This window comes from Palaemon carinicauda, unplaced genomic scaffold (assembly GCF_036898095.1).
Source record: "Palaemon carinicauda isolate YSFRI2023 unplaced genomic scaffold, ASM3689809v2 scaffold93, whole genome shotgun sequence".
Classification (NCBI taxonomy): domain Eukaryota; kingdom Metazoa; phylum Arthropoda; class Malacostraca; order Decapoda; family Palaemonidae; genus Palaemon; species Palaemon carinicauda.
The window spans coordinates 32,652-93,599 of NW_027172237.1; the positions used below are offsets into that span (position 1 = coordinate 32,652).

At 44.1% G+C, this 60,948-nt stretch overlaps 3 protein-coding genes across 3 annotated transcripts; all 3 read left to right on the plus strand.

Moving 5' to 3' along the window:
* The first annotated feature begins 37,832 nt into the window (after positions 1–37,832).
* LOC137637687 (putative leucine-rich repeat-containing protein DDB_G0290503) lies at positions 37,833–39,090 on the plus strand. Its single transcript, XM_068369838.1, has 2 exons — positions 37,833–37,874; positions 38,308–39,090. Exons 1-2 carry the CDS (start codon positions 37,833–37,835, stop codon positions 39,088–39,090), a joined length of 825 nt encoding a protein of 274 aa, XP_068225939.1.
* A 418-nt stretch (positions 39,091–39,508) lies between these two features.
* LOC137637689 (interaptin-like) lies at positions 39,509–42,924 on the plus strand. The gene is made up of 4 exons (XM_068369839.1): positions 39,509–39,515; positions 39,685–40,417; positions 41,140–42,032; positions 42,161–42,924. Exons 1-4 carry the CDS (start codon positions 39,509–39,511, stop codon positions 42,922–42,924), a joined length of 2,397 nt encoding a protein of 798 aa, XP_068225940.1.
* A 174-nt stretch (positions 42,925–43,098) lies between these two features.
* Positions 43,099–59,819, plus strand: LOC137637690 (uncharacterized). Its single transcript, XM_068369840.1, has 6 exons — positions 43,099–43,153; positions 43,945–43,970; positions 44,943–44,991; positions 47,870–47,937; positions 51,378–52,219; positions 59,234–59,819. Exons 1-6 carry the CDS (start codon positions 43,099–43,101, stop codon positions 59,817–59,819), a joined length of 1,626 nt encoding a protein of 541 aa, XP_068225941.1.
* Positions 59,820–60,948: the final 1,129 nt, after the last annotated feature.

The window sequence follows — 60,948 nt, forward strand, 5'->3', positions numbered from 1 at the left end:
TAAAGGGATGGCTTTTGTGAAACGTACCAGTACGTCCTTTGGGGGTAAAAGGGTTAAATTCTTAAATAGTAAATAGTATTTCTATACAAAAATATACATTTTTTTGATTGACTTACAGTATTGTATTTATTTATGCTTTGTGATTACTATAAATGTTACATAAGTATCTGTAGCCTATGTGTGTCGTGAGTTGTCAATTGTACAGGTGTGTACATGTACTATACACTGTACATATGATTACAAACTGTGGTAGAAAACAAACAAATACAATATTAGACAGTATTTACCGTCTTAATCATCAGCTCGGGCACCTGGTTGTGGAAAGGGGCAGTGACTTTTTAGGTTAGGAGTTAGCCCACACTTGTGCAGCATTTATTCGAAAAATTCCCTATTGGTGCCTGTGTCTGTAACCTAATTATCGAAAAAAAAAAAAAAGGGGGGCTGACTGTACTTCCCAGATGGTCCACTCCATGCCCTTTCTGAAGGATACCACCAAAACAGATACAGAGGCACAGGTGTAAACTGAACCCGCCTGTTATTACTGCGACCAAGAAACTATGGAATCATCCTCCCCATATCTGTAATGATGGGTTTCCGGCCAGAAGCTGAGAGTCCTATCCCAAGCACTGGATCCCCCTGGATTCCAAAGACCCAACACTTGAGAACAGATCTGGCAAAAAGGTCCAAACTATCTTTGGGATGGCTGAGATCATCCAATATTCTCACATATAGCTTTGAATGAAAATATCTCTTAACAGTGATACCTTTTTCCATTCATCAAAACAGGCAGCAATAATGGATGTAGAAGCATCCACACCATTAAGAAAGAAATAATGAAAAAAAATATAGATACATACTGTATATATATGTATGTATGTATGTATGTATGTATGTCTGTTTGTATGTATGTATGTATGTATAAGGGAAATTTTACTAATAAAGTTGGGACAGCAACACAAAAGTTTACAAAATTAAGAGAAGATCAAAGTAATATTCAAAGGAAGAAAAAGATTATTGAGGGAAATTTAGATTCGAACAGGGGAGCAATTTCCTCACATTCGAGAGCCCTCTCGCCTGTCACAATGCTTCAACACGAAAACAATATTTTCTGTTGAAGCACGATGACTTCGAAAAGGCATTCTTTCATTAAGAGGGTAATGATATCTTGGCAAAGGCGAGGGCTGAGGAGTGGGCGAACGGCGAGGTCCTTGACAATCCTCCGAAGGGGATCATTCGACAGACCAAAGGACGGAGCTTGGAAAACATAAGAAAAAGATAAGGACTCCACTTGGAGGGGGGAGGGGCAGTGCCATTTTGCTAAGGGAAGCAATACCGTATCTAGAGAACCGGAGTTGTCCTGGTGTTAATTGGCCTTTGATACCATTCGACGGTTCCCGAGGTAACCAGCCGAACAAGAGCTTCAGAGGAAGTTCGGGGGCGGAAGCAGCAGCCTTGGATTTCTTCGACTTTAAGAAAGACCCCCCCAGAGAGGACAATCCCTTTTAGACTTCTTTCGTTGGTGCCCAAACATTTCCCACTGGGAGGCAGACCACTCCCGGCATTCAGGGCAGGCATCATCCTTGTCGCATCGTTGCCTTCTACAAGCGGGACATAACAGGTGAGGATCGGTTTCCACAGAGGACATAAAAGTCCCGCAGGAGCAGCCCTTAATTCCAGGGCAGGTCTGCATAACGATGGCCAAGAAGGGAGCACACACAAAATGAAAAAAAAAAAAAAAAAAAAGAAAAGGGATTTTGACGAAGGAAAAATCTATTTCTGGGGAGAGACCTGTGGTGGCCGGTGAAAAGGGGTCCTTCTAATATACCTTTTCTGATAAAACCTTCCAATTATACCAGAGAAAGATAAAAGCATGGAATGCAGAGGTTACTACCCTCGCGCGAGCACCTTGTGGGTGTCGTGTATAAAGCAAAGGCGCGTGAAAACCACTATTCACAGGCTGTCTTCTATTTAGCTAATTCCTTCATCAAAGGGATGGGCCGATACAGAGGCACCAGCTATGCTACCAGAGCCGCGCCACCCACGCCCCGACGCGAGCGCCATCTGAACAACATCCTTCTATTTTGGACTTGCTAGCGTGTGTGTATAATTTTGCAAGTCAATGATTAGTGAGGTTAGTTAAACCTTGCTAAAAATTTAATGGCTCGTCTTTCAGCTTCGCCGAAAGTAGTACCCCTATGAATGGCGTTGGTTTGTATTTAGTGATGGAACAATAAATTTTTAAGTAATAGATCGTAAAGTTGTTGTTGATTGGCATCATAGAGAGTACAGTATAGGAATGCGAAATCTGCTGTTCCTCAGGGTAGTGTTCTTGGCCCACTACTTATCATACTACATAAACATGACATGTGGTTTGGCTTTGAAAACAAGCTTATTGCATATGCAGATGATGCTACTTTCTTTACATCAATTCCATTTCATGAAAGTGGATCTGGGAATGCTGAATCCCTTAACAGAGATCTAGCAAAAACTAGCGCATAGTGAAAATTATGAGGCAAGAAGTTGAATCCTAACAAAACTCTTAGGTCAAGGACAGTGACTCCTCAACATTTGGATCTTAGCATTGACAATGTTTCTTTAACTGTAGGATTTTCAAAATTTCAATTGTGTTTCTTGATAGCAAATTTACTTTTGAGAAACACATTCGGCCTGTCTCTTTTTCAATAGCACAAAGGATTAAATGATTGAGAAAGTCTTAAAGTTTATGGTGATCAATCTATTCTGAAGAAGTGCTTTAATTCTTTCATTCAGTCTTTGTTTTGAATATTGTTTTCCTGGCTGAATATCATCTCAACAGGTTGGACAGAAATTTACGGTTTATTAAATTTCTTATTTGCTCAGTTCATTATGCATGTTGCATAAAATTTTAAATAACTGACCATCTTTGCATTCAGATCTTCCTCGACAGTACCATCCTGTCCATAATACAAGGTATGCAACTAATTATAATATTCATACTTTCTTGATAATAAGGCTTAATACTATACAGTATTTTAAAGGCTTTGTTGTGGAATGATCTTCCTAATCAGGTAGATGAATCGGTGGATCTTCAAAAGTTCAAACTTGCAAAGAATATTTTAAAGTTGAACAGACTGAAATGTCTTTTTATTGTTTATATCTCCATGATCTAGTCTAATGTTGTTACTGTTCTTAAAATATTTTATTTTGACTATTCATTACTACTTTTGTAGTTTATTTCCTTATTTTCTCTCTCCACTGGACTATTTTTCCCTGTTGGAGCCCATTGGAATTCTGGTATTCCAACTACGGTTGTAGCTCAGCTAATAATAATAATAATAATAACAATAGTAATCCTACAGAAAAAATAATACAGTAGCTATAACAAAACTACCCATGTCATGGGCCTACCGTAAAGACTAATTAACAGGCCACACTGAAATTCTTGTAATCTGAAAAAGAAATAATTTTGATCTGCCAAAAATTTCATACACACCCCTAAAATAAGAATACTGTTTAGTACAACTATGTGAAGGGAATATTTTACATTTTGTCCAAGTAGTACCAGCTGAACTCGGTTGAGTCCCTTGTTAGGCTGGGAGGAACGTAGAGAGTAGAGGTCCCCTTTTTTGTTTTGTTTCATTTGTTGATGTCAGCTACCCCCCAAAATTGGGGGAAGTGCCTTGGTATATGTATGTATGTATGTATAAACTTTATCTACACATATATACTGTAATAACTATCGTTTAGAAGAATACTTACGTATATGGAATATTTCCGACCCATACAGCAAACTTTGGTCCTGACCCTTTCTTCTTTGCTTTCTTTACAGTTGGTTTAACTGCGTCTACTTTCTCCTCTTTAACTTCGACATCTTCCATTTCCATAACCTCTTCTCCATTGTCGTCTAATTCTACAACTTCTTTGATGTCTTCCTCAACGGGTTCTTTAACATCCTCGCTAATGGGTTCCATTCTAAAGAGTACCGTAACTGAAAATTACCAAATTATGATTTAACTTCTCTGAAAAGATGTTTTATGCATTAGAATTTTTTTTTAATCTAAAAATATATTACAAACAATCCTTACTTATTGAAAAATCAACATGAAAAAATAAAAATGTTATGTAATTACAGATTACCAAACACATTTTCTCAAAATATTTTTCCTTTTTAATGGCTAGCACAAAATATGACAAATTTGGAAATAATTTGTATTTTCCCTAACCATAAAAACCTGAAGTTCTTAACTATGGAAATAAATTTCGGCGACGGATGAAAAGAGCCAAAAGTCTTTTAGCTAGGTGTAACTACCACCGCTAGTTAGAAAGGTGTAGGGCCAACTCCCGCGCTCACACAAGCACTAGCGACAACAAGCCACTTTGCAATTCCAGGCAGGACTTCAGGGGGTAGATGATGGCAAGCCACTATATGTAAAGAGCTTCAGGGTTATATACTTAGGAAAAATACAAATTATTTCCAAATTTGTCATTTGTTCCGGCATCAAATACAAACTGACCGGTAACTAAACCGAGGCAAGACTCTATACTTCGCAAGAGGCGCTGTGGAAAGCGCACCCTGTCATCTCACTAGCTTTCAAAATTGTGAGAGCCAATGGCATAAGCAATTTATGTGAAGGTGAGAGAACTAAGGTTTCATGACCTGACCAGTTAAGTATTACCTTGGAGCTAAGCTCCACACTTACACTAGACATTGCCTGACTCCTACCTCGCCAGGAGGTTCGGAACATGACAAACAAATATTACAAGTATCAGGTTATGCAAAGGATAATGGTTACTCCCTGCAGTCAGAGGTCAGTTTGCAGAGTTCTTCAGATGCTAAAACCCCAGGAGAGGGGAGAATGAAAGGCAGAGGCCAGTCATTCACACATTCATCCTAGCCTCACAACTGGGTAACATCTGCCCTCAACTGAGTGCTACTTGTCCTACAAGGGAGCTGAAGTGTTCATGACCATGGTTTGTGCAGCCACTACAGGACTTATTGAGAAGGTATCTAGGTTACTGTAGGTTATGTCTTGCAAGTAGTGGGCTGTGAACGTTGTTTCACGGTTCCATATGCCCACTTGTAAAACCTTTGTCACAGAGAAGTTCTCCATAACACCAGGGGTGAGCTAACACCCCTGACGTCATGAGCTCTAGGTCTATGGTCGAGAGGAGTAAAGTCTGTATGTAGGGTTCGTTCTATTACCTGCCTGATTCAGGAAGAGATTGAGTTTATTCTCCTCTTGACTCACTCTATGTTGACAAAGTCTATTGACCGGTAGACAAGCTTAACGGTCCATTTGAGAAATTTCCTCTATGCCCATAAAGGGCAAAGTAACAATTGATCTTGGTCATCAGTTACAGAATGGAATGTGCCTAAGCTCCTGTGGGTTATGTCTTGCAAGTAGTGAGCGGTGAACGTTGTTTGGCGTTTCCATACGACCGCCTGTAACACCTGTGTAACAGAGATATTATTACGAAATATCAGGGATGTACTTATACCCGACATCGTGTGCACAGGGACTTCGATCAGAAGATAAGAGGTCAAATGGAATGGCTCTCTAGATCACTTGGCTGATCCAGGAAGAAATAGAGTTTTTTATGATCCTCCTATTGGTGTTTCCCATGCTTACAAAGAGCCTGCTCATCTGAGGACGGGCTCTTGCTCTTCTATTCAAGTATATCATCAGTCCCCTTACAAGACAAAGTAACAGTTGATCAGGATCACTTGTTACAGACCGGAGACACTCAATCCGGAAAGCCCTGAATCTAGGATCCACTACAGCCATATTTTGAGTCTTAGCTACAAACTCAGGGACGAAACCGAGTGTCTCTTGTCCCCATCCACTTGAATGGGCGACATCGTAGGAGAGACCGTGTAGTTCGCTGACTATCTTGCCAGAGACCAGAGCTAATAAGAAGGCCGTCTTCAGAATCAAGTGTCGATACAAGGCTCGACGAAGAGGCTCGTTAGGGGCTCCTTTCAGAGAACGTAAGACCAGAATAGCCAGACCTGAAGGTAGTGGATAAGGATCATCATCCACTTTCTCTCTCATAATACTTCCTCTGTCGTAAGCATGGCCGAGGAAGTAAATGAGACGAGTTCACAGACCTCTTCTATGCCACCTTGACCACCCTTGACCAGAAAAAGGTACTCTAGTCTTGGTGGGCCTAGGAGTATCATAGAAGATGTCTAGGGCAGTGTTCCTGCCCTCCACTGGAACTCGATCTGGTTCCACCAAGGAATATATCTTTCTGATGCCAGAAAGGATTTCCAGAAAGACATGGTTTGCAGCTTCTTTCTGTTCAAGGCGGACGCAGACAGCATCGCATCACAATGTTCTGATCGATCGTCAGAAGTTTTTTCCTCCTCCGAGCTTGCACCCATAGCAGCCAAGGGAGGGTCTTGGCCATCAACTGAAGTCTTTTTAGCAGAGGAATAAGCCCTAATTGGGAGGCCGCTGTGCTCCGGTCTTACAGAGACAGACGCAGACGCCAATTGACTTTTCCCTTGAACTGGTCGCTCAGACCTTGAGTGCCAATTCTTGGGAATGGTCTTCTTGTCTTTCCTTTCATGCAAGTGGATGTTGAAGTCAGGAAGGGAGGAACTCTCCTTCTTCTCTACCTCCTTAACCCCTGCACCTTCGGAGGAGGTGAAAGAGACTCTGCTACTGCAGCAGAAGGTTCTGGTTGGTATATCACTATAGGCGATACCCTACAGTTGTCCGTGAAAGACTTCTCAGGGAGATTTTTATCCTCTGCTGATTCATAAATGCACCGAATCCCAGATAGGATCCTGACTGATAGTCGAGGCCTTGCTAGTCAGATACTTCAGATAACTGGTGGATTTCTGAGGGGAAGGAATTCTGGGTACTGCAAGAGGAGGAACCTGCCTAGCAGAACTGCTACACACTGAGTCAGTAAGGCCTCAACTTCCCTTGGAGGAACTTAAAACCTCCAGTGGAATGACAGGACTGTCCGGAGGTGTAATAAGCGGAGGAACGTTGGTCGGTCCTAAGCTGCCTGCTTCACTCCCTCCACCAGGTCCAGGAGCCACAGTATGTCCTTTGAGAATGGCAGTGTTCCCAAATGGGCAACATGAGTATGTTTTCTATTCTTTGCTGGAGTGCCAAGGAACAGTAGAGCACGAGATGACGACGCCTCATGCTCTCCCCTAAGTTCTGCTTCCCCAGGGAAGTGAGCGACATCTGTGTGACTACCTGGTCAAAGACAGAAAAGCAGGTTCTACCTCATCAGGTAGAAACCTTGGGCGCAAGCTCGTGAGAGCTTGGCCTCGCAATGACGAGTGCTATGCTGTGTCCTTTGGACACAACGGCGAGGTGCGAGCAGTCGCCTAACTCCATCTTCGTCAAGCTAAGAAAAGCTACACAAAGAGCTAGAGAGGGGCATGAACGAATCCAATATCCTTCAGTGGAATCCTTAGAAGAGAGACCACTCAGGTGAAAATCGCCTTTCCTGCGAGCAGGAAGGATGATCAACACCTGTGAACACTGTCAGTAGCTCTTACCACGAGCAGGATGACTGCTGAACAGTGGTCGGTGGAAGGTAACTCTCTCTCGGAAGGGGAAGCTGTCCAACACCTTGGAAGCGGACCTCCGGACAGAACACTCTATTTACCCTTTGGCTGAGCAAACCCAAACAAAAGATCCACATCGTGAACTGTCCTTGGAACGTAGCCAAATAACTCCGAAGAGTACTTCACAGCATTTGCTCACATTCGCCCGCCAAGCACAACGAACGTTGGGATGAGCAGGTACTAAGATTAAGACAGTCGGATACGCAAGAGACCTTTGCAAGACCTACAGACTCTCGAAGGGGAAGATGGGAATCAACCATTGGGGAGGTTATACACTCCTGCTGTATACCCAACCGCAAGACCTCAAGTAGCCTTTCCTTGCATGGAGAACCTGTAAGCCCCAAGGAAGGCCACTGCACAGCGTCAGCCGAGAGACTTTCCTACGACAGCAGCCGGCGCTGCTTCGCTAGGGGAAGCAATGGAGGCCCCTCGGAGTGCCGGGTTGTCCAGGACTCAAATGAGCGCCACTTGTACTTGACCACCTCTCTGGGGAAACTGACCGAGCAGTCAGTGTGGAGAGGTCGAGCCGATAGAATCTGATGGTGAGGTTTCTACCCATCACTCTTTGCCTTCTCTTTCTGCCGCCTTCCAAACATCAGCCACTGAAAGAGCGACCACTCCCTACATTCACTACAAGGAAACGCCTGTGTGCAAAAGTGACCTCTACATGCAGGACATAAGACTGTGAGGATGGGTCTCCAAAGGCGACATAGTGCCACAACGGCTCCCTTCGATGCCGGGATAAACCTGCATGGATTTCGGGTCTCCCCACAAAGGAATGGTTCGGCGAGAGACTACAGACATCAGGATCTCCTTTGTTCCTTCTAATGCTGGAGTACGAGGGTGACCCAGAAAATGCTTGAATGAAAGAAGTTCCAAGAGTCTACAGTGAAAGATTAACCTCAGTTACCCTTTCCGAGAATTTGGAGGTAATGCACCTATAGTTTCTCATGCCCTTAGCGGCAGCCCTCATTTGGGTTTCCCTCATTCCTTTTAATGCTGGAGTAGGAAAGCGACCCAGCAACTGCTTGAACAAAAGCAGTTTCAACGTTGAAGTCAGCTCTCAATACCTACCTTCAACTTGAGCTCAGCTTGTTGACGGGAAGCAGGGAGCACTGCCCTGAGGTCCGCCCCTAGGTGCTGGACTACTCATTCTTCTTCCCGCTTGTGGGGAGAATCGCCAACAGTGTCAATAAGGGTTGGACACCTTTCCAGCCTACGGGAGAGACCGCCTTCCCTCCGTACCCAGAGAGTACAAAACGAGTCTCGTTAGCTGCTGTAGGACCGCTTGCGGTTGCTGTCGTCCATCAACGAGTCTCTTAGGGCTTAACTTTTAAGGGTTATTGGCAACATTGTGCCTTTAGATACAAAGAACTCTTGGAGCTTCAGGAGGTTAGATCCTTTGGAATCTGTACCTTATGGGTGGTAACCTTTTTGAAGCGCCTGGTGACCAATGAACGACCAGGCATACGGTCTCTCCAGTGGCAACTGAAGTCCTGTTAGGCCCAGCAAAAACCCACGGACCTTCAGGGCCCAAGCAAAAGAGAGACCAGAAGTGGTGGCCATAAGATATCAACCTTTTAAGAGGGTAGATCTTCTCTCTTCCCTCCCGGAATTGATTCTCTTCATAGATCCATCAATTCAGCGTAAATGAGTGTAGATGTCAGGATGCCAGAAAACTTTTTATCAATAAATCACTCAATTAAAGTACATTAAAAGGGTGGGAGCTTCCCTGTTGCATCACACGGCCTCTGGACTCTGGCCCGAGTCCGAGCTACATCGCCACACAAAAATCTCACTGAATGAGGTCAACCTTTCTGGCCCAAAAACAGTTCCAGAAGCTCCTTTCAGCACACTCTGCAATGTTGATGAGTGACAGCACCCTGGTAGTGGCATATATAAACAAACAAGAAGGTACCTCTTCACAGCACCTATGCCAACTAGCTGGGGAAATAACGGAAGACAACTCGGTTCCCTATCAGCCTGATTCATCCTGGGCATTAGAAATGTTCTCGCTGACAATCTAAGATGGACGGAAGACAACTTGATTCCCAATCAGCTTGTTTCATCCTGGGCAAGAGAAATGGTCTCGCCGACAATCTGAGCAGAGCAACTCAGATAGTGGGCTCCGCGTGGTCTTTGGATCATCAGGCACCTAACAGAATTCGCTGACAGTAGACCTGTCTGCGATTCCTCTGAACAACAAGCTTCCAATGTACTGCTAGCCAGTACCAGTTCCCCAAGTACTTTGGCAAGAGGTTTTCCATCAACAGGGGAACAACTTTGATGTCGATGACCCACAAAGCCCTGATACGGCACCAGGCAAAATGGTTTCCAGACCTTCTACCTCTGCTCACACATGCGCCGAGGGAGCTCCCTCCACATCACGATCTTCTCTGACAACCACAAGTGAAGATCTACCACAACCCGTAGAATCCATTCGACTTCATGCCAGGAGGTTATCCAGCATCATCTCTCAAAGAGAGGCTTTTCCCAACTTGTTCCAAACTAGACTGTTCTCTCTTGTTTCTCCTCTTGTTTTGTTAATGTTTTTACAGTTTATATAAGAAATATTTATTTTAATATTGTTGCTGTTCTTAAAACAATTCTTTCCTTGTTTCCTTTACTAACTGGGCTGTTTTCCCTTTTGGAGCCCCTGGGCTTATAGCATCTCGCTTTCCCAACTAGGGTTGTAGTCTAGCAAATAATAATAATAATAATAATAATAGACAGGCCTGGGATGATAGGTGACCTGTGAGATTCAATTAACTCTGGGCTGGGAGTTCTTCTCACCAGAGGAAGGACCCTGCCACCTTCCTCAGCCTCTATTCTTTTGTCTGATGGGATGACTTGTGCTAAACAGTGTCTATGATCATGCCTAGGTACAGTATACCAGTCTTTGACACCTTTTGCTTTGTGGCCGTAAACCTACTTGTCGGCGGTTTGGGTGGAGGTTGTCATTTTGTGGCGGAGCTTGGTAGGGCCTTGATATAAGGGCCCTCTGCAGGAGGGAGTCTTGATTAGACTTCCTCCACCTATCCGCACCCACTCAACATCATCCGGCTCAGGTTTCGGTCCATTGGAGCACCGAATAGTTGTTTTCTTACTGCAAGGGAGGGGGGGGGAATCACCAGGGTAACAAGGAATTACAAACTCCTCCACCCAACAAACCCCAAGGGGAATATCTGCGCGGTTCCTCCGGGGAGGGAGCCTGTTCTGACTGAGTCAGAGAAGAAAATCATTGGTCTCTAGAAGATCTCTGGATCTGAGAGCCTGTCACGGGGCAGGTACAGCAGATTCCACAGGAACATACGATTCTGCTCTTCTACGTCGGCTGAACTAGCCGAACAAAGAAGTACAGCATAGCTAGCTGATTCAATACAAAAATAATAAAAAAAAAACTCCCTTGGAAGGATCACCTAATCCCCGGATGTGAAAGGTGTTCCCGGAGAAAAAAAAATATATATATATATATACAGTATATACAATTGATTAATCTGCTGATGAAACAACTTCTCGGGAGCACCACTCAACCATTCCGGCGGGAAAGGGGTTCCACGAGATAGAGCGGACAAGCTAAAGACTACAGTATAATCTCCCTCCGTCGGCTAAGTAGGGCCGTTGGCTCATCACCACATGAAGGAGTGCAGAGTCGAAAGCTGAAAAATGACAAATTTGGAAGTAGAGTACTGTAATTTGTATTTTTCCTAACTAATACAAACCTGTAGCTATTTATGGGGATTATCTTTTCGGCAAAGTTGAAACTAGCCATAAGACTTTTTGGCGAGGTGGAACTAATTAGCAGTAGGGGGTAGGAGGAGGAAACGGGGGTACCAGGCCACCCCTCTCACACACCTGTGTATTCTGATCACTTTTTGGTTGCCGGCAGGAGTTATGGGGGAATGGTGATGGCAGGACATTTGTATAAATAGCTACAGCTTTATATTAGTTATGTTAGATACAAATTACTTCCAAATTTGTCATTTGTTCCAGCAGTAACAAACCTTACGCTATTTATAGGGATGACGCACCCCTTAGGAGGGTGGAAGTCCTGACCAACTGGGTGGTCTTTGACCCAGGGTTTTCCCATACATGCTCTGCACGTAACAGAGAGAAACGCGGACACCTCGCTAAACTAGGAATGCAAAGCATGGTTACCAGCCAGAGCAATTCTGGTGAATGGGTGAAGCTAGCAGTGTGACATATTCTCCAAAATGTAAGAATCTATGAAGTAACCCAAGACGTTGCCCAATCCTACCTTACCAGGGGGTATGGGGATGCAACAAGTATATTGATTTATGCTAGGTTACACATGGGAAACGGTTTTACCTGCAGACAGTCGAGGTCAACTATGCAGAGTACAGTAGGAGCTGTTGCCCCATAGAGGAGGGGGGCGGGGGGGGGGGGGGGAAAGATGAAAGAAAGAAAGAGCCAGTCATCCTTTGTCAATCATCCCAAGCTTATCCTCGGTTAACTCTGCCCTTACCATCTGCTATTTGTCCATCAAGGAGCTCGAGGTATTATAACACATTTATTATGTAGCCACTACAGGGGTAATGGAAAACGTCTGCAGGCACCTGTGGGTCACGTCTTGTAGAAGGGGGGAGGTGAACATCAGAAACGCTTTCCCCTTACCGCTGGCATGGCCTGCGTCATAAAGTAGCTGATTGTAAACGTTATGGGAGGATTCCACCCTAAAACGTTATGAGCTCTGGGTCACCTCTATGAGGAGAGAGATTCAAGGACTGGTATATGACCCCGTGTGTCCCAGTCAAGAACGAGATCTTGATAAGCCTCCTTAGACCCTCCTAGAGTTGGTGAAGCCTGCTGAACCTTTGGGGTGAACTCTGTATCTTCCTCGAGGTATGCCCTCATTTCAATCACTGGCGTAATAGCCATCGATCACAATACAGAGGATTTCCTCTCTGAAGGGCTTGAACCTGAGGTTCAAGCTGTCTGGAAAAAAGTTGGATGTTACTCGGTTCCTTGCCATTTTTGAGAGACATTAAGGAGGACCCTGTACCAACCGTGTGTCACACAATTGTACATAATTCCTTTTGTATATATTATGCTTGTATCTTCGCTCTTCCCTCGCACTAAAACGAACATGAAAATTCATGTCTGCTTTTCTCCTCCGTAACATTGTCACTTTATCGAACATGTATTTTCCTGTTGCCTTGAGGTTTTGTATATAAAGGAGAGTGTTCCTTAATAACGTACTCAGTTGATTGCATCCTGCCTTTGAGTTCACAACCCTCTCTCGGCCCGGCACAACCCATAGGGTACTATTACCCTCTTGGTTGATAGACACACTGGGAGAGAGAGATCTGTCCTCGGGATCAGGAGAAGCTCTGCTGTCTGAAGGGGGCCACCCTAGGACAGAAGGAAGCAACCCATGTCCTGCAGAGGGGCTTTATTAACCGACTACGGGTAGGTACGCTCAAACTCTGTGAAGAGCGATGAATGGAGCCGAGGGAGAAGGTAAATCCTTCTGGTCTGGAGGGGATGCTCGAGGGACGAGCAAAGGTCTCCTGTCGTCCAAGTCTAGGAGCGGGATTCCTCTCGATGGTGATCTTGCGGGTCTATTACTGGACTAGCGCCCTCGACATGAGACAAATTTTACACAATACAGAGCACTTAGTTGTATAGGAAGTCCTTAATGGGTTCTTCAATGATGGGACGTATCTATTATGGGCTAGCCGAGTCTCTTAATCAGACAAGACTGCAGAGGGACCTGCTTGGTGGTGGGGAGAAGCAATCTTTATTCTCCGAGGAAATGCTCAAAGAAGGGAGCTTAACAGGTGAAAGCAGTATTTCTCACGTAGGAAAAAGACAAATGCCTGTTTTTGTTATTCACTCTGCTTCCCAAAGGAAGGCCTCTGAACAGAGGTTGTTAGAAGAAGTCTCCCGCAGGAGTGGATTGGATAAAATCCAAAACCCGTGAATGTGAATGGGAAAAACAGGCGAATCACTTCCGTACCCAAGGGCAAATCTACCCGAGGGAAGAAGATGCCTTTCCTGGAGATTTAGAGACGGTACCATTCATGCTCTGACCATACTGTAGTCCTGGGAACGTGTGGTACCATATATGGCCTTCCCCCTTTTCTTTGATGCTTCCTTGGGATGCGTCAAATCCAGGAAAACCGTGATCGCCTCCCTGGATGAGATTCTCGTCTAGTAACCTTATCAAGACAGACTTTTGCTCAGCTCTCATGAAAAAACCAAGGAAAAGAAGATCCCTGGTACCGAAGGACCTGGGATCTGGCTGTTCCTGAAGAGATTGAAATCGAAGGGGACTCATGCGGTCTTGTCAAACATGCAAAAGTTTCTGCAAATTGAGGACCATGTTTAGAGATACTCATATTGTATATGACAGTTTGGTCTTTCATTTGATTACGGCAATTCTTAGATCATGGTAACTCAACGTGTCCCGGAAGACCTCGAGACTATTAGGATCAGCCAGACGTCCGAAGTCTTCGGAGATCGGGCCGATCATGGAGGGGAAGGTTGACCTTACGGTAAAAACCCTTGTGACAACCTTCGGTGCCTAGCTAAACTGAAGCAACTTTCCCCGACATGACGGGCTGTAGACGGATGACCCGAAAAGGGGCTAGGAGTATTAGTCCTAGTGGTACTGTATACATAAACATTAAGAATGTTTTCATATGTATATAAGAAAAAAGTAAGTTAAAAGACAAAAAATAATGGCAGTCCAAAATAGGCGAGGAGGAAGAGCGGTAACAACCAGTCTCCATCCGAGCCAAAAGTAAAGTGAGCTAAATCACCGGTGCAGGAGCGGTAGCAGCTAACCGCCCTACCCCCGCTAACTAGCAGTATGGGTAGTTAACCCACGCTAAATTTTAATGGCTAGTCATTTCAGCTTCGTCGAAATTAATACCCCCTAAATAAATAGCGTAGGTTTGTATTCCAGTTACGGAACAAAATGAAAACAATTAAGCTCACAGTTATATGTCTAACTGAAACCCATTTAGGGAAAGAAGAAAAAATAGAAATTGAAGGATATAAAATTTATGAGAATAACAAATACTGTACAGAAGGAGGATTGGTAATGATAGGGATTAAAGAAGTACTTGGAAATGTAACAGTTGAAGTGAACAGAGAAAATAAGACACATGAAGCACTCTGAATAAAAATTGACAATGGTCATACCAAGATTAGGTTAGGTGTAGTGTATGCTCCACAAGAAGGCAAGAATACCAAGGAATAAAATGAAGAAATGTATAAAGCAATAAAAGAACAAGTCAAGATAGCAGATATGAACAGAGAAAAAATATCAATAGTAGGAGACTTTAATTGTAAAGTAAGAGAGAAAATAATTGGAAATAGGCCTGAATTAACAGCAAGTGTCAGAATGCTAGCACAGCTATAGTCCATTTCTTTTATCGAGGCAGATTTGCACCGACTCGCAGCGGTGCCCTTTTAGCTCGGAAAAGTTTCCTGATCGCTGATTGGTTAGAATTATCTTGTCCAACCAATCAGCGATCAGGAAACTTTTCCGAGCTAAAAAGGCACCGTTGCGAGTCGGTGCAAATCTGCATCGCTAAAAGAAATTGACTATAGTAGATGATATGAATTTAAGTGTAATCAATACACATGAAAGATGTACAGTAGTGGAAAATGGAAAAAGTACGATTATAGACTATGGAATAATCAGAAAAGAGGATGAGGAAGGGGTCAACATAGACAATGAAAAAGTAGCAACACCCTAAAGAATAACAGATAGGATTACTTACACAGATCAAAATGCCATGATAATTGAAATGAACTGGCAAAATGGTACTAACCTGGATAATTAGAAGAAAAGAATCCTGGACTTAGAAAGATTTAAAAGAAGAAACTGAAGCGTCGGACGATAAAAGAAAAGTATAAAATACAGCAAGAAAAGGTTGATAGGATAAAGGAGAAATGCAGTAGGAAAGTCAGCAGAAAAGTCCAACAAAAAAACCAAAAGAGTAAGAGGTTTAATGACGATGAAAAGGAAAATAAAGAGTATCAGATTGAAGGAAAAGAATGTAGAAAACAGACGACTGCATGAAGTTCAAGAAAAACTGATAGACAAGTTCATAATAAAAGAAAATGCAAAGAAGGTTATGCATACAGCAGAGGAGGTTAAAAGAAAAGGTGGGGTCAATGGAGTAGCTTTCTGGGATTTCAAAAAAATGATAGATGGACATAAGACAAGTTCTATGACTGGCATCAGAAACAACAATGGAGTAATAATAGAAAAATGTTGAGGATATCAAGAGAGAATTTGAATTTTATTATACTGACCTATTTAAGTTGCAAAAGAGCAATACAGAAGTGGAGAAATAAGCCGACAAAGTTAACGAATTGGCTTTCAAGTGGGTAATGGGAAAAAGTAAAAGTGTTAAGGTACAGTAATAAAGACAACCCACAAGAGGTAGATACTGTAATACTATCCCTGAAAAATTAGAATACAAGAGACAGATAAGAAATGAGAAATAAAATGTTGACAAACACTGCCCAAGACATAAAGAATAGCTCGAGAGAAATTATAAATGAAATTGAAGAGAGAATAGAAATACCTGATGAATGGGATGAACCAGAAATATGATATTTTAATTATAAAATAAATTTTTTAATATACTTACCCGGTGAATATATAATAGCTGCTGCTCCAGCGGCTCGACAGAAAAAACACACAAAAACTCGCGAGCGATCGCTATGAAGGTTGCGGGTGTGCCCACCAGCGCCAACTATCGGCCAGATACCACACATGCATGTAAACAAGCCTCAATTCTTCTCGTCCCGCTGCGTCTCTATTGGGGAGGAAGGGAGGGCCTTTAATTTATATATTCACCGGGTAAGTATATTCAAAAATTTATTTTATAATTAAAATATCATTTTTAAATGTTTAACTTAGCCGGTGAATATATAATAGCTGATTCACACCCAAGGCGGTGGGTAGAGACCAGAGTTAATTAAGTTTACAGCGTATATGCTTAGAGTTTTTGACAGTTATCAATATAACAAAACCCAAATATATAGGTACCTGGTAAGGAAGTTGACTTAGACGATTACTCTGCCTTGTAAGTCTGTCTTCCTCACGAAGCCCAGCGATCCTCTTAGGATGCTGAAAGACTCCCAGGAGCTGAAGTATCAAGGGCTGCAACCCATACAAACAGGACCTCATCAAACCCCTAATCTGGGCGCTCTCAAGAAATGACTTTGACCACCCGCCAAATCAACCAGGATGCGAAAGGCTTCTTAGCCTTCCGTACAACCCATAAAACAATATTAAAAACATTTCAAGAGACAGATTAAAAAAGTATATTGGAATTAGGGAAGTGTAGTGGTAGAACCCTCACCCACTACTGCACTCGCTGCAACGAATGGACCCAGTGTGTAGCAGTCCTCGTAAAGAGTCTGGACATCTTTTAAGTAAAATGACGCGAACACTGACTTGCTTCTCCAAAAAGTCGCGTCCATGACACTTTGCAGAGATCTATTTTGCTTGAAGGCCACGGAGGTTGCTATAGCTCTAACTTCGTGCGTCTTAACCTTGAGCAAACATCGGTCTTTCTCATTCAAGTGAGAATGAGCTTCTCGTATTAAAAATCTGATAAAATATGACAAAGCATTCTTTGACATAGGCAATGATGGTTTCTTAACTGAGCACCATAATGCCTCAGATTTACCTCGTAGTGACTTAGTACGAGCTAAATAGAACTTAAGAGCTCTAACAGGACATAATACTCTTTCCAGTTCGTTGCCTACGATCTCTGATAAGCAAGGAATATCAAAAGATTTAGGCCAAGGACGAGAAGGCAGTTCATTTTTGGCCAGGAAACCAAGTTGAAGAGAACAAGTGGCTTTTTCTGTAGAAAAGCCGATGTTCTTACTGAAGGCATGAAGTTCACTGACTCTTTTAGCCGAAGCCAAGCACACTAGGAAAAGTGTCTTGAGAGTGAGATCCTTCAGGGAGGCTGAATGTAATGGCTCAAACCTGTCTGACATGAGGAACCTTAGGACCACGTCTAAGTTCCATCCAGGAGTTGCCAAACGACGTTCCTTAGAGGTCTCAAAAGACTTAAGGAGATCTTGGAGATCTTTATTGTTGGAAAGATCTAAGCCTCTATGCCGAAAGACCGAAGCCAACATGCTCCTGTAGCCCTTGATCGTGGGAGCTGAAAGGGAGCGAACCTTTCTCAGATGTAAGAGAAAATCAGCGATTTGGGCTACAGAGGTACTGGACGAGGACACAGATGCTGACTTGCACCAGTCTCGAAAGACTTCCCACTTCGATTGGTATACTCTAATGGTAGAAGCTCTCCTCGCTCTTGCAATCGCACTGGCTGCCTCCTTCGAAAAGCCTCGAGCTCTTGAGAGTCTTTCGATAGTCTGAAGGCAGTCAGACGAAGAGCGGGGAGGTTTTGGTGTACATTCTTTACGTGGGGCTGACGTAACAGATCTACCCTTAGAGGAAGACTTCTTGGAAAGTCTACCAGCCATCGAAGTACCTCGGTGAACCACTCTCTCGCGGGCCAGAGGGGAGCAACCAACGTCAACCTTGTCCCTTCGTGAGAGGCGAACTTCTGCAGTACCTTGTTGACAATCTTGAATGGTGGGAATGCATATAAGTCCAGATGAGACCAATCTAGGAGAAATGCATCTATGTGTATTGCTGCTGGGTCTGGGACTGGAGAGCAATAGATTGGAAGTCTCTTGGTCATCGAGGTTGCAAAGAGGTCTATGGTGGGTTGACCCCAAGTCGCCCAAAGACTCTTGCACACGTCCTTGTAGAGGGTCCATTCCGTAGGAATTACCTGACCCCTCCGACTGAGGCAGTCTGCTAAGACGTTCAAGTCGCCCTGGATAAACCTCGTTAACAGGGAGATGCCTCGATCTCTTGACCAAATGAGCAGGCCCCTTGCGATCTCGTACAGCGTGAGGGAGTGGGTGCCTCCTTGCTTGGAGATGTACGCCAAGGCTGTGGTATTGTCGGAGTTGATCTCTACCACTTTGTTTCGAAGGAGACTCTCGAATTTCATCAAGGCCAAGTGGACTGCCAAAAGCTCCTTGCCGTTGATGTGCATGCTCCTCTGACTTGAAGTCCACAGACCTGAGCATTCCCGACCGTCCAGGGTCGCACCCCAACCCAAATCCGACGCGTATGAGAATAGTACGTGGTTTGGGTTCTGAACTGCTAGGGAAAGTCCCTCTCTCAGACTGATATTGTCGTTCCACCAATTCAGGCATGCGTTTACTGGTTCGGAGACCGGGATTGAGACCGTCTCTAACGTCTTGTCCTTCTTCCAGTGAAAGGCTAGATGGAACTGGAGAGGTCGAAGGTGTAGCCTTCCTAGCGAAACAAACTGCTCCAGGGATGATAGAGTTCCTACTAGACTCATCCAATTCCTGACTGAGCACCGTTCTCTCTTCAACATAAGTTGGACTTTGAGCAGGGCTTGCTCTATTCGGGAGGCAGACGGAAAAGCCCGAAAAACTGGACTGCGAATCTCCATCCCTAAATACAGTATAGTTTGGGATGGAATCAGCTGGGACTTTTCTAGGTTGACCAAAAGTCCCAATTCCTTGGTCAGATCCAATGTCCAATGAAGATCCTGCAGACAGCGATGACTGGACGAGGCTCTGAGAAGCCAGTCGTCCAAGTACAGGGAGGCTCGGATTCCCGATAAATGGAGGAATTTTGCTACATTCCTCATAAGCCTCATAAACACGAGAGGAGCAGGACTTAGGCCAAAGCACAGGGCCCGAAACTGGTAAACCACATTTTTGAAAACAAACCTCAGAAACGGTTGGGAATCTGGGTGTATAGGGATGTGGAAGTACGCGTCTCTTAGGTCGAGAGAGACCATCCAGTCTCCCTTTCTGACCGCTGCTAAGACTGATTTCGTGGTCTCCATGGTGAACTTTGTTTTCGTAACAAAGACGTTGAGCGCACTGACGTCTAGCACCAGTCTCCAACCTCCTGTCTTCTTCGGGACTAGGAAGAGACAGTTGTAAAACCCCGGTGATTGAAGGTCCGAGACTTTCACCACCGCTCCCTTCTCTAGCAACAGAGACACTTCTAGGTTTAGGGCTTGTCTCTTTGACTCCTCTCGGTACCTGGGAGAGAGGTCGATGGGGGAAGTCGCTAGAGGAGGTTTGCGTACAAATGGTATTTTGTACCCTTCTCTGAGCAACCGAACAGACTGATGGTCTGCGCCCCTCTTCTCCCAGGCCTGCCAGAAGCTCTTCAATCTGGCTCCTACTGCTGTCTGAGGCTGTGGGCAGTCAGACTCTGCCACGTGAGGACTTGGCTCCTCTCTTCTTTCCTCTCTTTCCCTCGGCACGAGTACTTCCCCTGCTGGGAGCTCTGCCACGAAAGGGCGGGATAAATCTGGACGCCGGAGTGTCGATCCTGGGTCTAGCAGAAAAGGATGTAGAAGGAGTCCCCTTGCGAGCAGAGGACGCCACCAAGTCATGGGTGTCCTTCTGCACAAGTGAAGAAGCTATGTCCTTAACCAATTGTTGCGGAAACAAAAACTTTGATAAGGGAGCAAAGAGCAGTTCTGATCTCTGACAGGGAGTAACTCCTGCCGAAAGAAAAGAGCAAAGGGACTCTCGCTTCTTTAACACTCCCGACGTAAAAGAGGAGGCGAGCTCATTGGAACCATCGCGGATGGCTTTATCCATACAGGACATAATCAGTAAGGAGACATCTCTATCAGCCGATGAGATTTTCCTACTTAAGGCTCCCAAAGACCAGTCAAGGAAGTTGAAAACTTCAAAGGATCTGTATACGCCTTTCAGCAGATGGTCAAGGTCCGAGGAGGACCAACTAATCTTCGAGCGTCTCATGGCTAGGCGGCGGGGAGAGTCTACGAGGCTTGAGAAGTCACCCTGGGCAGAGGCAGGGACTCCCAAGCCGAGAACTTCTCCCGTGGCATACCAGACGCTCGATCTAGATGAGAGCTTTGACGGAGGGAAGGCAAAGACCGTCTTCCCCAAACTCCTCCTGGTATCCAACCAGTCGCCTAAAAGCCGTAAAGCTCTCTTGGAAGAGCGAGAGAGCACTAGCTTTGTAAAGGCTGGCATGTTAGCAGGTAAGCCTAGAGCAAACTCAGACGGTGGCGAACGAGGAGCAACAGTGACGAAGTGATCGGGAAAAAGCTCCTTGAAAATTAACATGACTTTCTTAAAGTCCATTGATGGAGGAACCGTTCTAGGTTCGTCTACATCCGAAGGATGATCATCATGATGAGGGTCAGCAACGTCCTCATCTGAAGGATCCTCATCCGACAACTGCTGAGTAACAAGCAAAGGGGTTGGCAATGCTTGACACGCAGAGTCCACACGCACTGGTGCATTAGTAGCAGTCCAGGACGCTACGTCATGTAACTGCTTAACAGCCTGACTGTCAACAACAACAGGAGCGGGAGGACGCTCGACGTCAACTCGAGACTGTTTTGACTGCCTAGACTGAGCAGTCAAAACAACTCTAGACTGCTGTGGTTGACGCTCAGCGTCAAAACAAGTCAACTCCGCTGGTTGGCGAACGTCCTGAACGTCAACAAGAGCATTAGGAAGTGGCTGAACGTCCATATGCGGCTGAAAGTCAACACGTGACTGCATCGAGTGAGGCTCTACAAAGCGGGACTGACGTGACTTAGCTACGCCAACGTCAACAGGACGAGCAAAGGCTCGTTTTGGCGGCTGAAGGCCAGGATCTCGATGAGTTAAGCGGCGAGGATCATCGTGAACCTTATCGGCAGAATAGTCTTCCATAAGGGAGGCGAGCTTAATCTGCATGTCTTGCAGCACAACCCATTTAGGATCAACGGGAATGGGTGCGGTAAAAGACGGGGTTAACGTCTGAGACGGCACAACCTTGCCTACACCAAGACTCTCTGAGCCTGTGTAACGTTGCTGCTTAGGCGGCGAGCAGTCTTCCGATGACTGCAAAGGGTCAGAGCTGTCCCAATGGCTACAACCAGGACGCTGGACCTGTCCTGAAGGGACCGACTTTCGCTTAAGGGGCCTAGAAACCTTGCTCCACGGTTTCTTATGCGAAAAGCCTTCGGATGACGAGGAGAAAATGGTCTCTCTCGTCTTATGGTAGGGGCGATCTTGGTGAGACACGCCTGTTACCATAGAGGGAACGTCTGTTCGCTGATCAAGGCCTCTCGAACCCATAAGTCGTACGACATTACTTCTCCCCTGGGCTTGGGAGCTTGCAAGAGGTCTCGGACTAGGCGAACGACAGGCACGAACAGACGAACCCTCGGTCGCAACACTGACAACACTTTGCGCACTAATCACTTTCCCACGATTTTCCGCTGTGGCACTCTGACACTTTAGCTCTTTAACGTCAGCCATGAGTTGATTACGATCTGTTGCTAACGATTCAACTCTTTCACCCAAGGCATGAATGGCACGTAACATGTCTCGCATCGATGGTTCCTGAGTGCCAGTAGGGGGTTCAGGCACAACCACTACAGGGGAAGGATTAGGTTCAGGGGCATGTGGAGAGGAAAAATCTACAGATCTAGAGGAACTCCTCCTTACCCTATCTCTCTCTAGCTTACGAGAATACTTGTCGTATTCGAGCCAATCGAATTCTGAAAGGCCCACGCATTCCTCACACCGATCTCCTAATTGACAGGTTTTACCCCGACAATTAGAACACACAGTATGTGGGTCGAGAGAGGCCTTTGGAAGACGCCTATTGCAATCCCTAGCATTACACTTACGAAATCTAGGGGCTTGTGAAGCGTCAGCCATTTTGAATTAGTCAAAGAAAGTCCAAAAAACAATCCAAGTCATCAACAATTAAATCTGTCCAATAAAGAGTTCAAGAGTTTAAGTTGAGGAAAAACACCTGCACTGCGAAAGCTCAAACCAAAATGAAGTACTTCACCAAATATGTTGAGAAAACTCCAGGTTATACAGCGAGTATTGATACGTCTTGTCGTCAAGGTCGACAGAGAAGAATTGAGGCTTGTTTACATGCATGTGTGGTATCTGGCCGATAGTTGGCGCTGGTGGGCACACCCGCAACCTTCATAGCGATCGCTCGCAAGTTTTTGTGTGTTTTTTCTGTCGAGCCGCTGGAGCAGCAGCTATTATATATTCACCGGCTAAGTTAAATATTTAAAAATCATCAGTAAATCTAAAGGCAGCAGATTAGATATACACAATAGAAGAGGGCTATTTATTACGAATACAATTAGTAAAATGTTTGAAAAATTAAGGCTAATGAAAATTAACGATAAAATTAATGACAATATTAGCAGATTCAACTGTGGTGGGATAGAAGGTAGATCTACAGCAAATCACTTTAACACACTGAATGCTGTAATAGACTACGCCTATAATCATTACTTAGACTCAACGTATATATGGTTTGGGGATGCAGTAAAATGTTTTGAAAAACTGTTTGAAAGATTGTATAAAAAAACTAAGTATGATGGTAGGTTAAGATGATGCGCAGATGAAATATATATTAACCCTTTTACCCCCAGGCTATTTGGAAATTTCCAACCCTTGACCCCCAGGGGGTTATTTTTTTCCCAGCACATTTTGCAGTATATTTTTTTTAAATTGCTTTAACAGCCTTAATTTTTGTCATAGAGAGGTCAGGTTGGTCTCATTCTCTTGGAAAATGCCTGAATTTTCTCAAAAAATTATAAAAAATAGAAAAAAAAATGTTATAGCATTTTTTTTGCAAAGACGTACCCGTACGTCCATGGGGGTAAAGGGATGGCTTTTGTGAAACGTACCAGTACGTCCTTTGGGGGTAAATGGGTTAAATGAGAAAGCTAAAGAAATTATCGAGAATCACGAATACTGTTTCGTTGACTTTGTTGACATGTCAGTTCCAAATCGTTTGGTGAGGAAACCGAGCTATTTTCTTTTTATAACCCCTTCCCCCTTCCTCAACATATCTTGCTAATTATTGCTTTCCCAAAATTTAAATAACCACCTAATTACTGTGCAAGAAGATGAAAACTGCAGGATTGTATTATTTTGGAGTAAATGGAGAGCGTGGTATTGTAAACTATTACCCAGTATTTGGACCAAAGTTAAATTCAATAGTCACGGACAAAGTTAACTCAATAAGCGAGAAGATGATAACCCTGATTAGCAACATTAGAAAAAAGCAAGAACTCAAAAAAGAAATAAAAAATATAGCAGCAAATGAAATTAAAAGAAAAACAGAAGAAAAGAAAGGAGAGATTACCAAACTGAGGTTTGTGAATAGTAATAGTAGAAGAGAACGTAATAATTATAAAAACAAGGTCAAATATGCTAGAATTAAAAGAAAATTATAGAAACAGGAATGATAATGATAGACTTTGTGAGTTGTGTAGGTAGGCAGAGGATACTACTGAGCATATTTTAAACTGTAATGAGTTATGGAAATTTAGAAATAATAACATAGAAATAGGGAATTTAGGAACCCTAACTAAATAGGCTGCCCGGTATATTGGAAAAGTCCTAGAATTTATTAATAAAAGTGTGCAAGATGTGCTGTCTGTGTAGGAGGTAACGGAGCCTTAGTATATCAGCGGCCAGTTACTCACGAGTTCGTTAAAAAAGGACATCAACTAACCCAAACTTTACCCCCTAACCTAACAGCCATATCCTTACCTAACGGGCGGGACTAGCGCCCCACTTATACTGCCGTATTCTAAGTTAGACATAATAATAAATATAGGTGGCCACTATCATACATACACCCCGAGGTAACTAATGATAATGAGTTTTCAGGGTGAATGTATGATAGCGGCCACCTGTATGCATGATTACAGCTAGGTAAGTAGGTAAGGACACAGCTTGTAGGTTAGGTTAGGGGAGAAAGTTTAGGATAATTGTCGTCCATTTTTAATCACCACGTGAGGAATTAGCCGCTGATATACAAAGACTCCGAATTTTCTGCAGATTACAGCGCTTTGCACCTACTACGCTTCATCTAGTATTGTGCCCACAACCACATTGTTGTTGAGAGCAACGAGGAATCTGTAACTTAAAGATTGTTGGGACAAGCATTTACAATACTATAGTCCATTTCTTTTAGCGATGCATATTTGCACCGACTCGCAGCGGTGCCCTTTTAGCTCGGAAAAGTTTCCTGATCGCTGATTGGTTAGAATTATCTCGTCCAACCAATCAGCGATCAGGAAACTTTTCCGAGCTAAAAGGGCACCGCTGCGAGTCGGTGCAAATATGCATCGCTAAAAGAAATTGACGATAATGAATTTATTAGTTTATTTAGTTATAATTCCCGTGAAAAAACAAGTGTTTTTTCTGTAGGAACTCTGGTTTTTAATAGGAAAGCTTTCCCCATCTGTAACTATAATAAAAACCCATTTGGTTTTGTCTAGGTAACCTGTCCCAACGAACTGTAATCACCCAACCACATAGTTCAAACCTAAATGAAGTTAGTAATGGGTATACTTAGACAGCTGTCTTTAAATACTTTGATGAAAACCCAACATCAGAACCTACCTTAGAAACGTAATAAGATACTTTTATGGGAAGTTTTCAAGCACTTTTAAGTTTAAGCACATGTTTTGTTTACAACTAACAAGTAACACGTTGTGCTCTTCTCAGCAATGTCTGCAGGGTTGCCAGATTATTTCGACTGGATTATCGTACATGAGCCTTAAAATTGTCGTTTTTTCAACAAAATTTATCGTACGCAGTTTCAAAATAATAATTAGGGAGTTACATGATCGACTTATTTCAAAATATTTTAGTATAAATGTTTAATTAAACACATATGTACATACCTAAGGTATGTATCGTACATCGTACTGGACCTAAAATAATCGTACATGTACGATAATTATCGTACGAGTGGCACCCCTGAATGTCTGTCAGCAGGTTCAGGTTGAGGTTTTGCCTTTGCATCGGCGCCTCTTGTGTCTTTTACTTTTGTGTTGTTCCTTATTTTCAATAGTTTTGTTTCACAGAAAAGGAATTTTCCAACTGTTTGTGCACCATCTTCTTAGTATGGTTGTTTGAGCTCGATTACATTTCTTCTTATATCACTAGACTATGGACAATGCGTCTTTTTATAGTTTATTTATGACATATTTGTTTTTGATGTTGTTAATAGTTTATATATGACATGTCTGTTTTGACGTTGTTACTTATTTTAGAATGATTTATTGTTAATTTGTTCTCTTCATTTATTTATTTCCTTATTTCCTTTCCTCACTGGGCTATTTTTCCCTGTTGGAGCCCCTGGGCTTATAGCATCTTGCTTTTCCAACTAGGGTTGTAGCTTGGATAGTAATGATAATAATAATATAACATGAAATAGTTAACATTCTCTTCTATATCACAGAATGCACAGTTTATATTTCCGGCTTAGTTTCAAGTTCCTCGTTGTTCTATCCACAGCACTGTGATTGTGAGCACACTGCATAAAATTCATTATCATTAGTTAACTCCTACACAGACACCATAACTTGCATACTTTTAATTCTAATTTCTAGGACCATTCTAATATACCGAGCAATCTCAATACCCTATTTCTATATTTCCTGAACTCATTACAGTTAGAAATATGCTCAGTAGTATCCTCTGCCTCCCTACACAACACACAAAGTCTATCCTTATTATTCCTGTTTCTATAGTTTTCTTTTAATTCTAGCATATTTAACCTTGTTTTCATAACTATTACTGCCTCATTAATGTTAAATTCTCCTATGTAGACTTCTGCCATTACTCACAAACTTCATATTGGTCATCTCTTTCTTTTCTTCTGTTTTTCTTTTAATTTCATTTGCCACTTTATTTTTTTATTTCGTTTTTGAGTTCTTGATTTTTATACTTTTTTTTTTTACTTCTTCAATTTTAATATCATATTGCATATTTCTATGATATTCTCCCCCAAAAGTCCCCACACGGTTCTCTTATTTGATCTTCCACAACCTCCTTAACTAGCCCTTTGTCATCTGATGTTATAATGTTATGAAATAGCATCACTTTTTTATACTTTATTCCATTTTCAACTGGAAATATTCCTGTCTCTGCTATTAGCACCCAGTATGGTGTGGTAGCATGTTCAAACATTCCTTTCATAATTTTGTACTGTATACTTTTTAGTTCTTTCAATTCTTTTTCTTTTATTACATCCCATGTCTCAATATTTGCAAACATTGTAGGTACTAATACTGTCTCGTAGATCTTTCTTCTCACTAGCAATGCTAAATCTCCTACAGTGTTACTGTCTCCATACTTCCTGACTTCTTGTACCATGTATTTTTGCTTCGCTTTTGCTTATGCTGAACCTATGGTTTCTTTTTTTCAGACTAGCAATCTACTAAATATTTATATTCCTTAACTGTTCCATTTCTAGCCACTCCATTCACCTTTGAACCTCTTTTTTTATTTCTTTTTTGTCTGGTTCCTTATTGCTCACTCCGCAAAAATAAGTTTGCGGACACTCCATCACATCATAGACAGGTGCAAAGCTTCTAAGCTTATTCTTATTATTGTAATTAAGCTTATTTTACCTGTACCATAAATAACGGATTTTGAGCGAAGCGAAAAATCTATTTTTGGGTGAGATAGCCATGGCGTCCTGATGGAAGGTTCCTGTTTGGTAGCTTCCTTGGGTATAAGACTACTAAGATATTCCCAGAGAATTTAACCACAGGTTATCACAGAATTCTAACTTCTGGAGCGAGTATCTCAAAGGTTTCCCTTTAAGACATCGTAATACAACAGGGGACACGCATGTCTGGTCGTGCCACATAGCTATCTCCACCCCGAACAGAGTTAACGCTTCGGTGTGTAAGGGCTGAGAATAGCTGGGAGCCGTTCCACAGCTAATCTCACTCGTGGCTACTACTGATACTCGAGACGTAAACAAACGGACGCCATTGCTCTAATGACGTCACGCGCGTCTTTATCCTGGCGCCAGTTGCTGCCCATCACCATGATACAATTGTGTAGGGTGGGAGCAAACTGAACGAAGTAGTAGGGAGGGTCCATCAGGACGCCATGGCTATCTCACCCAAAAATAGATTTTTCGCTTCGCTCAAAATCCGTTTTTTGGGCTCAAGCCATGGCGTCCTGATGGAAGAGTACCAGAGAATCAATGTATCGTGGTAGATTTTCCCCCAGAGTTAAGTGCCTAGGCATTGACAAAACAGCAAAGTAATCTTAGGTAAGAACCATAGGAACGAAATATCCTGCCCCCCATTGGTAGGAAGTTCCCATGGGCTATGCCGACGTCAAAGTGGTATTGAAGGGCTATTCATCTTGACAGAAAAACTTTTTAAGAGCTTAGAGATGAAGCAGAATGTTTGATATTTGTATAGGAACATTCTGAAGTAGGCCAGTGGTGGTTGGGCACTGTGCGTAGAGTTCATCTCCTGATTATCAGAAGTAAGTATTCGTGTAGGAACCTTACTGAGGCAAGGTGAATATAATTTAGGAATGGACATCTTAAATTCTTCATGACCATAAGAAAGGAGGAGTAAATAAAACTATGACAGTATGTATTTCATAGTAAGTAGGAGCTGAAAGAGACGCATAAGTAATAAAATAGAAATTTTATTTCACAATGCAGAAATTAAATAATTTACAGCAAAAGTAAAGTTCATTTACAGTAATAATAATGTACATAGAAATAAAGGCTTGCTCTTGAATCTGAAAGGGAATTTCAGGATTAGTAGGTACTCGTTCTCGAGGAACGCAAGTCTTTAAATAACACATCATGCTCAAGGCATGCGGCACTTGTGTAACACTATGACATTTCACCTGGGATAAGAACAGTTATAAAAGCACTAAGTGTTTTTAGACATCACTATGAATCACTCGAGGGTCAACATAGGCACCCGAAGAGTTAGAGTCCCAAGTAACTCACTGTTCTACGCAGAGTTAGGTGCAGGTTTCATAACACTACCTGCGGCTACCACAAAATGTTTGATTTCGTGCACTTGTTTCGCATAATGTTTAAAGAAAACTCGCGAGGACTTCCAGCCCGTAAAGTTTTTAAGGCTCTCAAAGTCCATGCTCTGAAAGAAGTTCAGAGAAGATGCCACTTTTCTAGGATCATGACCAGCGGGTGTACTGTTCGGATCCGCTCTGCGAATGAAGTAGGTGATTTTCGCTCTTAATTGTTTCAGTGACAGGTCGCTGCCCGATGTTTCTCCTTTGAAGAGTTGGCCTCCACCAAAGTTTGAAGTTCTGCGAAGATAGACCTTGAGGCTCTCTACTGGACATAGAGAGACATCCTCCTTCAGGGGGCATATTCTCCAAGGGCCCCATCTTTTGGTGGGTAATTCATTTTTGGCGAGAAACGTCGGATCAGGGGAGAGGGTCACTTCTCCTGAATCAGCAAACAGGATGTGTCCCTCTTCTCTTGATAATGCCACTATTTCGCTGACTCGAGCTCCCGAGGCGAGAGCAAATAAAAATATAACTTTCTGAGTCAGATCCTTGAGGGGGCATGAATCGTTGTCCAAGTTGGAGGCGAAATGGAGCACCTTGTCTAGTGACCAGGAGATCGGTTTCGGAGGGGGTGCTGGGCGTAGGCGAGCACATGCTTTCGGCAGTTTGTTAAAGATGTCGCTGGACAGATCAATTTGGAAAGCGTATAGAATTGGTCTAGTCAAAGCCGATTTGCAGGTCGAAATCGTATTGGCTGCTAATCCTTGTCCATGAAGGTGAATGAAGAAGGACATACAGAAATCAATGGTGATTTCTTTAGGATTTTTTGCTTTAACAAAGGAGACCCATTTCCTCCAGGATGATTCATATTGCCGTCTCGTGGATTCGGTCTTGTATTCCTCTAGGAAGTCTAGACTTTTCTTCGAGATCCCAAACCTCTTCTTTGCGGCAAGGGAGAGAAAATCATGAGATGAAGGTCCTTGATTTTCGATGATGAAGCGAAGACAGTCGACTTCTGTACTTGTTGAGAGAGAACTGGGCCCGGGAGAGGGATCAGCTTGGGCTGCAGCTCCAGGACCAGGGGGTACCAGTTGCTCCGGGGCCACTTGGGAGCCACTAGGGCCGCTGTCCCTTTGAAGGTTCTCAGTTTGGAGAGGACTTTCAACAGAAGGTTGGTGGGAGGGAACAGGTATATCTTGGACCATCTGTTCCAGTCCAGTGACATGGCGTCCACCGCTTCTGCCTTGGGGTCCTCGTACGGGGCTACGTACAGAGGAAGTTGATTGTTGTCGCTCGTTGCAAAGAGATCTATCTGAAGTTCTGGGACTTGATGAGAGATGAAGGAGAATGATCTTGCGTCTAGAGACCATTCCGACTCTATCGGGTTTGTCCGAGATAGAGCATCCGCTGTCACGTTGCGGAATCCTTGTAGGTGAACTGCAGACAGGTGCCACTTCTTCTTCTCCGCCAGACGGAAGATTGGGAGAAGCACCTGATTTATCTGGGGCGATCTTGAGCCTTGGCGATTGAGACAACGAACTACCACCGAGTTGTCTAGGGTTAGACGGATGTGGATCGAGGGCGGCGGGGATAGTTTCTTCAGAGTAAGAAGGACCGCCATGGCCTCCAAGATGTTTATGTGGAACGTCTTGAATAGTGGAGACCAGGTCCCTTGAGCTTGTTTCAGGTGGGAGTGACCTCCCCAGCCCTCCAGTGAGGCATCCGTGTGGATGTTGAGTGAAGGAGGAGGGTGTTGGAGAGGAATGGACCTTTTCAGGGCCATTGCTTCCGACCACGGCTTTAGGAGGCGTCGAAGTCTGTTTGGAAGCCGTCTCTTGAGGTCTCTTCGAGCGATGGATGCCGATCGTCTCCAGACTCCCGCGGCATCCTTTAGCTGTGCACGAAGCACTGGGTTTGTCACTGAGGCGAATTGTAGAGAGCCTAGAACTCGTTCCTGCTGTCGTCTTGAAATGCGTTTGGATTTCAGTAGTCGCTTGACAGACCCTGCTATTTCCTTCCTTTTCTTCTGGGGGATGGAAAGGCGGTGTGACTGAAGATTCCAGTGGATTCCCAGCCACTGAAACTTCTGAGCCGGAGAGAGGCGAGATTTCTTCTCGTTGATCTTGAATCCCAGGTGTTCTAGGTACTGGGTAACTTCGTCGCAAGACTTTGTACACTCTTCGGGCGATGGAGCCCAGACTAGCCAGTCGTCGAGGTAGGCCATCACCTGGACGTTTCTTAGGCGGAGCTGTTGTACTATGGCGTCTGCCAGCTTCGTGAAGATCCGAGGGGCCACATTGAGGCCGAATGGCATGGCCCGGAAGGCGTAGCTTTTCTTTTGGAGTCGAAATCCTAGGTAGGAGGAAGCGTGATGGTTCATTGGAATGTGCCAATAGGCATCCGCCAGGTCTATAGAGACCGTGTAGGAACCTTGAGGCAGAAGGGTTCTTATTTGTTGAAGCGTCAGCATCTTGAATTTGTTGTTCTCTATGAACTTGTTGAGGGGGGATAAGTCCAGAATGACTCTGAGCTTGTCTGAGTCCTTCTTGGGAACGCAAAACAGTCTCCCTTGGAACCTGGTGGACTTTACCTTCCTTATCACCTTCTTGTTCAAGAGGTCTAGAACATATTCTTCCAGAATGGGGGTCGATTGTTGGAAGAACCGCTGGAAGATTGGGGGTGGTTGCACCCAACTCCAGCCTAGACCGTTCTTGATGATGCTGTGTGCCCAAGGATCGAAGGTCCAACGATCCTGGAATTGGCGGAGTCTTCCTCCCACCGGAAGCACTTCATTGCTTCTGGTGTCCCGAGGACTTGTTGCCTCGGCCGCTAGCTCCCTTTCCTCCTCTACCTCTGGAGGGACGACGAGAGGCGTCTCTGCTTGCACCCCTGGACGAGCCTCTACCTCTGGCATGAAAGGTAGTGGATGGCTGCTCAAAGGCAGGGGTGAAGACCGGTGACTGTGACAACACCGGTTGGGGGACCAATTGAAAGGTCTGTTGTGGTTGGGCAACCACTTGGGAGGTAGCGGGTCCCGGAAACTGACGTCTTTGTTGACGTTGCTGGGGTTTTGGTTTCTGAGGTTTCCTCTTAGGCTGAGGTCCATCGTCCTGAGAGGTTTTCCTTTTCCTGGACATGCCCCATTTGTGGAGAAGGTTCCTATTCTCCGTGGCGGCTCTGTCCGTTATTTCCTTGACAAGGTCCGAAGGAAACAGGTGCTTTCCCCAGATGTTGGAGGAAATCAGCCTCCGGGGTTCGTGTTTCACGGTGGCACCGACAAACACGAATTCACGACAGGCTCTACGAGCCTTTATGAAATGGTACAAGTCCTTCATTACCGTGAGTAAGTGGGATTTGGCCAGTACCATGTAGTGATCGGGTACTGCTGTGTCACAGGCCATAACTTCAAGTTGGACTTGATGAGAAAGAGACGCTGCAAGCCTCTCCTTCGTGTCTTGTTCCCGGCGAAGGAGGTGATCATTGAGCTTAGGGAGGTCTTCATTAAACTGACGTCCGGCAACGTCAGGATCGAGCCTACCCACAACGAAAGTATGTTGGACATCTTTCCATTGTCTAGTGTCAGGGGGCGTTACGATGGAGAAGGGTCTGCACTCCTCCAGTGCAGGGCAGGGTTTCCCTTCTTCCGCCGCTTTAAGGCATGCAGCCAAGGCCTTTTCCAAAAATGGAAGAATCGCAGTGTCGGGAGCGACATAAGTAGGATGCTTCTTGCTCAAGGCAGGAAGCTTAGAGCAGGTAAAGCCCCTGCTCTTAAATGCGGAGGCTAGCATAGCCTGGGCCTTTGCGAGATCGAACACTATCTCTTCCTTAGGTTCGGTCTCCTCCTTCGAGGCAGGTTCAGAACGAAGCCGGACGTAACAGTCCGGGTAGGCCTCGAAGCTTGGGAAGAATTCCACATCTTCCAACGGGACCGTGCCGATTTTGTCACTAACAAAGATCCTGCCGGTCGCAATAACCATATGCTCTGCATACCTCCACGGGTTGGCATGAGAGCAAGCTGGGAGATCCTTAACCGAGATCTTCTTCGGTTCTCTGGATCCAATCATAGACCTGATGGACTCCTGGTTCTCCTTCAGTCTGTCGTCCATGACAGCTCTAATCAGTCGGATCAGTTCTTGTGTAGAAGAGGAAGGATCCGGGGTCGAGGAGGTGGACGGAATGGACACATCCGTCGGTGTAGGAGTAGGCGGAGGGATGGACGAGGGAGTAGCTCCAATCTCCGACTCGGTGTATTCCACCTTGTCTTCGTCCTCTTCGGCTCCTTGAGCCATAAGCGTCTTCTCCGTGTCTTCCGAGACGTCAGAGATCTGTTCATCCTCTTCGGAATCTAGGCGACACTCGTGCATGGACTGAGCCATGACCACATCAGGTTCCACCGTAATTTGGACAGTGGGGATTGCTTCCTTTGGAACCACTGAATCAGGGGAGGCCTTAGGGAACAACAGGGACCTCAGTTCTTCGGTGGCCAGGTACGGTCCAGTGGCATTCCTCTGAAAACCACGCACCCACTTGCGCAGTTTCTCACGAGCAATGTCTCTAACCTCCGCTGAGGGAGGGTTATGGAAGGCCTCAACTAGGTAGGCCTGGCAGACCGTACATTCCAGTGGATTCCAGAACTTCCAATCCCCTTTCTTGTCTGAGCAAGGGGCGTGAGTCCTGCACGCCGTATGTCCGTAAAACTGGGAGCGTTTCACGGCACAGTATGCGAAATCGCACTTCATCTGCTCCTCCTGTGGAAGAAAGAGAAAATGAGTATGGGGGAGTCATAGGAATGGCTCTTAAATTAAGTTAATATTAATCATTAATTTTAACTTACAGAAGGTGTGATGCATAGAGAGTGAAACAGTAAAGGAGAACACGCTCCATGCATCTCGCCCGGCTGGTTACCATAGGCTTGGTCCTGGGATAATCCAAATGACCGAGATCATTGGATATAGTTTCTTAGGATTCCCATTATATTGGAACTCCATGGAAAGCCAAGGACAAGGTTGGGATCGAATTCATTCGGTTCCCAGATAAGAGCCAGAAGGTCTCATTAAGGGTAACTGCTTCTGGCAACCAGCCGTGCTAAGATGCACATAGCATGCTGGAAATAGAAGAATGCAAAGAGACAGCATGATCACTAATAGAGCAGTACTAGGTACTGATCTTAGAAGCAAAGCAGCTTATCTATTTGCCAGGTAGGGCTATCTTAGTCTTATGATAGCTACAGAGAGGGGGTGCAAGTATTCTTGACGCCTCCGGGGTATCCGGCAATCCGCCGGCACGCCGGAGCTCGCTCCAGCATAGATTCTGGCATTAGAACAGACAATTTTCAAAAGTCAGTTAGATACCAGGATGGCGGCCTCCGGCACAACGGCGGCACGCCGGCAGGGAGCGGCGGCTCCGGCAGCCGGAGGATGCCGGATTGGTGACTGGGGTAAGGATGGTACAGGTAGTATCGGGTTGCCGGCAGTATATGCCGGCACTCCGGAGATCGACCGGCAAGCGGACGATTAGATAGGAGTAGGAGAGCCGCCGGTAGTAGCCGGCGGCAGCCGGCAGTCCCTCGGAACACGGGGGGCTGGCGGCAAGGGTAGGGAAGTCACCAAGAGGCAGGTATTGCCGGCATAAGAGGCGGCAAGAGACCGGCACCCGGATAGATAGAGAGACAGGGGGAGGGGGGGAAGGATGCAGGAAGTACCTTCAGGGTTCCAGACATCCCTCCCCCTCCCTGAGGGGGTGTACCCATGATAGAGACAGGCTCTATCATCCATATGCAGGGGTCACTAGGGACCGGGAGCAGGTAGCCCAAGGGAGGACTAGGGAACACCCAAGATGGGGGGGGGGGAGACTCCCTTATGCAGAGCTACACTAGGAACTAACCTTATAGGACACTATGAAGGTATATGTACCAGAGCGGACTGCACAAGGAAGCTCGGGTAGCCCTACTCATCCACCCTAAGGAGGAGTTGTAGGACAGGGGACAGATGAGTATAAACTAACCTAAGCATAGGCTAGGCTATACAAGAGATAGGTGGGGAGGGAGAAGAGAGGGGTCTTCCCAGGAAGGGTTTCTGTACCAGAGCGGCCACAAAGGGAAGGGAGGACACTCCCTAACCTAAGATTAGGCTGATCGGCTAAAACGGTGCAAGAGTACAGTTTCAGCATGGAACAGAGAAACCTTCCTAACCCGACCTAGATCAGGGCTAAAAGTCCTGAACTAGGCAAGGAAGAAGACGTATCGCTATCGCAGGAAAGTCGCAGACTATCCTAGCCATAGAGGTAGGCTAGCCTAACCTCACTCTCAGACGCAATCCTAAAGGGGGTTCATTCCTTTAGGGAGGACTGAGAGGCGATATAATACTCTATTAGGCAATAAATCCCTTTACTCAGAAAAGGGATCAAGGCTAATTAGAGGGAATGCCAAGGCAGGGGATGAAGGAAGCATATAGGGGTCCTAAGGTTAGGTTAGGCTAGTAAGAATCACTGACTAGCCTATCCCCTATATGGTCCCTGAAGGCGAAAACATTTGCATCACTAGTCAAAAGTATTGTAAAATAATAATGCCACTATCTTCATAACTTAGTCTAGGATCACTGATAAATCATGCATGAACACTTGTATATAGGCTCCTGGCCTGGGGGCTATAGTAGCCGACTGGTATGAGGTCAATCGATGACCGATAAAAAGCGTCTAAACACGATATAAAAGTTCCTAGCTATGAAGACTAAATAAACTAATGTATTCGATTAGTATATAAGGCCGGAAGCGTTGTTGTGGCTAACTAAATAAGACATGCAAAACAACAACGACGCCATAAAATGGCGGGTCCGGTAGAGGCACAGCTCTGCCACAAAACATCAATTATTTCGCAAAATAATATTTACTTTACGGCCAGAGCTTAATTAAACAATACTGGAACCTTGTACTCAACTTTCCAGAAGAAGGCGAGGCTGAAGGTAACGACATAGCGAAGATGCAAAACGATAAAGTTCACACAAGGGAAAATCCGTCTCAGTAGGGCAGCTACTAAACAAAGGATAAAGACGCGCGTGACGTCATTAGAGCAATGGCGTCCGTTTGTTTACGTCTCGAGTATCAGTAGTAGCCACGAGTGAGATTAGCTGTGGAACGGCTCCCAGCTATTCTCAGCCCTTACACACCGAAGCGTTAACTCTGTTCGGGGTGGAGATAGCTATGTGGCACGACCAGACATGCGTGTCCCCTGTTGTATTACGATGTCTTAAAGGGAAACCTTTGAGATACTCGCTCCAGAAGTTAGAATTCTGTGATAACCTGTGGTTAAATTCTCTGGGAATATCTTAGTAGTCTTATACCCAAGGAAGCTACCAAACAGGAACCTTCCATCAGGACGCCATGGCTTGAGCCCAAAAAAATTAATGAGATTCTCAATCTTTACCTTTATCCAATTCTACATTGAAATAAGATAGGATAACATCCTGCTATCATCAGCTTTGACAAACTATTGTGGTCAGTTTGGACTTTTTAAATTCTTCTTTCATGTAGGCCTACATTGCCCTACCTTATAAATACAACAAGATCCATGCTAGGATTTTACAGTGTACCTATACTTATGTCTACTTTCATTAACTGTCCTCATTTTGGGCATAAAAATAAATGTTCAGTGGTATCTTCTTTGCACAGGTCACACAAATTGTCTTCATATTTCCCTTGAAATTTGCTTTTAAATTTAGCATATTTAATCTTGTCTTCATTGCAAGGGTTGCCTAATCTAGATACATTTCTCTGATATAAAGCTGTGGACCATTTTCTTCTATAATCTTAATTTTTTTTCATTACTTTCTATTTTTTCTTCAATAGTTTCTTCTATTTTTTCATACATGTTTTCTTGATTTCTCCTTTCAGGGTCCTTTTCCCCCAACTTATTTCTCCATCCCATATCTTTTCTATGCTGTTACTCCAGCACTTTCTGCACGGGTTCTTCAACTGATCCTCAATTATCTCTCTTACCAGTCCTTTTTTATCTGAGTTTATGATGTTACGGAAAAGCATTAATTTCTTATTACCCTATTCTGCAGGACACCGGCCATATTCCTGTTTCTGCAAGTATGCCCCAATATGGAGTACTTGCAAGTTGTTCATACATATTCCTTATTATCTTATATTGAAGGTTTTCCAGATCTTTCATATCTTTGTCCATTATTACACTCCAGGTCTCCACGTTGGCAAATATTGTAAAGGCTCGGCCAGACCAAGCGCGGCTAGCGGCGAGGTTAGCGACAAGAGGTAATGGCGGCAAATTGAAACCTTAGGTACCTTATGTAGGTGGCCAGATAGGAGGCGCGGCAATATATATATTTATATGTATATATATATATATATATATATATATATATATATATATATATATATATATATATATATATATATATATATATTAGCCTCGCGCCTCCTATCTGGCCACCTACATAAGTTACCTAAGGTTTCAATTTGCCACCATTACCTCTTGTCGCTAACCTCGCCGCTAGCCGCGCTTGGTCTGGCCGGGCTCTTAGTACTACTACTGTTATATCATTTGCAATGTGGTGGTCCTGGTACCGACCTAGTTCTTTTCATCGGCACCTCTTTAATTTTCTTCTTTATTCACGTTCTTTTATTTTCTTCTACCTTCTTCCCATTTGACACACACACACATATAGATATATAATATATATATATATATATATATATATATATATATATATATATATATATATATATATATATATATATATATATATATATATATATATATATTTCTCCCAAAGAGTAGCTACTGCTGGGAATGTGGTGTCCCTGTTTATATATATATATATATATATATATATATATATATATATATATATATATATATATATATATATATATATATATATATATATATATATATATATATATATATATATATATATATTTTGCCTACTCCATTTTTATGTAATGTTCACTACTGCCATTCCATACAGCATTATTGGTAATGCCACATTTTGTTTTCAATATGCCTTTCCTACAAATATTATGTAGTTTTTTTTTCTATAATTGAGTAAGTCACAAGTTTGGTAACTTTTCTGCTCCTTTTCCATATGTCCGGTTTTTCTTACATATTAGATTACGCCAGTAGTCCCTATCTTGAGATTTTAATCCAATTCCTCTACATCATCATTATTTAAGTATATTTTTGACAATCTAATCCACAGTTCATACAAACTTAAATTTATTTTTTTAAGTTTCTTTAAATAAATAAGTGCTCAAATCTTCATTATTCCGTTTTCTAAACCTTTTCCATCTTTATAATTCATTAATTATTCTGTATGTGATTAAGAAGAAAGAGGGAGTATTGGTGATGGAGATACAGAAGGATGTTCGCAAACGTTGTGAAGAATATGTGAAGGATCTTTCTAGGGATGATAGAGCTGATAGACCTAGGTTGCACATAACACTGGATAGTACATAATTACTAGAAGAGGAAATAGTAGGTGCAATGACAAAGTTAAATAGAGTCAAAACCCTGGCCATGATGGGGTAACAATAGAAATGCTACTAGCAAGTGGGAATTTTGGACTAAGAAAAATTGTAGAATTGGCAAACAAAATATGTAACGCTGGGTATATTCCAAAAGAGATGTGCAGATCCATCTTCATTGTTATCCCAATGAGACCAAAGGCCATAGAGTGCAGTCTACACAGGACAATCAGCTTAATGAACTGCAGTCTACACAGGACAATCAGCTTAATGAACTGTAGTCTACGCAGGACAATCAGCTTAATGAACTGTAGTCTACGCAGGACAATCAGCTTAATGAACTGTAGTCTACACAGGACAATCAGCTTAATGAGCTGCAGTCTACGCAGGACAATCAGCTTAATGAGCTGCAGTCTACGCAGGACAATCGGCTTGATGAGCTGCAGTCTACGCAGGACAATCAGCTTAATGAGCTGCAGTCTACGCAGGACAATCGGCTTAATGAGCTGCAGTCTACGCAGGACAATCAGCTTAATGAGCTGCAGTCTACGCAGGACAATCGGCTTAATGAGCTGCAGTCTACGCAGGACAATCGGCTTAATGAGCTGCAGTCTACGCAGGACAATCGGCTTAATGAGCTGCAGTCTACGCAGGACAATCGGCTTAATGAGCTGCAGTCTACGCAGGACAATCGGCTTAATGAGCTGCAGTCTACGCAGGACAATCGGCTTGATGAGCGGCAGTCTACGCAGGACAATCGGCTTAATGAGCTGCAGTCTACGCAGGACAATCGGCTTGATGAGCGGCAGTCTACGCAGGACAATCGGCTTGATGAGCGGCAGTCTACGCAGGACAATCGGCTTAATGAGCTGCAGTCTACGCAGGACAATCGGCTTAATGAGCGGCAGTCTACGCAGGACAATCGGCTTGATGAGCGGCAGTCTACGCAGGACAATCGGCTTGATGAGCGGCAGTCTACGCAGGACAATCAGCTTAATGAGCTGCAGTCTACGCAGGACAATCAGCTTAATGAGCTGCAGTCTACGCAGGACAATCGGCTTGATGAGCGGCAGTCTACGCAGGACAATCAGCTTAATGAGCTGCAGTCTACGCAGGACAATCAGCTTAATGAGCTGTAGTCTACACAGGACAATCAGCTTAATGAGCTGCAGTCTACGAAGGACAATCAGCTTAATGAACTGCAGTCTACACAGGACAATCAGCTTAATGAGCTGCAGTCTACACAGGACAATCAGCTTAATGAACTGTAGTCTACACAGGACAATCAGCTTAATGAGCTGCAGTCTACACAGGACAATCAGCTTAATGAACTGCAGTCTACACAGGACAATCAGCTTAATGAACTGTAGTCTACACAGGACAATCAGCTTAATGAGCTGCAGTCTACGCAGGACAATCAGCATAATGAACTGCAGTCCACACAGGACAATCAGCTTAATGAGCTGCAGTCTACGCAGGACAATCAGCTTAATGAACTGCAGTCCACACAGGACAATCAGCTTAATGAGCTGCAGTCTACGCAGGACAATCAGCTTAATGAGCTGTAGTCTACACAGGACAATCAGCTTAATGAACTGTAGTCTACACAGGACAATCAGCTTAATGAACTGCAGTCTACACAGGACAATCAGCTTAATGAGCTGCAGTCTACGCAGGACAATCAGCATAATGAACTGCAGTCTACACAGGACAATCAGCTTAATGAGCTGCAGTCTACGCACAGTCTACACAGGACAATCAGCTTAATGAGCTGCAGTCTACGCAGGACAATCATCTTGATGAGTTGCAGTCTACGCAGGACAATACGCTTAATGAGCTGCAGTCTACGCAGGACAATCGGCTTGATGAGCTGCAGTCTACGCAGGACAATCGGCTTGATGAGCTGCAGTCTACGCAGGACAATCGGCTTGATGAGCGGCAGTCTACGCAGGACAATCGGCTTGATGAGCTGCAGTCTACGCAGGACAATCGGCTTGATGAGCGGCAGTCTACGCAGGACAATCGGCTTGATGAGCTGCAGTCTACGCAGGACAATCGGCTTGATGAGCGGCAGTCTACGCAGGACAATCGGCTTGATGAGCTGCAGTCTACGCAGGACAATCGGCTTGATGAGCGGCAGTCTACGCAGGACAATCGGCTTGATGAGCTGCAGTCTACGCAGGACAATCGGCTTGATGAGCGGCAGTCTACGCAGGACAATCGGCTTGATGAGCTGCAGTCTACGCAGGACAATCGGCTTGATGAGCGGCAGTCTACGCAGGACAATCGGCTTGATGAGCGGCAGTCTACGCAGGACAATCGGCTTGATGAGCGGCAGTCTACGCAGGACAATCAGCTTAATGAGCTGCAGTCTACGCAGGACAATCGGCTTGATGAGCGGCAGTCTACGCAGGACAATCAGCTTAATGAGCTGCAGTCTACGCAGGACAATCAGCTTAATGAGCTGTAGTCTACACAGGACAATCACCTTAATGAGCTGCAGTCTACGAAGGACAATCAGCTTAATGAACTGCAGTCTACACAGGACAATCAGCTTAATGAGCTGCAGTCTACACAGGACAATCAGCTTAATGAACAGTAGTCTACACAGGACAATCAGCTTAATGAGCTGCAGTCTACACAGGACAATCAGCTTAATGAACTGCAGTCTACACAGGACAATCAGCTTAATGAACTGTAGTCTACACAGGACAATCAGCTTAATGAGCTGCAGTCTACAGAGGACAATCAGCATAATGAACTGCAGTCTACGCAGGACAATCAGCATAATGAACTGCAGTCCACACAGGACAATCAGCTTAATGAGCTGCAGTCTACGCAGGACAATCAGCTTAATGAGCTGTAGTCTACACAGGACAATCAGCTTAATGAACTGTAGTCTACACAGGACAATCAGCTTAATGAACTGCAGTCTACACAGGACAATCAGCTTAATGAGCTGCAGTCTACGCAGGACAATCAGCATAATGAACTGCAGTCTACACAGGACAATCAGCTTAATGAGCTGCAGTCTACGCACAGTCTACACAGGACAATCAGCTTAATGAGCTGCAGTCTACGCAGGACAATCATCTTGATGAGTTGCAGTCTACGCAGGACAATACGCTTAATGAGCTGCAGTCTACGCAGGACAATCGGCTTGATGAGCTGCAGTCTACGCAGGACAGTCGGCTTGATGAGCTGCAGTCTACGCAGGACAATCGGCTTGATGAGCGGCAGTCTACGCAGGACAGTCGGCTTGATGAGCTGCAGTCTACGCAGGACAATCGGCTTGATGAGCGGCAGTCTACGCAGGACAGTCGGCTTGATGAGCTGCAGTCTACGCAGGACAATCGGCTTGATGAGCGGCAGTCTACGCAGGACAGTCGGCTTGATGAGCGGCAGTCTACGCAGGACAATCGGCTTGATGAGCGGCAGTCTACGCAGGACAGTCGGCTTGATGAGCGGCAGTCTACGCAGGACAATCGGCTTGATGAGCGGCAGTCTACGCAGGACAGTCGGCTTGATGAGCGGCAGTCTACGCAGGACAATCGGCTTGATGAGCGGCAGTCTACGCAGGACAGTCGGCTTGATGAGCGGCAGTCTACGCAGGACAATCGGCTTGATGAGCGGCAGTCTACGCAGGACAGTCGGCTTGATGAGCGGCAGTCTACGCAGGACAATCGGCTTGATGAGCGGCAGTCTACGCAGGACAGTCGGCTTGATGAGCGGCAGTCTACGCAGGACAATCGGCTTGATGAGCGGCAGTCTACGCAGGACAGTCGGCTTGATGAGCGGCAGTCTACGCAGGACAATCGGCTTGATGAGCGGCAGTCTACGCAGGACAGTCGGCTTGATGAGCGGCAGTCTACGCAGGACAATCGGCTTGATGAGCGGCAGTCTACGCAGGACAGTCGGCTTGATGAGCGGCAGTCTACGCAGGACAATCGGCTTGATGAGCGGCAGTCTACGCAGGACAATCGGCTTGATGAGCGGCAGTCTACGCAGGACAATCGGCTTGATGAGCGGCAGTCTACGCAGGACAATCGGCTTGATGAGCGGCAGTCTACGCAGGACAGCAGTCTACGCAGGACAATCGGCTTAATGAGCTGCAGTCTACGCAGGACAATCGGCTTGATGAGCGGCAGTCTACGCAGGACAATCAGCTTAATGAGCTGCAGTCTACGCAGGACAATCGGCTTAATGAAGTGCAGTCTACACAGGACAATCGGCTTAATGAGCGGCAGTCTGCACAGGACAATCGGCTTAATGAAGTGCAGTCTGCACAGGACAATCGGCTTAATGAGCGGCAGTCTGCACAGGACAATCGGCTTAATGAAGTGCAGTCTGCACAGGACAATCGGCTTAATGAGCGGCAGTCTACACAGGACAATCGGCTTAATGAAGTGCAGTCTGCACAGGACAATCGGCTTAATGAGCGGCAGTCTACACAGGACAATCGGCTTAATGAGCGGCAGTCTGCACAGGACAATCGGCTTAATGAGCGGCAGTCTACACAGGACAATCGGCTTAATGAGCGGCAGTCTGCACAGGACAATCGGCTTAATGAGCGGCAGTCTACACAGGACAATCGGCTTAATGAGCGGCAGTCTGCACAGGACAATTGGCTTAATGAGCGGCAGTCTACACAGGACAATCGGCTTAATGAGCGGCAGTCTGCACAGGACAATCGGCTTAATGAGCGGCAGTCTACACAGGACAATCAGCTTAATGTGCATAATAACAAAATGATATTAAGAGAAGTTTCAAACAGAATAAAAAGTAAATTAAAACCAGATGTTGCAGAAGAACAGTATGGATTTATAGTACAGAAAGGTGCCAGAAATGCAATATTCAACACGTACATGTTAACAGAGAGGGCAATAGAGGTACAGGAAGATGTTTTTATACATCTTATAGACCATGGAAAGGCATTTGATAAAGATAAACACTCCCAACTTATACAAGTTTAAAAGAGCTTCAACATTAATGGCAAGGACATTCGGATAATTACCAGCTTTTATTGAAGTAAGGAAGCTACAGTTAACATCAAGAATAATCTAACACCATGGATAGGAATAAAGCGAAAAGTAAGACAGGGATGTACAATGTCATGAGACCTCTTCTCTATATATGGAGAAATCATAATGAGAAGTATATCAGGAATGGAAGGAATAAGAGTTGGAGGAGAAAATATGAATGGTATTAGATTGGCAGATTGATTGCTTATGAGTTATCTGGCATCCTGACATCAAGATTGGCAGATGAAACTGCAAATACTTCTTGACACAGTAAAAAGTGAGAGCGAGAACATAGGACTAAAGACGGATTTTGACATAGGAAAAATCTATTTATGGGCTCAAGCCGTGTCGTCCTGATGGAAGGTCCCTCCGGCAGCTTCCTACTGTATAATATTTCTGCGAGTGATATTACAAGAGAATTGCCGTCAGGTATCACGGGGTTCTAACCCGCGGAACGACTATCCTAAGATATCGTGTATAATCAGGGACGTATCCATAGATAACCATAGATATCTGCACCCCCAATAGACTTTACCCAGTCTAGGAAACTAGGGGGAAGTATAAGTGAGGAGCCGTTACATATCCTCTCCCCCCCGTGGTAGCTACCCCCGTATGTCCTTGATGGCGACATTCCTTTGTTCGCAGCAAGTGGTAGCAGCACAAGAAAAAAAACCTGGAACCTCCAAATTGTAGCCTAATAATGGACGGAGCAACATTAAAACAAATAAGTGCCTTAGTTTATATAGGCAGTATAACACATGATTCGAGATGTAATAAAGAAACAGAAATAAGAATAACAGCAAAAAATGGTTACAACAATTGGAAAACCTTATTGACAAACAACAGGATAGGGATTCAGAAGTTAGAGCACTGAAAACCAATGTATGATACACACTTACCTATGGATCAGAAACGTGGACATCAAACATCATGGAAAATTCAATAAATGTAGCTGAATTATGGTTTTTACAGAATTGAACATCCCATGGACTGAGAGGGTAACAAATGATTAAGTACTGAGAAGATTGAATCAGGAGAGATCACTCCTAAAAGTGATAAGGAGGCAGATGGAATTTCTGGGACATGTAATAGGAAGAGAAAAGATCACAAACTTCTGTCCCTTATGGGAAAGATAGACGGGAGAAGAGCAAGAGGCCGGGAAAGGAAAAAGGTTTGGCTAGCTTACTAGGGGATGTAAATGAGCATGTAACAGCTGGACAATTTATAGAGGGGGCTAGGAACAGGACCAGATGGAGGCAATTGATAGCCCACATCGAGGACATGGAACCTAAATAGACAGATAGATAGATAGATGGATAGATAGTCGAGGCCGTTCATCTCTGTTTTATCCAGGTCTTTATCAAAATCAGTTTTCTAATTCATATGCCATGTCAATTTTATTATTGTTCCCTTTGTAGATTTCCTCTAATGTATCTTTGGCATCTGGGTGTATTTTACATTCCTTCATGATTTATATTATTTCCCTCTCTTGATTCAATGTGTCTTTTTAAAGTCTATTGAACTTATAATTAATGTTTCTTTCCTTCAGTAAATTTCTTCCACATAGTATTATAAAGTAATATATTATCTTCTACTCTTCCCTCTTGATAATTTATCAGGTTTGTTATTCTTTCATTTTCATATTTTTCTCTAAGTGGTCTTCTATTTCGTCTTTCATATGAGTCATTAATTTATGATGCATTTGCAAGGGTTATTGGTCTTAAATATTTGACTGTGGATTTCTTCATTTTTTTTTTATTAATTCTATTTTTGATGGTTTCCACTTCTTGGGCTTGTTTTTCTCTTGAACCTCCTTTTGTAGGCATTTAGCAATTATTTCTAAATTTTAACTTCTTTTTTTATCAAAGTTTTATATAGTTCAGGTTTTAGTGCGAGTATTGCTGCCTTTTTCTTAGAGACTTCTTTACCTTTTCCTCATGACATATCAGACCACAATCTAGTCCTGGTAGAAGTCACCATCAAAAAAAAAAAAAAAAAAAAAAAAAAAAAAAAAAAAAAGTGTAGTTTGGGATGAAAGTAGCCTATACAATACAAATACAGATGAAGAAAGTCTCAGGGAATATCAGGGAACACAAAAATATCATAGAGAGCAGAAATGTGACTACTTTATAGAGATGGAATCTGAAATTTCCACTGGAAAGAACATGTGATAGTTTTCCTCCTGTCATTGAAGTAAGGCATACAGCCATCATTATTCACAGGCTGTCTTCACAGATTCAGTCATTCGTTATTTAAGTACCATATGATTGAATGATTTTCTTTTAGAAGAATTGGTATTTCAAGTGAGAAAAATAATGAAATTGAAATTTATATATAATTCATGATAACTGGGTACTTTCATATTTGACAAAATTATTTGCCTTTTACTGAAAAAGTATTTAAAATTACCATCACATGATATGAATGAACGAATGATTTAAAGTTCTCTGGTATCCTGGCACATATGAAATTAGTTCAATGACACTAAACTTTAATTTTTCATTTTTAGGAAGAAGTACCACAGCCAAACAGGAAATGGAAGTCTCATTTAAACCCAGTTAGCTCGTTAACCTCAGACTCAATGTCAACCTTTTCTTTTGTGAAAGGCTATTTTGCCAGTGATGTTTTTTACAAATTGAAAAGGAATAAAAAGTAGAGCTAAACATATTTCATATTCGTAAGATATCCATTTTTAAAATTTATCTTTAAAAAAAAGTTAAAAATTTTCTGTTAACAAATAGAAGAAAAATATTTCTTCAAAAAACAAAAATATCAATGTAAGCTTTGTAATGGTTCAGTTCTCGAGAATAATTTACAAGGGAAAGAATATCCATAATGTTTTAAGCAGTAAACATGTCTATATAAAATCTGCATTAAATAAAATCATTACATATAAATTTTTTTTTGGGGGGGGGAACCTGAAAAAGGAAGTTAGGATAATATAAGGAATATGAAAAGAAATAAAGATAATAAGGAAAAGTGAGGAAAGAATTATAATACGGAATAAGAGAGGGACTAAGCATAATATCCAATAAAAAGGGTTTGAAAAATAATGCACAATGAAATGAACAAGAAAAATGTGTGAATAACAGAAATTAAAAGAAAACAGAAAAGGAGAAATGGAAGATAAAATATTGAAAAAATAATATTTTACCAAATGTGGATTAAAATCTTGTTTTTCAATCTAATTAAGCTAAAATTATTTTAACATACTACAAAGAAAGGAATTAAATATTATTAAGGGGATATAAACTGAAAATAATGAGTTTAAAAGATGAAAAAATATATATTGTATGAATAGATTAAAATTCAATGAAATGAGAGGGTAGAGGCAAATCATATTAAAGTAAATATTAAACAATAAATTATTTATAACAAACTTCATAATATTTTTGAAGAATTAAATTCTAAGGATTTGGGATTGTGAAGAAAATAGAATAACATTTAGAAGTGTACGTAAGAGTTTGTACTTTACACATTTTATTTTACAATTACTGTAATAAAACCTACAGTACAGTTAGTGGACTAAGTGAAAACATTATTTGCGGTGTTGGGCGACGTCATGTTGGTTAAAACCGCTAGATAGTTGGGACAGGTGGAGTTCACTAACCCTAGGGCACCAATATTACGCAGTTTTTTTAATATTCATGGTCATCTCTGTTACCTAACCCTTGCAATGATCGAGGGTTGACAGTAATAAAAGGGATTTTGACGTAATAAATCTATTTCTGGGTGAGATAGCCATGTCGTCTTAATGGAAGCTCCCTTCAGCTGTCAGGTATCATGGGGTTCTAACTCCCGGAACGACTATCCGAAGATATCGTGTATAATCAGGGACGTATCCGACGATAACCATAGATATCTGCACCCCAAATAGACTTTACCCAGTCTAATCCAATAAGGGGAAGGATAAGAGAGGAGCCGTTACATATCCTCTCACCTTACGGTGCCCTCGTACGTCTCTGGCGCCTCATTCCTTTGTCGCAGCTTCAATCTACTGTTGTGCTGTTTTGTTGTGCACTCTTTATCAGCTTATTTTGAAGATTTTCTTCGTATGATGGCTTCCTCCTCATCGTCTAAGTTAATTTACCAAGAGGGTATGCTGGAAACTTAGGGGCAATGATTCCCTGTAATGCATCAAACAGCAGAAAACTGAAAATCTGCGTTTGAACGACACTGCCGTACAAGTCCACACAGCGGCCCTAAGATGTCAACTGCCTTGACTCAACGCTTGGATGTGCTATGTCACAATCTCGTCTCGTAAGATGATCTCACTGTATGGAGGAATCACTATATGAAGTGTTTGAGTAACGACAGATGGCAGGTGACAGGGATCCGATTGCTCGAACATCACGATCACTACAGGAATAGAGAGAAGTGTGATCGCATTAAGCTCTGAACCGTGATGTCCTGTCGCTGGGTGTCTTTACGTGTGGTGTCCTAGTATTAGAATAATGATCACGCAGTGACCGGGTGCATGGTTACTGTGTGTGTGGTGAGCTGTCTCTGAGATGGTTGCGAGATGGTCAGTCTTCATTCTCACTCCACTAGCGCAATTGATAAGCTTGTCAGTCGTATGCAGCAGCACAATACTTCTGCTGATCTGTTATCCTCCTGGGAGTTCAGGTTTCCTTGGAACTATCTGATGTTATGGCCAACAGTATGTGCTTATACAGTACATGAACACCTATACCTTATATCAAACCACCTCCCCTGACTGGGATGGTGGACGGTACATCATTGCCTTTCTCATGAATACGTGAGAGGAAGTTGGAAAAATTCTGGGGAAACTGAACAATCGACGTTCACAACTGGATTTTTCTTCTTCGGTGCAGGTGGTGCCATACCTGAAGGTTTGGCAGCATAAGTACAGTAGATCTTGAAGAAACAGCACTAGAAAGGGAGAGAGAGAGAGCACAGGCTTCTTCTCCTTGCCACTCTTCAAAATTGAGGATTTCTGGTCTGGTTATGACAAAACCGCAGGAGAGGTTCTAGGATCCTCTTCAAAACATGATAGGATTCACCAATGGTCATCAATGTTGGGTGTTTGTCCACAGGGGGAGCAGCACAGTGCACAGCAGCAGAAGTACTGGAGGTCCTAATATCAGTTAACCCTTCAGTAGTTCCGAAGTGGACAGATTCCAATTGATACTAAGGGAAGGCATAACATTCTCAGGTCCAAATCTCTGCTAATGTTGTCATTGGTCAGTAGACGGGAGGACAAACTTTGAGAAGGAGGCAGAGGAGTATTACCTTTACTGTGGGAGTCTCCTCCATCTTTCAGAATTTCTCTGGAGGACTCAGCTCTAGAGGAACTCAAAGAAGGCGAAGCAGGCCGAGAACCAGAAGCTCTGAAGAAGCTAAAAAGCTTCTTTGACAACAGTTTGAGTGCTGCCGCATCTGAAGCCGATGAGTCTCTCTTAGGTAACAACAAGTCTTCCTCTTCTTCACAATCTCTACCCATTGCAGAGGCAGCCAAAATTAACACATGTCATAGGGGATGACTGTAAACACTCATGCCCCATGCAAAATATTTACAAAGTAGATGAGGATCCACAACAATCTTGCTCATAAACCTAACAAAATTGCTGCCAGACTTACTAGGGTACACTCGCACATCTGCACGTGGAGTTCCCCTCACATCAAACACTCCGAAGAGAGAGCAAAAGATTAATACACCTATGGTAACTGAAGACGCAGAGAATTACAAGAATACTACTTGCCGCCTGAAAGCAAAGTGCCTACTCAGTAGCCACCCGCCAGTAACTTCAACCACTTCTTTATAAATTTTAACAAGAAAGTTCCAGCTTCGCTAAAATCTTACTATGTACTACAGAAGGATGAAAGGTTTTATTCTTGTAGGAACAACCTTTGATTCACAATATTTGGTTCCAATTCTTAGAACCTAACAAAAAATCTCAGGATATTGAAACCTTTAGCTTTCATTAATTTTTGCAACTGCATATTCACAGATATAGTATGGAAATGTAAAATGTGGGTAATGAGGAATTAATATTCCCATTTACTAAGACTCTGAGATAAATAGAGAAAAAATTTTCAAAACAAAAATTACATATGAAAATTATAATGGAATACGAAACAAACCTTTGGGCGAACCTGGTCTATGTTGAACCTTCTTTGCCGTTTGTTTGTTACATATACAATATTAGCATTTCTGTATTTCTAGAATCTGGTATTGACCTCCATATCATTCTCCTTTCTCAAGCAATATTTCAATTGATATATATATATATATATATATATATATATATATATATATATATATATATATATATATATATATATATATATATATATATATATATTTCTGGGCTCGAACCTGTGCCGCCCAGTGAATAAGCTCCATTTAGCACTTATTCTTAGGTAATTTACTGCTAAATATACCAGAGAAAAAATGTAAAGGAGTGCTAGGTTAACTAGCTCGCTCACCTATTGGTGTCGGTATAAAATTGGGCGTATAATCCAGAGGTCCCGCACTATTTAGATTCATCCACGACAGAAACCCCAATAGAGGAGAGCCGTTCAACCTCACTCGGTACTACTAACAATGCATCCGCTCAGAACCCAACTCCTTTTAGCACGTCTTGTGTGTAACCCGCTTTTTTGTTGTGCTCTCGTTTTTCCAATTATTTTCTTTGGATTATGGCTTCTTCGTCGGTTTCCCTGGAGACACCGTCTAAGTTAAGTACCAAGCTGTGTTTTGAGCAACCTAGATCGTTTAATATTTGAATTATAGGAGTTTATTCTCTTCGTTCATACCGATCTTGCTTGATTCCATTTACAGTTGGTACTCCTGTTTTGAGAGCTTTTAGTTTCACTTGCGGTGTTACTATATGTATTATTTTTATTATTAAATTTTATTTGTTATTATGGATATTCCTTATTTAGCGTTTAGAACCCTCGTGGTTCAATTTTTGGGCCGATATCATTTACGTATCGTTATGGCTGCCGACATTCGTGCTAGGCGGCAATGTTATTTTTTAAGCCATCAGGTGTGTCTTTTGTGATTTAATTATTATGTTGCATGCCTTGCCCAAAAATTTTTATGTGTTTATTTTATATTATCAGCACTATTACTATTATAATGAATATTGTGCTATTACTCCGTTTGATCTGTCTGGTTGGGGATCGTCAGTTGGTAGCCCTGCTGCTCCTTATCACGTGATCCTCCCCCATGCTCCCCCTCTCGCTAGGTGGGCGGCTAGGCTTCTCTCCCCCCCTCCCCTAGGGGACCGTTGCCTTCCCTCCTTGTAGAGGGGGTAGTTCAGTGTTTATGGACTTTGTCCTCCGGGTGTCCCGGCGGGTTCGGCTCTGTCTAGTCTGGTTGGCCACCGGTCAACAGAGTTGGATCCCGGTGCACCCTATTTTATATTCACTTATCACACTGGTTTATGTTATATGAAACCCTCTGGGTTCGGTTGGCGGTTCTTATCTACAGTTCCGCCCCCCTATTAATTTATAACAGTTCCTATGATGATTATATGACAGATCACTACCCCGGAGTTCCTATACGAATTGGTTTTGGATACTTTTATTTCCCGGCCCGGGGCTTAGCCTCGCCCCGGGAAATCAGACACCATGTGTCTTAATTTCTTGTTGTTGCATCCTTTTTTATACTCCCGGCTCGACCGGAATGGATGGCTACACTTTAGTCTTATGCTAGACTTATGTTTAGGCCGGGTCCTCCCCGCCCCTACTTAAGAATATTACAGTTAAGCCCTAATCTTGTGTTAGGCTTATGTTAGGCCCGGGTCCTCCGGACCCGCCCCTACTTAAGAGAATTACAGTTTCTCATATACTATTCTTTTTATAGATGGTGCATTGTCAGACGACGGCCTGTGCAGCTGTTCTACATCAGCCCTGCGGCCATACCGTCTGTCGGTCTCACGCCCTCTGCGGAGTGCAGCTGGAGGATGTCGTGGTATGGCACCCGGATAACTGTGTGGTCTGTTTTGACCTCGTTACCACCCTTGGATCTGACTCGGTGAGTCCCGTTGGCTATGTTGCCTTCTTATTTATCTTACCTTTTTTGGCATACATACACTATTTAGTAAGATATCTATGGTCTTAAAGGACCACTGGGAGCCTCCCCTTTTTAATTCCCACTATTATTTCAGGCATCCCCGGAGCAAAAGTCTGCGGCTCGGGCCACACTGAAAGTGTGGGTTGGTGGTTTTGCCCGGAACGTGAAGTCCAAGCGGCCGTACGTCCTCTCCGAGGACTACTGTTCCTTGATTTACCCCAACGCCAAGTCTTCAGCCGCTGTGGCTAGGCATGTTGCAGCTCCCATCATTGCCCACATTGATGCCACCATAGCGGGGTTTATTGATCCAGAGCACGATCCGTCGGACGCCCCCGGAGATCTAGAAGACAATGTTGCCTCCATGAACCTTGACGTGGAACCCATGTTATTGGATGATCCAGATACAGGTAGGGTGGTAAGTGAGGCAGGTGTTTCCGGCGCTGAGATTCCTATCCTCAGCCCCTCTCTTTCTTCTTCATCTGATCGCTCTTCCTTTCATGGTTTTTCTGGGGACCGTGATTCGTCCCAACGATCACACCCGGTTCCCCCCAAGAATAAGTCTAGAACCTTACCTAAAGTTCGTAAGCCTCATAAGGCTTCTCATGGTTCTAAACAGAATACAAACCTGTCATCTAAGGCTTCTGGCTCCTCCTCTAAGTCTCGCGACCCGGGAGTTCATTCCGCCACACCTGCTGCTAGCCCGGGCCTTTCCGAATCAGCCATGCTTCGCATCGTGTCGGAGATGCAGGCTAAGTTGGTATCAGAGATGCAGTCTAAGATGGACACGATGTTCTCTAACATCGGTCAGAGACTTGGGGCATTAGAGCAAGGTGCTCCGGAGCGAGTCCAAAGCTCTCTCATCCCGGATGCCTCTAAGCTCCCGCCGTTTGCCAAAAACAACCCTTGGCGTATGGCTCTTCATTCCCCGTTCTCAGACGGAATGTTAACTTTGGAGGGTCTTGGCACTCGTCCCCTAGAGGACTTTGAATTCTTTCCTCCTGGTCTGGCATTTCCATTTCATGGTTATGCCAGGCTTACCGAGGAAGCTTTGGTTCGGTTAGACAAGGTCCCCAAGGAGACAGTCATCTTCCCAAAAGAGCAAGCCCAATCTGTGTGGGCCAGATTCCTGAATGACATCGGCTGCACCAACACTATGTTGACGCCTTATAAGAGCTCCTTCACAATGTTCCTAATGGACAAAAACACCGTGACTCCATGTGTCAATAAGGTAGCAGAGCTTGCCTTCTAATATGCTCTGGAGGAGAAGCCCTTGCCTCCCATCCGAGAGGTGGATCCAATCTCCCTCCTTCTTCCTTCAGGCATTGAGTGTTGGGACAACGTCCATACCACATTTACTTCTGGAAAGCTAGCAGCAGACTGTGCTTCGGTAATGTTTAGTGAGCGGCTTCCCCGTCTCCCGGAATCCCTCATTAAACAGGAGTATGATTCCCGCCTACGCGTTGGCCGTACTCTGAACCTGGCCACTTCCACGGAGTCGATAGCCTTGACTTACGATACTGAGAGTATTTTTAAATCTCTCAACAAGGCTACGTTGCAGTCATTATACTATGACCTGTATGACTTCGCTACTGCTAAACGCAGGTGTCGCAAACATGTCCTGGCAGAGGCGACTATTAGGCATGAACCTAATAAGCTTATCCGGTCCTCCTGTTGGGGTTCAAACCTCTTCTCTGAGGACCTTGTAGAGGAAGTCTTGGCGGAGGCCACTAGAGTCAACCAGAGCCTTAAAGCCCGTTGGGGTTTGACTCCTAAACGTAAATCTGACCCTGCAAATTACCAAGCCCGGGGTAGGAAGAAGCTCCGTCCATATACCTCCACCCAGTTCAGGCAACAGCAGAGTGGTTCGTCCATTTTCCGGCTGCCTCTTCCCCCATCTCCTGTTGCCCCGGCACAGCCTTCCACCTCTCAGGCTCCTTCGGACGACTATGTCACCGTTCTGCTTCCTAAGAGCCAGCTTTCTGGTGCCTCCGCCACTTCTCCTGCCTTTAACCAGTCGTATGAGGCTCATAGCTCTTCCCAGAGTTATGGTAGAGGTAGAGGCTACCACCGTGGTTCTAACCAGAACAAAGGCAGGGGAAGAGCCTTTCGCAGAGGAAAGAACTTCCGAGGCGGACGTGGAGGCAACTCCTCAAACCAATACTGAGGTGCAGCAGGTAGGGGGGAGGCTCTATGCCTTCCGCAACAAATGGAGGTTCAGTCCCTGGGCGTTCAGTATCATCTCCAAGGGACTGGGGTGGAGTTGGATTCAAGGACCTCCTCCACCGAACAGATTTCATCAGCATTCCACTCCGGACCTAGTCGAATTTGTCCAGGACCTGTTACAAAAGAACGCCATACAAGAAACGAAACACCTGAAGTTTCAGGGTCGGCTGTTCAGTGTCCCGAAGAAGGATTCGGACAAGAGAAGAGTGATTCTAGACCTATCCCTTCTCAACTTGTCCATTCAATGCGACAAGTTTCGAATGCTTACCGTCTCGCAGGTGCGGACCTTACTTCCCCGTGGGGCCGTCACCACCTCTATCGATCTTACAGACGCCTATTATCACGTCCCGATAGCGAGACACTTCCGTCCGTACCTAGGCTTTCGCTTAGGGGACAAAAGTTACTCCTTCAAGGTGATGCCTTTCGGGCTCAACATCGCCCCAAGGATCTTCACAAAGTTAGCAGAAGTCGCTGTTCAGGAACTCAGGAATCAAGGGATTCAAGTAGTAGCCTATCTGGACGACTGGCTCATTTGGTCAGACACCTCCCAAAATTGCCTAAAAGCCACTCACAAAGTCATCCATTATCTTCAATCTCTAGGCTTCCAGATCAACTTCAAGAAGTCCCGTCTTCTTCCAAAATCGAAGTTCCAATGGCTCGGCCTGCAATGGGATCTTATATCTCATACTCTGTGTCTTCCCAGACCCAAGAGGTTAGAGATTGCAAGGAACACCAAACGCTTTCTCAAAGACAAAGTAAGTTCCAGACGACTCCAAGAGAGGATTCTGGGGTCCCTTCAGTTTGCCTCAGTGACGGATCTTCTTCTGAAGGCAAAATTGAAAGATATCAATCGTGTCTGGCGTTCGAGGGCGAACCGGAAGCTCCGGGACAGGAAAGTCCGCCTTCCTCCCATTCTACGGGAAAGACTTCTTCCTTGGACAAGAGCAAACAGTCTGTCAAAGTCAGTTCCCCTTCGATTTCCGCCTCCGAAATTAATCATTCACACGGACGCATCCTTATCAGGTTGGGGCGGCTATTCTCAGCTCAAGAAAGTTCAAGGTCTTTGGACTCCCTTGTTCCGCCAATTTCACATCAATGTGCTAGAGGCCATAGCAGTTCTTCTAACCCTGAAACGTCTCGCTCTTCCCAAGAAACAACACCTTCGTCTGGTCCTCGACAGCGAAGTGGTGGTCCGCTGCCTCAACAGAGGCGGGTCAAAGTCAGGGCCTCTGAACCATGTTCTAGTAGCCATATTCTCCCTAGCAGCCTTGAACCGTTGGCATCTTTCAGCTGTCCACCTGGCGGGAGTCCGGAATGTAGTGGCAGACGCCCTGTCCCGGACCTCCCCTCTAGAATCGGAATGGTCACTCGATCTAAAGTCATTTCGGTGGATTCTCTCTCAGGTTCCCGGTCTCCAAGTGGACCTCTTCGCCACGGAATCCAACCACAAATTGAGAGTATATGTGGCTCCCAATCTAGACCCTCAGGCTTACGCCACAGACGCCATGTCACAGAATTGGGACACCTGGGAAAAGATTTATCTCTTTCCCCCGGTGAATCTTTTGCTGAAAGTTCTAGACAAACTGAGATCCTTCAAGGGACAAGTAGCCTTGGTCGCACCCAACTGGCCCAAGAGCAACTGGTATCCTCTCCTGCGAGAGTTGAGACTATACCCTCACCCGATACCCAATCCGGTTCTGTCTCAGATAGTACAAACACGCGTTGTGTACGCTTTCTCAAACATTCAGAGCGCCCTAACTTTATGGACTTTATGAAGTTTGCGGCTATGCATGGTGCCAATATTGATCCTCAAAACACCTTGTTCCTAGAATCGGATAAACGGGATTCCATCATCCGCCAGTATGACTCTGCAGTTAAAAAGTTGGCAAAATTTTTAATAGACTCAGACGTGAACTGTATGAACTTGAACCTTACAGTCACTTTCTTTAGATCTTTATTAGAATCAGGTCTGGCAGCCAATACTATCACCACTATTAAATCGGCTCTGAAAAAGATCTTCCTAGTGGGTTTTAACATAGACTTAACCGACTCTTTGTTAGCTTCAATTCCGAAAGCTTGTGCCAGACTGAAACCGGTTACTCGTCCTACCCCGGTGACCTGGTTCCTTAATGACGTACTCAAATTGGCTTCTGATACCATTAACAGTTCTTGTGATTACATTCCCCTTCTCAGGAAAACACTTTTCCTGGTGAGCTTGGCTTCCGGGGCAAGAATTTCTGAATTGGCAGCCTTGTTGAGAGACCCGGGTCATATTGACTTCCTGCCTTCGGGAGAGGTCCTTCTTTCTCCTAACAAATTCTTTTTGGCTAAGAACGAAGACCCTCAAAACAGATGGTCCTCCTGGAAAATTGTTCCCCTCACGCAAGATCCGTCTCTGTGCCCTGTTACTACTCTTAGGTCTTATTTATCCCGGACCTCCTCTAACTCCTCGGGGCCTCTATTCGTTAGAGAACAAGGCGGTACCATTACTATTAAAGGGATCAGGCAACAAATTTTGTATTTTATTAAACAAGCTAACCCTGACTCTTTTCCTCTTGCACATGATATCAGGGCGGTTGCTACCTCGGTGAACTTCTTTCACCACATGAATTTTACAGACCTTTCCAGGTATACAGGGTGGAAATCACCGTCAGTGTTCAAGAAACACTACCTTAAACATTTGGAAGCCCTAAAATTTTCTACAGTAGCCGCAGGGAGCGAAGTTACTCCCAGGTAACTCACAGGTTAATGCCTTGTCTCTTTATCTCTCCCTCTTACCTGCCTCATTTATACCCTATTGTATTCGTTGGTCTCGCACCTGAATACTGTTATTATATTTGTAAATTTTTATACTCCTGAGTATCTGTATATATTATCACTCACGGCATTATTATACCTACCTTATTGGATTTATGTTCATATTTAAGATACCCTTATAATTGTTTTTTGGTACTCATCTCTGATTAAAAGCATCCTGTATTTCCCTTACGCTTATGTTTTTTCCTTTATTTTGCAAGTTTGGTGACATTTTCTCTTGTATAGATTCACTGGGCGGCACAGGTTCGAGCCCAGAAAAGGGATTTTGACGTAGGAAAAATCTATTTCTGGGCGAAGGACCTGTGCCGCCCAGTGAACCCTCCCAGCTCCTCTCCCTTGGAGTCCCCAAACTTTGGGTGCTAAGGAGTTGGGTTCTGAGCGGATGCATGTTAGTAGTACCGAGTGAGGTTGAACGGCTCTCCTCTATTGGGGTTTCTGTCGTGGATGAATCTAAATAGTGCGGGACCTCTGGATTATACGCCCAATTTTATACCGACACCAATAGGTGAGCGAGCTAGTTAACCTAGCACTCCTTTACATTTTTTCTCTGGTATATTTAGCAGTAAATTACCTAAGAATAAGTGCTAAATGGAGCTTATTCACTGGGCGGCACAGGTCCTTCGCCCAGAAATAGATTTTTCCTACGTCAAAATCCCTATATATATATATATATATATATATATATATATATATATATATATATATATATATATATATATATATATATATATATATATATATATATATATATATATATATATATATATGTATATTTTTGGGCTTGGCCATGTCATCCTGATGTAAGGTTCCTTTAGGTAGCTTTCTAAGGGATATTTGCTACAGTGATACTCCCAGAGAATCAACCGTAGGTATCCAGAATTCTAACTCCTGGCACGAGTATCCTTAATATATCTTTAAGGATATCGCATAAAATCAGGGGACGTATTTTTTGATACGACACATACCAATCTTCACCCCAAATAGATTTAACTCTTTGAGGGGGAAGAGTGGCGAACAAAAGGGGAGCCATTATCAAGGTACCCAGTGGACCCCCTCCCTGTACTACTACGGCCCATCTTTCCTTTGAACTGTAGCATTTAAGCCAAGTGCGCTCCCAAATTTCTCTCGGTGTTGTTACTGTTTATTGGAATATTATTATGCAATCGCCAGCATCTTCATCCTCTGGAAAGTTGAGTATTTGATCTTTCCTGTGTATAATTTACAGCTCCCTTCTCACAGTTGAATTTGCATAATCTAAGTGTGTTAAGTGGAGCACAGCCAACCCCGGATGTGGCCCTTTTGAGACCGCTGTTGCACGTCATAAATGCAATTATTTAGTTAGTAGTGCGACGCTCCCGGAAAATTGCATATATATAATATTTCCTCTTCCAATATGTAACGTTACTTTCGTATACGACAGGACCCCGGTGGTATCACTCATAGACGCGGTCCCCACCCAAGTTAGGCTAGCCTAACCCATTTTGTATACGTTAGTAATGTAAATCCCATTGTTTAACCTCTTGTATTGTTCCTATTAATTCGGTTGGGGATATATCTCCCCTAAAATTTATTGGTCTAATTCGATACGTTTCACTTGTAGAGAAAAGAGGATAAACCCTTCCTCCCCCCTGAGCGCCGCCATCCCAAGCGGCAACCCAATCTTTCGTCATCGCCACAGAGTAGTTAACTCCGGCTTGACTTGGATAGTTTTTTACTGTCTATCTTCCTTGCCACCGAGAATCCCGGCTTCGAAGTATGACAGTAACTCAGGGTGTATTGTCTTGCAGCCGGCAATGTCGCCGACAGGGGAATCGTGATTCCTCTGCCGCCCATGACGTTGTCGGCATGGGAAGCTATGCTTCCTTAGTTTACAACCGAAAGTAGGCGGCATACATGCCGCCACCTTTCTCCCTTGTAGACTATAAGACATGTCTTATAGCCGACAATGTCGCCGACAGGGGAATTCTTATTCCTCTGCCGCCCACGACGGAGTCGGCACAGGAAGCCATGCTTCCTTGGTTTACAGATGAGAGTAGGCGGCATACTTGCCGCCGCCTTTCTCCCATGCAAACTATAAGACCCTATTCCCTGCCCCCCCTGTCATTTAGTGTTGGCCTAGCCGTCACAATTTTCTTTTGGCTGGTATTCTACAATCATCCCGGCTTGCCAGGTTGACAGAGTTGCTGGCCGGGATCCTACCAGCAGCGGTTGGGTTACCGTCTCGGCCATCTCCCCATTATGTCCTTCCTTCACCAGAAGCAAATGCCACGGGGGGAAAGGCTGAGCCGGCCCTGACGGCTGCCGGTGGAAAACCCATTATGCTGTTGAGAATTCTTCAGTCCTCTCTTGGACTGCCATCCACAAACCTTGCAACTGGCAGTACAGACAGTGGCAAAAGTTGTGGCTGGATGGAAACTAGAATCAAATGCATTCCTCCCCTTCCATTAGAACTCTTATTCTGGGAAGGAGGCAGTAGCCCTCCTACACTTCCAATTATTGTGCTAAACCATAATACAAAATCCTCCCTACCATTCTTTCTCTCTCTCTATCAGTTAGTGCCGCCAAGCACTAGCTTAAAACTACAGTATACGACGATACAGTAGCCAGTATATCTGCAGTATATATCAATACAGCAGTTAGAAAACTACAGTATACAATAATACAGTAGTATAAGTATTTCTAACATATTCTGTGTATCCTCTCACAGTCTATTGTTTGGACCGTATAAAATGTTGATGTGAAGTATTCCTTCAACACCCTGATTATCGGGACACTTATAAATCACCGTTAAGTATTAATATTCTACAAGTGGAGGAGTTAGTGTAAATATTCACTGGCTCCGGCTCTACATAAGGGAGTTATTCCACTCTGTATTTTCCCTTATAGGGAAATTAAATATTGATATTGACGGAGGTCACAGCAATTGCCTGGGAGAGGAAACACAGATATGTCTTTCCTATTTCCTTTCTAGCTTACTATCCAAAGCTATTAAATATAATAGTAAGTATTACTATTTCAAATATGCATTTATATCAATGATATAAATAACTCGATACTCATTTCACCTTTTCTTTCCTTACAGGAGGAGCCAATGGTGAAGTGTACAGTCGTGTTCTGCAACCACAAGAGCAAGGACTTTTGTGGGCATACGATGTACAGGTCCCATGCCCCCTGCAGCATCGTATCTCGATCCCTGAGGTACTGGGACCCAAAGGGCTGCTCCATCTGCTTGGCCCTGATGACCGAAGGATTTGGAGAAGATATCCCTGACACTACAGAGTCAAGGGATGCAGCAAGAGAAACTCTTCGAAGGTGGGTAAGAGGGTTCCAGAAGAACTCTCCGGGACCTTACCTACCTGATGAATCTTTGAGGTGCCTTCTGTTCCCTAAGGCCCAATCCAGCGCGGTTGTGCCCAAAGTACAGGTCAAGCCTCCCTTCATCCAACTGACAGCGGATGCAGACATTAATAAGGCACTGAAAGGCATGGACATCCACCGGAAGCGGATGTCGGAGGTGTCTACTGACACCGAAAAGGACCTTCTACCAAAAGACCTTGAGGAAGATGTGGTTCAACCACCTACGGAGGAAGATGGATCCATTTCAATGGTAACTGAGGACCCTCAGTTTTCCGTGATGGCATATCAACCTGTGCCTTCAACCTCTTCAGCCCCAACTCCCCATCCGGATGTGCTGATTGGCAGGAGCGAAGCGCTCCTAGAGTCGATTCAGCAGATGATGGCAGTTGGAACAGCAGGAGATTAAGCAAGATCTCAAAGGGACGAAGAAAGAGGTAAGAGAAGGGAAATGCTCTGGCGCTTCCAAAGGCTTTACTAAGCCTCTTAGAGTATCTGACTTACCTCACTGCTCCGAAAACAACCCATTTAGGTACACAGAGTACATGCCCATGATGAATGGGAAGCTTTATTTCTCCGAGAAGTTTCCGAGAAGTTGGGGGCCAAACCCCTTGAAGATCTCCAATTCTGGCCTAGCTTTTCGGCATACCCAGATTGTTACGTGAGACTGCGGGATGAACCAGCATCCCGTGAGGAGACGGAACCGAAGGAAGTCATTGTCTTTGAGCATGACAAGGCACAGGCTATCCTATCCAAGACACTAAAAGGAGTCGGTTATACAAACTCCAAAGTCTTAGCATTGAGCAAGAGGCATCCTACCTTCATTGCTCCTTCCTCCAGAGCTTTCCCCTTTTTGGTGAAAGCCCTTGACTGTGTCATGAGAGCAGTCAATGAGGGCAAACCATGCCCAGTGCTAGAGGAATGTAAACCATTACCTATAGCCATGCCTACCTGCGAAGAGAAGTGGAACGAAGTTCATCTAACCTTCTCCGTCTCTAAGTTGGATCCGGAGATAGCAGGTCAGCAGTTCAATGAGAACCTTCCAAAGCTGCCGGAGCATCTTTTGAGAAGGGAACTGGAGACAAAAGAGAGACTAGCCGCTTCTTTGTCTCTTCAGAACTGCCTGGAAATGTGTGCAGGCCTTACCAACAGCCCAGACATGTATATGGTCTTAGCCAAGTCTCACATGGGTACCCTTGTGAAGGACTTGTATGCCTTCATCAGGTCCAATAGGGCCTGTAGAGAGCAAGTGTTTGCCGCAGCAACGGTCAAACACAAACCCAGGAAGTTGATCACTTCATGCATCTGGGGCAAGGATCTCTTCCCACAAGATGTGGTTCAGGAGGTTACCGTATTGCTAAAGCCGCCACGGAGAATAGGAACCTTCTCCAAAAGTGGGGCATGTCTTCCAAGAGGAAATCATCCTCGAACGGTGGTCCCCAACCTAAGAACAAGAAGACAAAGAAAGCACGTAGACCTGCACAACTTCCGACCGTGACCATGGCCACAGTGCCTCAAATGGTAGCTCAGCCGCAAAC

What these genes read in the sequence shown, in the direction of transcription:
- LOC137637687 (XM_068369838.1), top strand. Translation starts at nt 37,833, where the DNA reads ATGGAGATACAGAAGGATGTTCGCAAACGTTGTGAAGAATAT. An exon ending in GCAAACGTTGTGAAGAATAT is followed by an intron (nt 37,875 to 38,307) that starts GTGAAGGATCTT and finishes TAGTCTACACAG; the next exon opens with GACAATCAGCTTAATGAGCT.
- LOC137637689 (XM_068369839.1), top strand. An exon ending in GACAATCAGCTTAATGAGCT is followed by an intron (nt 40,418 to 41,139) that starts GTAGTCTACACA and finishes TACGCAGGACAG; the next exon opens with TCGGCTTGATGAGCTGCAGT. An exon ending in GCAGTCTACGCAGGACAGCA is followed by an intron (nt 42,033 to 42,160) that starts GTCTACGCAGGA and finishes GGCTTAATGAAG; the next exon opens with TGCAGTCTACACAGGACAAT.
- LOC137637690 (XM_068369840.1), top strand. Translation starts at nt 43,099, where the DNA reads ATGAGAAGTATATCAGGAATGGAAGGAATAAGAGTTGGAGGAGAAAAT. An exon ending in ACATCCCATGGACTGAGAGG is followed by an intron (nt 43,971 to 44,942) that starts GTAACAAATGAT and finishes TAGTCCTGGTAG; the next exon opens with AAGTCACCATCAAAAAAAAA. An exon ending in AATTGAGGATTTCTGGTCTG is followed by an intron (nt 47,938 to 51,377) that starts GTTATGACAAAA and finishes AATGTTGCCTCC; the next exon opens with ATGAACCTTGACGTGGAACC.